General features: G+C 36.0%; 5 protein-coding genes and 1 long non-coding RNA gene across 7 annotated transcripts; 2 read left to right on the top strand and 4 right to left on the bottom strand.

The window, feature by feature from the left end:
• Positions 1 to 7,064: 7,064 nt before the first annotated feature.
• Positions 7,065 to 7,826, top strand: LOC128127258 (secreted RxLR effector protein 161-like). The gene has a single exon (XM_052765703.1). It carries the CDS (start codon positions 7,065 to 7,067, stop codon positions 7,824 to 7,826), a length of 762 nt encoding a protein of 253 aa, XP_052621663.1.
• Positions 7,827 to 23,377: 15,551 nt separating this feature from the next.
• LOC111883768 (glycine-rich cell wall structural protein) lies at positions 23,378 to 24,604 on the bottom strand. The gene has a single exon (XM_052765702.1). The coding sequence runs from the start codon at positions 24,602 to 24,604 to the stop codon at positions 23,378 to 23,380; it is 1,227 nt and encodes a 408-aa protein (XP_052621662.1).
• Positions 24,605 to 29,485: 4,881 nt separating this feature from the next.
• Positions 29,486 to 32,196, top strand: LOC128127447 (uncharacterized). Its single transcript, XR_008225253.1, has 2 exons — positions 29,486 to 30,215; positions 30,874 to 32,196. It is a non-coding gene; the product is annotated as an uncharacterized LOC128127447 (long non-coding RNA).
• LOC111883835 (trihelix transcription factor ENAP1) lies at positions 31,357 to 33,190 on the bottom strand. The gene is made up of 3 exons (XM_023880156.2): positions 32,932 to 33,190; positions 31,799 to 32,850; positions 31,357 to 31,566 (listed from the first exon to the last, which is right to left on the bottom strand). The coding sequence occupies exon 2, from the start codon at positions 32,841 to 32,843 to the stop codon at positions 31,803 to 31,805; it is 1,041 nt and encodes a 346-aa protein (XP_023735924.1). The 5' UTR covers positions 32,844 to 32,850; positions 32,932 to 33,190; the 3' UTR covers positions 31,357 to 31,566; positions 31,799 to 31,802.
• A 3,230-nt stretch (positions 33,191 to 36,420) lies between these two features.
• On the bottom strand, positions 36,421 to 37,785 carry LOC122194955 (uncharacterized). 2 transcript variants are annotated; one of them, XR_006184798.2, is made up of 2 exons: positions 37,231 to 37,785; positions 36,421 to 36,920 (listed from the first exon to the last, which is right to left on the bottom strand). XR_006184798.2 is itself a non-coding variant. In XM_042896382.2 (2 exons), exons 1-2 carry the CDS (start codon positions 37,294 to 37,296, stop codon positions 36,604 to 36,606), a joined length of 366 nt encoding a protein of 121 aa, XP_042752316.1. In that variant the 5' UTR covers positions 37,297 to 37,622; the 3' UTR covers positions 36,421 to 36,603. The 2 variants fall into 2 exon arrangements, 1 of the variants encoding a protein (XP_042752316.1); XM_042896382.2 differs by having other exon boundaries at positions 36,421 to 36,903; positions 37,231 to 37,622.
• A 581-nt stretch (positions 37,786 to 38,366) lies between these two features.
• LOC111883911 (DNA mismatch repair protein MSH7) lies at positions 38,367 to 44,300 on the bottom strand. The gene is made up of 15 exons (XM_023880241.3): positions 43,744 to 44,300; positions 42,364 to 43,087; positions 42,140 to 42,235; positions 41,974 to 42,029; positions 41,805 to 41,871; positions 41,567 to 41,662; positions 41,340 to 41,471; positions 41,021 to 41,054; positions 40,858 to 40,905; positions 40,566 to 40,765; positions 40,067 to 40,471; positions 39,397 to 39,984; positions 39,228 to 39,324; positions 39,020 to 39,147; positions 38,367 to 38,941 (listed from the first exon to the last, which is right to left on the bottom strand). The coding sequence occupies exons 1-15, from the start codon at positions 44,025 to 44,027 to the stop codon at positions 38,456 to 38,458; spliced, it is 3,441 nt and encodes a 1,146-aa protein (XP_023736009.1). The 5' UTR covers positions 44,028 to 44,300; the 3' UTR covers positions 38,367 to 38,455.
• Positions 44,301 to 72,089: the final 27,789 nt, after the last annotated feature.

Raw genomic sequence — 72,089 nt, 5'->3', positions numbered from 1 at the left:
ACTCTACTATAAAAAGGTCAATCTTTTTGAGTAGACACACAAATACAAATCACATACAAAATTCACAAAGAAAACAAGTTTAAAGTTTTTTGTGTTGGTTTGAGGTTTTGAACAATTTCTCGAGCAATGTTATTATATTGAAGTTTTTAATTTTTAAGTTTGTTATATACTATTTTTTTTGTATTTTCTTGATTTAAGTATTCTTTTAAGAATATCATTGTATGTTGTGGTTGAAATTTTAATGTAAATTAGATTAGATTCATGTTATCGATCATATGTTATGGATGGTGATATATATAATATTTAATTAACTATTGTATACATGTTTGTATGTTCATGTTGCTTCAAAACAATAATTAATTAAAAATCATGGATATGTCATATTATCCATATTATCCATGTAAGCTTTTTTTTAAATGTAAATTGTCTATCTTATCACTTTATATTTTAGTATATGTTTAACATTTTAATTATAATAATATGTGTTTTTTAAAAGTTTCTTTCACTTATTAATAATAACAAGTGGTTTTAAAATTAATAAGCAATAATTATAAATAATAAAATCAAATTACATGGATATGTCATATTATCCATGCAAGTCTCTTTTGAAATGCAAATTGTCTATCTTATCACTTTATTATGTTTCACATTTTAATAATAATATTAAGTGTTTCTTAAAAGTCTTCTTTAACTTATTATTAATAATAAGTGGTTTAAAATTAATGAATAATAATTTTAAATAATAATAACATCAAATAATAAATTACATTTTGCTATAAATAAATTGTATTTTAAATGAACATCATTATTGAAATTAAAAAATGATTGCATAAGTAAAAATATAATTAATCAATAATAATAATTGTTAAAAGTAATACTAAATAGATAATTATATTTAATTCTATTAATGAGGTATGTGGGTTGATGTCAATGAATATTATTGTTAAAAATAATAGAGATTATATATATATATATATATATATATATATATATATATATATATATATTAGTGTAAAACAATTATCTCAAAGTTAATGTCAATAACATAACCATTTTAAACATATATTTTTCAATATTTTAACAATATATTTTTAATTTTCGTTGCGCAACGCGCGAGAATTCGTCTAGTAACTAATATAACAAACACCAAGCTTTGGTTTCTTTCTATTAGTGCATTGTGTTTGAGTATCGACCAACGTCATATAAAAACAAAGTAATGATTGGGTGGGTTTTTGAAGGTATGATGTTGTAATACCCAAAAATAAAGGAAGTACATTGCTATAATAGTGTAAAAAAATACAAAGTATAAACACGTTAATAAAAAATGAAGTATAATGGGAAAAAAATGAAAACAAGATGCTATAATGAATAAATATATAAGGTATGTTGTTATTTCCAATATTTAGGCTTGTCGTAGATGAAAAAGTATATTGTTATCTCTAGCATTTAAACTTTTTCAAATTTTATTTTTTGGTTTACTTTATTACTTTTTAATCTCAAAGGGGTAAAACGAGTTTGAAATACCAATTTATGGATGAAAATGGAATAAATCAATCTAAAAAATAATATATGAAATATCAAGAAACTTAAGTCGGAAGGTGTACCCACGGTTTAGGTGAAAAGTGGTCGGAACCACATCTCGGAATAGGGTGTGGGTGAGGATAAAAGTTAGGGCGGGGGGGGGGGGGGGGGTATCCCCTCACCGTTGTCTCTCTCTTGCTGTGATCGGTCCATTTCAATGTAATTTATTATTTATTTTGAATTCGATATACAACCCTATAAATACTCCTTCTATTCCACAATCATAATCACACCTTCTTCTATCCTTATCCTCTTCATTTTTAAGAAAAATAAATCCAACAAACCCAATAACCTAAGCCCAAAATCTAATAGAAGAAAAACATGTGTTTCTAGTTCAATTACGCTAACTAGAAACATTTTTGCTTTCAATCTATCGTTCCCAGTTTATCGTCCCCAACTTGATGCCCCAATTCAATCTCTTCCATAATTTCAATACCAAAATATTCGAGAATACTACCCCATTCAAGTGTCAAACATTAACCCCAACATGTTCAACAACTTTGTTGTTTTTTCCGATCAACTTTCACCAAATCAACTCCACAGACAAACCCCACCTTATCACTCTCAAACTCACACCCCACCCTACCATCCTCAAACCCATAGCCTCGATGACTCGGATAATGAAGTCATACAGGAAACTCAACCCCTCACCCTTCCATGTCGTAGAGGAAAAAAATCGTGGAAGAGAAAAAAAAAGCCAAGCCTAAAGTATGGACTCCAACAAAAGAGTTATTGTTGACACAATCTTGGGTTGACATTTCGAAGGATTTAGAGCTAGGAAATGCACAATCGATTGACCATTTCTGGCTATAAATTTTTGAAAGATTTCAAAAGGAATTAGGTGAAGGTGATGACTACCGTACTAAACACCAACTAAATTCAAAGTGGGGAGATATCGTGAAATGTGTTTTGAAGATGAATGGGTTGTACAACAATCTAAAAACCCAAATGAGAAGTGGTCAGGGTGAAGAAATTCTTCAACAAGCTTCACATTTGTTTCGCGACAAAACGAGAAAGATGTTCAAGTATAATGATTGTTGGAAAGTGTTATCTTATAGTCCAAGATGGAAAAAATTTAAAGCCACCATCCTACTCGGAGGAACACCAACAAAATGAACAAAAACAGACTCAAGTGGATACACAAATTTTTCAGATGCTCGTGGCGGGTTAGATTTAAATGATGACGACGAGCTCAAGCTAGAAGAAATTGCCTAATCGATGGGTAGAGACAAAGAAAAAAATGAGGGGGAAGGGGTCTTCTTCTAATGCATCGGATTTCAACAGAGAAACAGAAGAAATGCGGAAAATGAAGGAGACATTTGATCAAATACAATTTGAATTAAAATAAACGTTTGTCATGTGCCAAAAAAGGCGCACGAGGAAATAAAAGAAATGGAATATATGTAGTTCTTGATGCAAAATACTGACAATCTTTTGGGACAGTACTTCAAACTAGTTTTGAGGATGAGAAAGAAGATCATGAAAAAATGTTTCACTTAGATTGTTTCATGTTTGTTTTTTTTTTTTAATCTTTGTTGTTCTTTTTATTATGTAATTTTGTAGATTTATGTGTATTAATTACTGAATAATCTTAGTTATTGTAAATCCCTAAATTTTAGGTAGAATCCCTCATTTACAGGAATTAACATTGATTGTACAGCTAGGATATCCTCTGTAATCGGCCTATAAATAGGCATTTTTCTTCTGTTGAAAAATAAATCAATTCATTCCAAAAGCTTCATGGTATCAGAGCATTAGAAGCCTCTTTTTCACCTTCATCTCTTCCAACAATCTTTGTTCTAGCCTTCTCTTTCTTCAACAGAACTCATGGCTCATGAAAAAAGCAGTCTCACATCAGATGCTTCTTCACATCCTTCTACCATCAATAACCTCAACATCTCTAGTTCATCCTCTCACGGTAATGAAGTCATATCTCTTGTTACCAGTCACAAGTTTAATGGCCATAACTTTCTTCAATGGTCACAATCTGTGATGATGTATATTGGTGGAAAAGGAAAGGAGGAATATCTTACTGGAGAGATTGAGACTCCAAAATCAGATGATCCAAAGTACAAAACATGGAAGGCTGATAATCACATGATTAAGTCAAGGCTGATTAATTCTATGAATAATGATATAGGAGAAAACTTTCTTCTATATCCGACTGCAAAAGAACTTTGGGATGTTGTCAAAGAATCCTACTCCAGTTCTGAAAATACATCAGAACTTTTTGAAATTGAAGCCGCCCTCTATGACCTTCGCCAAGACGACACCTCTGTCACACAATACTTTAACACTCTTACTCGGTATTGGTAGCAGCTAGATCTATTTGAAACCTATTCCTGGAAGTGTACTGATGACACTACTCTATACCGGAATATCGTTGAGAAAAGGAGAACTTTCAAGTTTCTTCATGGACTCAATAAAGAACTTGATGCAGTCAGGAGTAGGATCATAAGTATCAAGCCTCTTCCTCATGTTAAGGAAGCATTCTCAGAGGTTCGACAGGAAGAGAGTAGGAAAAAGGTCATGCTTGGTGCTTCCCCTAATCCATCAACTCAAGATTCATCTGCTCTTGCTGCCCGAGGACAACAGAAGGGACGACCATGGTGTGAACATTGTCGTAAATCTGGACATTATCGAGAAACATGTTGGAAACTTCATGGAAAACCTGCTGATTGGAAACCAAAATCATGGAAAGACAAAGAAACTCATGGAAATGTGGCCATTACTCCTTCAAGTGTTGTTGAAGGAAAAGGGGACACATCAAACTCATCTCCTTTCACCAAAGAACAATTGGAGGCACTTTAGAAAATTTTAAGTCAGTCCATTCAACCAAACACCACTCCCGGTATAGGGTTGTTGACCACTAAAGGTAACCATTCACTAGCCCTTATGGTCAGTAAAAAGCATATTAACCCTTGGATTCTTGATTCTGGAGCATCAGATCATATGACAGGAAATCCGAGCATTGTTTCTGAGTTTCATGCAAGTTCAAAACATCACACAGTAAAAATTTCAGATGGAACATCCTCCAAAGTTGTGGGTGTGGGTTCAGTCAAAATAAACCCAAATCTAACCCTCAAATCTGTTCTTTATGTACCCAAATTGGAATATAATTTACTATCTATTCGTAAAATTACACGTCAACTCAATTGTGTGGCTAAGTTTTACCCAGATATTTGTGTGTTTCAGGACCTGGTTTCGGGGAAGATGATTGGCAGTGCTAAGATGTGTTATGGGCTCTATGTCTTACAAGATGACGCTCTTTTTGTCAGGACATCTCAACAATTTAGCTTGTTCTCTTTAAATAACCAGTCTCGTTCCAATAAAGATAGTGATATCATGCTGTGGCACTATCGTCTCGGTCATCCGAATTTTTGGTATTTTCAAAAATGTTTCCCTCACTGTTTATTAATAAAAGTCCCGACTCTCTTTGCTGTGAAATTTGCCAACTCGCAAAACATACTCGAAACACTTATCATAGTATACCCTACACACCTTCCAAACCATTTTTATTAATTCATAGCGATGTGTGGGGTCCCTCACGAGTTAAGACTATAACCGGACAAAAATGGTTTGTCTCTTTTATCGACGATCACACTAGGTTAACCTGGGTGTATCTCATGAATTCCAAATCAGAAGTGGGTGAAATTTTTAAAAACTTTCATTCTATGATTCAAACTCAATTTCACACCAAGATTCAAATCCTTAAGACGGATAACGGCAAAGAATTCTTCAACTCTATTCTTATCCCTTATCTCACTCAACACGGCATCCTACACTTAAGCTCCTGTGTAGACACCCCTCAGCAAAATGGAATTGCTGAAAGAAAAAATCGGCATCTCCTTGAAGTTGCTCGATCTCTCATGTTTTCTACTCAAGTTCCTAAAGACTTTTGGGGTGAAGCTGTTCTCACAGCCACCTACCTTGTAAACCGAATGCCCTCACGGGTTCTTAACTTGCAAACTCCATGCCAATATGTCCTGAAGTTATTTCCTCATACAAAATTCATCAGTCTTCTTGATCCTAAAGTCTTTGGCTGCATTGCATTTGTACACAATCAATCTCAGAGTTGTAGCAAGTTAGATCCCAAATCTATTAAGTGTATCTTTATTGGGTATTCATCGCATCAAAAGGGTTACAAATGTTATTCTCCTGCAACACGAAAAATATACAACTCTATGGATGTCACCTTCTTTGAAAATCATTCTTACTACAAATCTGAGCTTCAGGGGGAGAATATAAACGAATCTCATCTTTGGGACTCTATTCCTAGTGTCGATACTTTATCTCCAGATACCGATCAAAGTTCCCATACTCAACCCTCTGGTGTTCACGATGAAAGTCCTTTTATTTCAAATCCAGCCATGGAAAACTCTTCCCATTCTCCATTCATGGTTCCATCTCCTTGCCAAGAACCAACTGGAAAAGAAAAAGAAATTATTGTGTATACACGAAGGAAGCAACCAGGCAAAGACATAGAGCACACAACACATCTTGAGGACTACTACGAATCTGAACCAGGTCAATCAGGTAATTCTAAACATGATAATGTTGATCACAATGATGATTTAGATATACCTATTGCTTTGCGAAAAGGGGTTCGTGCATGTACAGAACATCCAATTGGCAACTTTGTGTCCTATAAAACATTTTCACCATCCTATCAAGCCTTCGTCTCTACTGTCGATAGCATACAAATTCCTCACACAATTTAGGAGGCATTGGCTGATTCTCAATGGAAAGAAGCTGTATAAAATGAGATTAATGCTCTGGTGAAAAACAATACATGGACACTTACCAATTTACCACCTGGAAAGAAAACAGTTGGTTGCAAGTGGGTTTTCTCTGTTAAACACAAGGCTGATAGGAGCATTGAGAGATTTAAAGCTCGCCTTGTTGCTAAAGGCTTCACTCAATCCTACGGGATTGACTATCAAGAGACGTTTGCTCCTGTTGCTAAGCTTAATACTGTTCGTGTACTGCTATCCCTTGCTGCAAATAAAGATTGGGCCCTACATCAACTCGACATAAAAAACGCATTCTTGAACGGTGACCTTGAAGAAGAAGTTTATATGAATATTCCACCGGGCTTCGAGAACTTCTTGAACAGAGAAAAGGTTTGCAAACTCAAGAAGTCCCTATATGGTCTTAAACAATCCCCACGAGCATGGTTTGGAAGATTTACCAAGTCAATCATTCAAAGTGGGTACACTCAATGTCAAGCTGATCACACTTTATTTGTCAGATTTTCATCCGATAAAAGGATATCTATCCTAATTGTTTATGTGGATGACATCATTCTGACCGGTGATTATGTGGAAGAGATAGAAAGATTGAAACACTTCTTATCTAGGGAATTCGAGATCAAAGATCTTGGAAATCTTAGATATTTTCTGGGCATGGAAATTGCTTGATCAAAACTCGGTATCTTTATTTCCCAACGTAAGTATGTCCTAGACTTACTAAAAGAAACAGGGATGCTTGGATGCAAACCAACCTCAACTCCTATGAACTCCAACAAAAAGGTTGGATCAGTAATTGACAGCCCACCTACAGATAGGGGGAGATACCAACGATTAGTGGGACGCTTGATCTACCTATCACATACACGGCCTGACATTGGTTTCGCAGTTCGTGTTGTCAACCAGTTTATGAACAATCCTACTGAAGAACACATGGAGGCTGTTACGAGAATTCTTAGGTACCTCAAGATGAATACAGGAAAAGGTCTACTATTCAAGAAAAATAGCACCAAAGAGATTAACATCTATACCGATGCAGATTGGGCTGGAGGTGCAACTCATGGAAGGAGTACTTCAGGATACTGCTCTTATGTTTGGGGTAATCTAGTGACATGGAGAAGCAAGAAACAATCTGTGGTCTCTAGAAGTACAGCAGAATCAGAGTTGAGAGCATTGGCTTTAGGTATTTGTGAAGGAATCTGGCTAAAAAGACTACTGGTGGAATTAGGACTCTTTACAGGAGGTTCTATAAAAATGTTTTGTGATAATCAAGCTGCAATTAACATTGCTAAGAATCCTGTCCATCATGACAAGACAAAACATGTTGAGATAGATCGACATTTCATCACTGAGAAGATTGAAAATGCTATAATTCAAACCATTTATACTCCATCAAGACTTCAAATAGCTGATATTCTCACCAAGGCCCTTCCAAGGAATGTCTTTGATAAACTAGTATGCAAGCTGGGAATGTTTGACATACATAACCCAGCTTGAGGGGGAGTGTAGATTTATGTGTATTAATTACTGAATAATCTTAGTTATTGTAAATCCCTGAATTTTAGGTAGAATCCCTGATTTACAGGAATTAACATTGATTGTACAGCTAGGATATCCTCTGTAATCAGCCTATAAATAGGCATTTTTTTCTGTTGAAAAATAAATCAATTCATTCCAAAAGCTTCAAATTTTTATTTTTAAGTAATGAAATATTTCTATTTTTATTAATTTTTGTGTTTATTAATCATTTTTTAATTAATTCTATCTATTTTTTGAACTATAGTCTTCAAAATTAATTTTATTTTATTGTAAAAAGATAAAAGTGAAAAGCAGGGAAAAACGACTATTTTTGAGGGTTTGAATAGTGAAAAGAAAGTGAATGAAAAGTTGACATGGTACAAAAAAAATGAAAAGTGAGTACACCTTGTCGTCTTAGGGGTAAAGTGGAACACATTAAATTTTAAAAATAATAATAATAATAATAAATAATGCATTTTCAGTTACTTTTTTTTAAGATCGGACAATGTACTAGGAACCACATGGTACTGTTTGTGAACCGCACCCAGAAACACCACACTCTAGGTGCGGAGTAGATGTATGTGGTTTGTGTTTCTTGTACCTTCTCTCTCCTCCTTATTGACTAATGCTATAAAATGTTATTATTTTTTTTCTTTTTTAGTTTTTATTAAATTATATATACACTAAAGCATTATAAAAAAAATATTAAAATTTAAGGTTTTTAATTCCCTACAATAAGAGTATAATATTTGTATAAACTATATTTAAAAAAGAGAGAGAGAGAGAGAGAGAGAGAAAGAAAGGAAGTGAAATATCACTATTTTCCGTGTTTTAAAAAGTGAAAGGAGAGTGTGAGAAAAATAAGATGGTGTTGATGTGGCACAAGAAAAGTGTAAGGTGAAAGTTATGTATATCCTTAGGGCTAAAACATTATACTTTCTAATCTACTCAATTACAACATAGAAGTTTCAGTTACTTTTTTTTTTATTAAGATGAGGTTAACGTAACCCAATAAAAATGAAATGTGAAAGTTATGTACACCTTTGGGTCTAAAACATTTTACTTTGTAAATCCATTCAAGATTTTTTTTATTAAGACATTGTATTGTATTTTTATGTCATTTCTTACATTTATCAAAAGTAAATAAATTTTTGTCGAAAATAACTTTTGATAAGTAATTTTACTAATAAAATATCTAGAAAGGATGTTATATCAAGAAAATGCTATAAGAAACAAATAAATGAAAGCAAGATACTTTAAATTTTAAAATATATTCAAATTTAGCACATTGTACTTCACACATTTAGTCAAATGAAGTACATTTTATAATGTTGTAAATAGAAATAGTTTAATACTGAGTTTCATAACACTTAATTAAACAACAACAACAAATAAGCAACGTACTAATTTGAAACCGATTTAAACTACAAATATATTTCAAACATTTACCTAGACTAGCAATATATTTGCACTTATTTACCAAATATAACAAGATACTTATATTTCTATCAATAATATCAGTATGAATAATATCAACTGAAAAAGATACATTTTAAGGAAATCTGAGCTCTTCTTAATGTCAAGCATCCAACATTTACACTCAATGGGCGTTGAGATTCACCATTCTTGTTAATGAAACAATACCATCTATCAAATTCTATAAAGTTGAATATATGTGCAAAGTAATAAGGCAGATTTCAATAAACAACAACATTATCACCACATTCTAATGTCGATTTAAATTCAAGATCTTTAGGCTAGACAAAATTAGCCGTTGTAACTCTTGCTTGTAGAATATCTTTTTGCAATACCATATAATGGCCACGTGAGATATGTTCCCTTGTGAAGAAACACGAACACGGATAAGCAAGATGTTATGACCGAAAGAAATAAAAGTGAGATGTTATAACAAACAAATAAATGAAAATATGTTTATATTTCTTGCATTTAGCACAAACTTAAAAGGGGTAAATGCATTTTTTACAACATTCTACTTCATCTCTACCTATCACAACATTTTACTTTGAAATTCATCTAATTATATAAATGTCATTCAAAAATACAAAACAATTTTCACTGCTATAGTTACATTGAGTTAAAAAAAAGGATTTAATTTGACAAAATTTTCAAATTGCAATGTCTTAACTCTTAGCAAGAATAAGGTTTGTGATAAAAAAAATGAAAATATAATGGTATAACTAATAATAAGAGAAAGAATATTGCTAGTTTTTGTAATTATCAAAACTTAAAATCTATAAACATAAAATAAAAAAGTCACTGTTGTCACAACTGTGAAAAAAAATAACTCACACATACATGTATGATATAAATAAAAGTATGTTGTGATTTCTTGTATTTTCCCTATTATCTAGGGTTGAATGCTCAAAATATAGCAATGTGCTTTCCTTGAGACTCTCTTAACCAAGAAACAATAAATTATTAATTCTTTTTTACATACCTCCCTTAGTCCTCATGTTCTTTAATTTTCCCCAAACACTATTGTTTTAATACTTGTATGTTTTGTAGATGATGAAATCCATCATTTATCTCATGCATTATGGGTTGTACACTTTTGCTTTAGTACTTGTATATTTTGTTATGGTTGACCAAATAAGAAAAATGTTTGATGAGTCGTTGATATGGCACTGATATGGAAGAGATGACGCTAGGGATGGGAAAGATGATAAATATGCATACTAATACCCTTACACGGGAAGAAAACACTACTAAAGAGCTTCAAGTGTGCGACACTTACAATTTTTATGTCTTTTTTACACATTAATATCTTAATAATGATTAGCTTATAGATGATTTTAATTTTGTTTCTAGAAGAATCAAGCAACAGTGAGACTGTATCCCATGGAAAGATGTCTTGATGATGAAAATGACGCAAGTATGAGCTCATGGAAATTTCTCTTTGTAGGTATTTTCAAATTACAATAATTATAGTTTGTGCGGATATTAATGTGTTATAGATGTCTTGATGGATTAAAAATTTTGTTCTGCTGAAAGACAAGGTAATTACTAATTGATGATAGTAAGACATTTACTCCGCTTTAATTAAGGTCGGACTCTTTGGTTGAAATTCATTAATTGAGTTTATTAAAGAATTTAACTTTAGCACGTTTTATGTATCTATTAATTGTGTCATATCATCGTGAAATGTAATGGCAGGTGATATTTTGTAGTACAGAGAATGGACTAATGTTTGCCTTTTTTATATTTATACGTTTTAGTTATTGACTTATTGTAGATTAAAAAATATATAAAGAAAGAAAAAAAGAGAAAAGAGAAAAGGGAATATAATGGATGATGAATTTGACTTGGAATCTTTTTGGCCCGATTATTTGACTAGAAAATGACGTAAGAAAAGTTTCATATTTGATATTCCTCATGAAATTTAGATCACGTGCCACCCACATGCATTATGATTGGGAGGATAGATTGCATGAGAGGGGATCAGTAGTATTTCATAGTTTTCTTTGATGACGAGGTTGAGAAATATTTATTTTAACAGGTTAGATTGAGAGTAAGTTTTTACTTGATCTTATTTTATTTTATTTTTAGATGTGATTGATTATGTTTTGGTTTTGGCTGTTCATTTAATACTTTTTAAAGGTTAGTTTTCAATTTCAGAATTAATTCAAAAGTTTTTAAAGAATTAATTGATTCACGATATGGTTTTATTAATCCCACGAATGAATAGGTTTTTCACTTTTTCATTTGCAAGTGTGTCGTTTAGCTTTTTATTTCGAATTAGAATAATTAAAAAACGTATTCAGCTTGTAGTTTGATTTAAAATTTGAACTAATTCAATACTAAAACCTAAACATTATTAAACCCTTAGAAAATAATCATATATGGAATCCTTACATCGAGTGTGGTAACCTTATTTAACAAAACAATCACGAGGTCCGTGAAAAACACCCCATGCATCACAAACATAAGACAAAAGGTTTTCATGTTGTCACTTCCACCTTGAAAAGCAAAGCAAAGATCATCATATTATTTGTTTGCATATGTGAATCATCCGTTGAGAAACATTTAACAATCGTAGTTGTCACACGAACATTTTGAGGAGTAGGTTTTAGTCTTTTTAGTTATTTGGTTTTGTTATTACTTATTATAGTTTAATAAGCATAGAATACAATTTCATTGACCAGAATTGAAGATTTGAAGTAGTGTTATGTTTTTTTAACAAACAAAATGATGATATTAAAAAGAAATCCAAAAACGGGACCCAAACAAGAAAACACTCATAACCACCAAACAAAAGGTTTTAAATGTTACATGCTAAAAAAATGGAAAATAATCCAAACATCACAATTAATGAAATTAAAGTAGTGTTAAGTGAAACAACAGCAACATGAATCATGAATGATGGAAACCTTGTGAACGGCACATAGGGGTGTAAGTGAGACAAGCCAACTCGTGAGAAACTTGAAACCGACTCGGAAAATACTCAAAATTGTCACACCCCAAAACCGATAACGGCGGAAAACGTTTCGGGGTGGATGACGTAATGAACAGTATCATCACAATTGCATAATAGTAGAAACAAGAAACATACAACCATAGTCTTATATAGTGAATTTAATTACAAGCGTATGCAGTAATGTTTAACAATCACCCAAAAGTAATTCAAAAATAAGAGATGGGTCTTGTGCGCTCCACCTTCTCCAAAAATGCCGCGTCTGTACCTGTCTATCTTTGACCTGAAGATACAAATTATTTTGAAAACAATTATCAGCATAAAGCTGGTGAGTTCATAAGAGTTTAGTGTGAGTTTTTGTATACAAAGCATTAGTGTTAAGGATGTATCATTTATGTCCATAAGTAGTAGAAACTTAGAAAATCCCATATTTTCCAGGAAATACATTGTAAGTGACAATCTGTGAAAAGTATGCATTCTTTATCTCTTTGAAAACAATTTATTGTAAAAATACTTTGACAAATCTCCGAATGACAAATGTGATAGGATAAGTTAAGCCCGTGACCAATGATAGAGGTGCGAGCTTCCTTTAGTGATAAATACTTACTTACTTCGGGATGTAGTTCAACATTTAGTGTAGTATTTTAGTGTAGTTGTTGGGTATTCCTTGTATATTACCAATAGTGAGGATAATAGAGGATCCCATGACCTTCCCGGTCATGCACAGTGTAGTGAAGTAGTGGCATCCCTGGGCCTGTACGGCGCGGACTGAGTTAACAGTCGGGATGTAATAGTGTTGCCCCGTATAGATCTATACATGTAGAGTCGTCTCCTGCTGGAACACTCCGGGTGTAGTGAATAGCGAATAGAGTATCTCATAGCGGGTTAGTGCATTATTGTTTGTTTAGTATTTTCTCTATTGTCATAGTGTAGTAATCTTTTAGTATGATCATAGTGTATTCTCTTACTAGTGTATCATCTAGTAATAGTGAGTATTATAGTGTAGTTAGTAATAACTTTAGTGAGTAGTAGCGGTAGCGACCCTAACCATTCCTATTATGGTTATCTTAGTGGGGATGTTTCTTAGCACGTTAGTGACTTTAGCATTAAGTGAAAGCAGTAATATTCGTATCCCATACTAATATACAGATTTTATATAAGTAAGAAATCAATGACGGTCGGACGGATAACTACTACCTTAAGCCCACAATCAAACAAGAACAGGAAATAAGACGAGATATCGGTCCTAAGTCCTCCAAGTCTTATTTATATAAATATATCAGGGTGGTTACATTTTATAAGCAAATTGATTTAAATAAAAGTATTTTTCCAAGAGAACATTTAAATTCTGATTCACTGTTTAAAAATAGTTTGAAAAGGGTAAAACCCGTTTTTAAGGCATAGGGACAAATCACATGTGATTTGAACTAAGAGTAGTGAATCACATGTGATTAATCCTTGAAACTCGGAAATCGTTCTGTAAAACTTTGCATAAACATTTATAAGCAACTTGTATCTCCCCCCTAAAACATGTAAAACACTTGAAAGGTTCATTAAAGGGGGTATGAACTCACCTGAATTCGCGGAAATCGGGCGAATCGGGTAAATCGGGTAATAGTGTCGATTGAGCGTTTGGTACCAAATAACCACTTGTGCACCTTTTAGGACCCTAATGTCATATGAAATATGTATTTTACAAGAAGTTAATTATCTTATGCTTCTCATTATAGTATTTGGACATTCTAGCGTCGTTTTCGGGGTTTTAAGGCCTAGAAAGGGTTCCTGGGAGTGGTACAAGGCCATGAATGATTTACGGGAGGGTCCATGAGTTCACTCTTTTAGAGTTTATGGCCTAAAAGCCACCCATTGGGAGTTTACGGCCGTAAGCCCCCTAGGCTTGGCCGTAAACTCTTGTGACACTCCAAAATGTGAGTTTAAGGCCTTATCTCACTTCCTTGATTTAGTGGTGTGTGTTTTGGACCAAGAGGGAAGGATTAAACATCCTCTTTTGTGATATTTTTGGGGAGTTTACGGCCAAGACTTGTTCTTGGGCCGTAAACTCCTATAAGTCCTTCTAGATGATGGTTTTACTTGTACAACATGGTCCCAAATGGCTTAGAAAAATCCTAGAAGGCCCTATAGTGAGTTTGGAACAATTTGGCATCAATTTTTGGGGAGTTTACGGCCCAAGAACATCCTTGGCCGTAAACTCTTCATTTGGTGTCAAAATGAGGTGTTTAATGGTACTACACACTTCCAAAGGCCTTAGATAAATTCCTTTCTTGCATTAGGGTAGTTTAGGGACTTGTTTGACACAAAAACTTGGGTGTTTACGGCCCAAGCTTAGCCTTGGCCGTAAACTCCTCTTTTTGTGTTCAAATGATGTTGTTTAATGCCTTTAAGTGTTCCTTGGAGTCAAGTCTAATTTACCAAACATCCTAGAAGTGCTTTTGGAGCCTTAAACATGGATTTGTGGGGTGTTTGAGGTGTTTACGGCCTAAGCACATGCTTGGGCCGTAAACTCCTTTTTAAGCATCATTCTCTTGTGTTTTAAGGTCCAAACTCTTCTAGTTATAAGCCTTAATTAGTATACTAACATACAAGAAGGAAAAACTTGGTCTTTGGCTTGGATTTGGGGGTTTACGACCTAAGGAGCTTCTTAGGCCATAAACTCCTCTTTGAACCTTGATTCCTATGATTTTTGGCCCTCAAATTCAATGAAGCATGTCAAGAATAAGATAGGGGATGAGTACTTACGTTTGGAAGTAGGAAATTAGCGGAATCGGGGCCGATTTCGAGTCTAGAGAGAGAAAGTAGTGAGAAAGAGTGGGTGTGTAGTAAATGAGTGTTCAAATGTTGTGCACACCCATTGCATATGTCTCGGGAATCGCACCCGATACACGGCTACCCAATGTTTAAAGTTAACTGGGTTAAATCTTTTTACCCGGGTGAAGTGGTTGAAAAGGTAAAACAACTCTATTAGGTTAAACGGGGTTAACACATATGAGTTATATTACTTATGATAATATTAAGTCATGCATAGACTTAGATATTCGGATTTTGACGGTTCCAAATATTACATAAATAACATATAGCGACACGTTCCGTTAGTGAAAATGGGGTATGTAACGGAATTAGATTTGGGGTTGTCACAAAATCGACTTGACCTTAATCGAGCCGAGCTCGAGTACTAAAATACTCAGCTTGTAAGGCTCGCGAGCTTAGTATAATTTACATATATGTCATTTCTTTATAATTGTTCATTTATAGCATATATGACATTTCTTTATAATTATTCATTTATGACATATATGGTTGATATTATATTGATATTAGGCGATTAATAGTGGTTTTTTTGGTAGGTTGGACATTTGCATGTGGAATGTTTAATATTTCTTACTCAATTTAGTGATTTTGATTTTTTTTTTTTTAAATTTGTCGAGCCGAGCCGAGCTCGAGACTGTCGAGTATTTCACGAGCCCGAGCTCGAGCTTAAAATCAAGGCTCGAGCCGAGTTTCGAGCTCGAGTATTTTAGTTGAGCCGAGCTTCGAGCTTGGTAGTATTCGGCTCGACTCGGCTCGTTTACACCCCTACAAGTTTTGGCCAGGATTTTCAAAAAGAGAGTCAGACATACCATTGAGAATATGACAACGCCATTTGTAATCATCATTTTCCCACTTTGATCTCCTTCTTGTTGCCTCCAAAGGTTCATCTTCAACAGATTCTGGTAAGACTGGCATGAGTGTACTCAGAACATACACCATTTTCATAGTAGTGAGGAGAAAGTGCATCTTCTTCTGTCATCTATGAAAATCTTGCCCTTCAAACTTGTTCAATTTGTCAAACTTGCTTGTCATATCCTTCACAGAATCGCCACTTGTCATGATCACATAAATACTTTAATCTTTATTATAATTTCGGGGTAATAAAAGGCTTGGAAATTCTGAGAATCGCGTGTACACTTTCAGATTAAAATATTTGGGTGGTACTCCCAACCTTTAATCGGATAAGACTCAGAAGAGTTTCAAGAACAGAGAATATGAAGTATGATTTTCGTGATTATTGTACCAGGAAAATGATGACCAAAATGATTAAATACTTCATTTGTCTGAAAATTGTCAAGACAAATTTCTTTGTCCAAAAACTACTCCAACTGTCAAAACAGTCATAAACTGTCACAAAATCGGATCATTAATAAAGGTCAAAACAAAGTCAAAAAACCGGGTTCATTTACAGAAAATTCAGATTTCTAAGGGGATGCCGCCCCTTGGACCCCGCTCCCAGGGGCGCTGCACCCGGACCCCCTTTCGTTAGGGGCTTCGCCCCTAAATGACAGTCTACTTTGAATCTTGAATGAACTTAAACAAGTGTGCACTCCACACCTTCCTTACTTGTTTAATATTCTTCAAGATTGATTTTTGGTCAACAACTCAATCCATTACACTTAAATACACATTGATGAAACAAAATCACCAACAAATTAGTCATTTTTATGGTACCTAGTAGCTTCAACCGTGAACACCCCCGTAAGATCCAAATCCTAAAGCCACTTGTCTCGTTGATCATTAAGTTGCACATCACAAAATAGATGGTCCAATTCCTCTATATGCCACAACTCCACACCTCCATGGTTATCTTGACTCCAACACCAATACCTAGTATTATTTAACCATTTATCTCTAACAAGACACTCTGTCTTTCACCAAATAATACAATCTTGAAATCTATTCTTTAACGGGATTATAACATCACTATATCCAACTTGTTTTCGCAGGTTAGAAAAGAAAAACAATACCTTTCTCATTCACCCGATGACAAGAAGCAATAATTCGCTCCTAAACACCTCATCCTTTAACTCGATAATCACCACCATGCACGCCACTATGACATCCATGCAAACACTTGGTTATATAACCCATAACATGAATCAAAGACTCTTTTGAACAACTAAAATTTATTCAAGAAGCTAGAAAAGAGCTAGAGCAACCAAAAATTTACAAATTAAGAAGAGGATTTTGAAGCCACCTTGTCCAAGAAATACTATTTTATTCAATTCTTACTCGAATACGTGGATTGTTGAACATCTAAAGGTTTTATGAAATATTAAAAGTGTAACATCCATAAAAATTTATAAAATTAAAACTTTTCAAAGCAACCCTTTTTCTAAAGGAGTATTTACAAAATCATTGTTTCCAAAACATTACTTTAAAAATCAGAATCGCTTTCAACATAGTTTTCAAAACATTCACATTATCAGAGTTCCCCAGAAATCATAATTCCAAAACGCGAGGATGTGTACGGTCACGCCTTCACCTTGACATGATCCACTAAAGCACCTGAAACCATAAACCAAAATTGTAAGCACGAAGCTTAGTGAGTTCCCCCAGAATACCAACACACAACAGATAACATATACCACAAACAACATGCATACAGAGCCTTCAGCATGTCTGGACCACCTCACCGAGCCTTCTGCCTGTTTGGACCGCTCACAGAACCTTCAGCATGTCTGGACCGCCTCACTGGGCCTTCAGCATGTCTGGATCGTTCTTATGGCCTTCGGCCTGACTGGTCTGCCTTATAGGCCTTCGGTCTATCTGGGATGCCCTGGGTCTGTTGTCCTTCAGCACTAAGCAGGTTCACCTCAACCCAACCATACACACAAACCATGTTGACATATACATAACAGATAAGCATACATATAACATATCTATAAATATCATCGGGTTCGTTGACTGGCAGCACAAAGCAATACAGTCTCAACCCAACCACACTACATCAACACATGTAACTGGTAAACATATAGCCAGAACATATAACAGGCAGATCTAACAGATCACTAAGCATAACAACATACCCAATATCAACCATCCAAGGAATGCATGGTCGTATATATTCAGAGGTGAGATAGTCACCCGGACAAATGATCCCACTCTAGAACCACAACCAAAAGAGGAACAGGTAAGACAGCTTGGATCAAGAGTCCTCAATCTCTCCTACATGACTAAATACAACCCATAACGTACCCTTCTACTAACAGATAACCAAAACTAATGGGTCAGCATTGGTGCCTTTGACCCACGGGTATAGTGAGGCGAAACTCACCTCATACTGCCGAATCGCATAGACGATCCCTGGCTGCTATTACCAAGCCAACCCCATCAACAGTTGATCCCTAAGAAATCTCTGACTGCAAACTCGCTAGAACCCGCACACTATCAAACACCACAAATGCCTAACTATTAATAACTAGATCTTGACTCAAATCATGAGTCCAATTTAGGGTAAAAGACCTTTTTACCCTTCCTCAAACTTGGACCAAGACTAAGGCCCAAGCTAAATAACCAAAAGCCCAAAAATCCAATTAAGCTTCTAAGGCCCAAATATGGCCTAATTTTCCAAATTGGGCCCAATCCCTTTCATGGCCTTCACTCAATAAAATCCAGCAAGACAAAAACCCAAACCATAAAGTCCAGGTGGCCCAACATGGCCCAATACAATCCAAGTCCAAAACAAAGAAGCCCAAAATGACCGAGTACGCGGGGCGTACTCCTAAGGTACGCTCAGCGTACATGAGGCTGCGCAGAATCCACCATCGGGGTGACTCCTCGGGTACACGGAGCGTACCCTTGCAATTCCATTTCCTTTCTTAAGTGCTTAATGGCTTTAGCACTTGAGCCTATACTTCAGATCCACATTTCAAAAGTACTCCCAAATCATAAAGTCTCAAACTTTAATACTTTAGACGTCCAAAAAGGGCTTAATACATGGTCTTAATCCATTAAGACCTCCATCAAATAACAAGGAACCAAACTAGCTAAAGGGACCTCATTTTTATGCCTTAGGACCCATCCTAGGGTCTGAAAGGACAGCTCAACACGTCCAAAACAATGGATGCACAATATTGGGACTTTTGGGGCAAGAAGAACACCAAAAAGCTACTAAAACAAGATCTAAACAATCCAAGCATAAAGGCAGAAGCTTTATACCTTCTGGAGCTTCTTTATGAAGTGATGATCCAAGATCTACTAGTTTGCTTCATTCTTCAATCACCTTGATGCAACTTCTTCTTCTTCAACCACACAAGAAACACACTCTTAGCTCACATACACAATAGAGAAGCTAGGGTTTGCCAAAAACGATTCCATAACTTGGAGGCTGAAAAGATGGGGGGAAAGGGTCCATAATGATGCTTAAATACTCCACAAACCCTAAAAGTTAGGGTTTTCACCCAAACCTATGTACGCCTAACGTACTCGCATGTACGCCCTGCGTACTACTCATGCTCCAGAATTACCATCTCGCCACTAGGGCTTCCCGTGGCCACTTATTTCCAATCCAAGGACCAAAAATGATATAATTAAAACCCAAGGGATGATTTTGAAGTTACTTGAAAGATGAGGTGTTACAAAAAGAGTATATTATTTGCGTATGTATTATTCGCATGTTGTAGCATGTTCTTGGATGAAAAAAATACAAAATTGAAATTAATAAAAAAAAAGTAGGCTTGAAGAGAGTCTTCGGCCAAACACTACACAAATATGCTCCAGACATATAGCATACATGTGCATGTACATATTGTGTTTTATGGACATATTTTATATCAAGAACGAAACAAAATGTGTATATATTATTGAATGACAAAATTTCTCTTTACCAAGGAGAACACGAGGATTCAATTCCCGTTATCTACCTAAAATGGAGTCATTTATTTAATATCTAATATCATAAAATGTAAAATGTGAAAGGTATATTTAGCCGTCAAAATAAGTGATTTTGTTATTCTTTTTTTTTTTGCCTAATATGATGTTACTATAGTTTAGATTATTTTAATAGACAAAATTGTAAAAATAGTCGATGTGGTATGCATCTTTTGGGGGTTTTAGTCCAAACTATGATTTTTTTGGCTTCGTGGTCCTTTTGAGCTAGTTTTGTTGTGTTTTTTGGTCCTCCTGAATAGTGAAATGACTGTAATACCCTTGGGGTATTTATTTTTCATTTTTCTTTTATTTCTTCTTAAATTTAATACTAATTTATTTATTTTAATAATTAAAAATAATAATAAAGGGCCCACCTTCTCTCTCTCTCTCTCTCTCTCTCTCTCTCTCTCTCTCTCTCCGAACACTGGAAGTATGTGACTAGGGCTTCTTCAATTTCTTCATTTCATAAATCCTACAACTATTATAGCAGTATAAGAAATTGAAGTAAACTTCTTCAATTTCTTCACTCCAAACATGTCCAAGATATTCCAATTCTCCAAAATCTTAAACCTAATTTCGATTAATGACAACTCCTAAATCCCATTTTTAAACACATTCATCTCCATCATCATCATTATCATTTTCTTCGTGAAGGTTTACCCCTCCAAAACCCTTGAAAATCCTATCAAAAGCCTCTATTCAAATGTCTTCATCTTCATCATTTGACATTTATTGTTGCATCGTGGGTAAGGATAAGGCGGTGAACTTCTCAGGTTCAGTAACATCCATGGATTCGTGGGTAATAGTTCTCCAGTATCGTCAACAAGTGGAGGTAGCTTATCTGCTTCACACCCACACCGACGTCTATAACCTAGGAAGAATGTATGGATGAAGTCAAGTCATAAACGCAAGGAGTTGAAGAGAACAAGAAGATGAGATCTGATTCTCCGGTGGATTACGAGTTCCTCCTCACTGTCGATTCAGATTCTTCTTCTATTATCGTTATTCCTGTTTCTCAACTTGATTTCATCAATTGTCGTCGACACATCAACAACATACGATTGGGGTGTGATTTTCTTGTTGGCCTTTTTATGGAGGCGTCGCAGGCTACGACTGAACAAAAAGAATGGAGAGTTCAAGGCTTACATGAAAGAGATTTGATTGTAATGATATGGTTTCGGTTTCAGACAATTTTTTGATGTCTTCCTATTGATATGAGTTTGCTCAATAGTTGTGTCTTCGTATTGATCTGGATTTGATTGTAATGAATCTCTTTTTTTGCTTCTTTCATTTTAAGCATTTTACTCCTTTTCCATTTTCCCTTTCAAGAACAACAATTCTTAGAGTTCACACAACAAATTGTGGTGGAGGTTAATGGGGATTGAGGTGAAGGTACTGAAATAGAGAGAATGTTCGAGAATGGTGGTGTAGGTAAGGAAGAAGAAGAAGAAGAAGGGGTGGGGAAGTGGGTTTTTTTTCAGAGAGAGAGAGAGAGAGGGGTCGAATTTAAATATTTATTTTCTTTTTCATTTAAATTAAATAGAAAAAACATTAAAAAAAATCAGAAGGGCATTACAGTCATTTCAGTTTACTAAGGTATTAAAAACGCAACGAAACTACCTCAAAATGACCACCAATCCAAAAAAATTGTGGTTCAGACTAAAACCCAAAACAATGTATACCACAGGGACCATTTTTGCAATTTTGTCATTTTAATATAATGATTATATCTTGTACTTGTATTGCTTCCTAATAACTATATTAATAGTCATCAGGTGATTAGTGTAGTGGAACATTTTTGAATATTTATGATATTATGGTTTCAACTTTGTTCACATTGAGTCATTAAACTTTTTTCTGTGATTGATTAACCCATAAATTATTTATAATTGTTCACATTTATCTTTTTGACTAGTTGTAGACAGTCATAAGGTTAAAATGTGAAAAAATTTCAAAAAAATTCATGAATAATAAAACATGAAAAAAAAGATTCAATGGCTAAAAAAGAACAAAATTAAAAGTTCATTGTCATTATCCCTATTTTGGCTTTAGTGTCTTCCAATACCTTTATGTGCCTTATGACCAACAAGTTTGGCCTATAGACATTAAGAAGTCCATTTTATTCCACACGTATCCTAAAGTTTCATGACATTCGTGGTCTTGGACTGATGTTGGTTTAGTCTCGAAATGGAAACGGTTTTCTTGGAATCGGTTTAGAAACTAGTCTTTTCTCGGACTGATCCCGAACGGTCTTGGACTATTTTTTTTTTCGATTCGATTTCAATATTTTTGGTTTGTCTATTTCGGTTTCGAGTTTTTCCGTTAACAAATGTGTGTTTAACATCAAAATGATAAATTAAGATTTATTAAAAATGATACATTCAAATTTAATTAGAAAAAGAGTTGGATAATGTATGGTAAAAATTATGTACTTAATACAAAAATGGTGTGTTTATAAAATTTGGCATTTTGGTCTTTTTTAGACCCATCTTATGTCGGTCTAATCTTTTTTGGACTAGGCCCGGACAATGTCGGGCCCATTGTTTTTCAGTTCGGTCTCGTTTTAGACCGGTTCATTATTGGTTTTTTTCGTGGTCCTATCTAAGATTTATTTTTTTGTGTATGTTTTATGTCTTCGGTGATGGTATAGTGAAAACGTATTTCAAATTTTCATAAAAAATTTATATCTATTGTTCAAACAAACGACCTATAATTTTTTACTTAGAAGAATATAAAGTTAAAGACGATGTATTAATATAATTTTTTACTGAGAAGAATATTATTTTTTGACTTATCAATAGTTAGTTATAATTTCAGTGACCAAATTTAACTACTAACTTATATCGTAGGGGTTTTAACGTTAATTTTGAATTTGTAGAAGATTTATAGCAGAAGGTGGTTAAAACTTTTTTAGGTCGAGTTTTCCATTTTGGAATAAAGTTAAACTGAAGTTCAGAAAAAATGAAGGTTTTGATTTTTTTTTTTTTTTTTTTTGTTCCTACGATTCAATTGTTTTTATCATTTTAATTTATTAATTATCGATATAAAAAAAACATTACCTGTATTTTATTGTCTTTGGCGAACTAAGATTTAATTCTATATGAAAAGGAAAACGAACATCCGTCACATTGTGTGGGTTAATTTGTCCATGTTTAGTCAATACAAAGGAATGCTCTCATATGTTAACATAATTTTTTTTTTTAAATATGGGCTTTTGATTTCCATTAATAGATTTATACTTTATAAATGTTAACTTGAGCATATTATTAACAATTTCAAACAGAATTAAATAATAATACAAATTCAAATGAAAAACGATCATACATCAAAGATTAAATGGAAGTTATTGAAAACAATTTGAGTACATAATGCAACTGCAATATATTTGTCAAGCCACTTAGCCACCAATTTCACCATTATCTCCACCACCAGCACCACTGCCACTACCGAATCCTCCTCCAATTGTTTTTCCCACACCTCCACCTCCACCTCCACCGAAGCCTCCACCACCGCCAACTCCCCCACCACTGCCTGTTCCTCCTCCAAATCCGCCGCCAGCACCACCACCAAAGCCTCCACCACTACTTCCACCAAATCCTCCACCTGCCCCACCACCAAATCCTCCACCAGATCCTTTCCCAATACCTCCTCCAAATCCTCCTCCGGAACCACCCCCACCAATTCCACCGCCACCACCACCTCCTCCTCCCATCCCACCACCGGTCCCTCCGGCACCACCTCCCATGCCTCCGCCAAAACCACCTCCAACTCCTCCACCCGTCCCACCACCACCTCCCATACCTCCTCCACTACCTCCACCAATCCCACCACTACTTCCTGCTCCTCCTCCACCTCCTATTCCTCCACCGGCTCCACCACCTCCTCCTCCTCCTACTCCACCACCCGCTCCTACTCCCCCACCAACTCCACCACCCCCTCCTGCTCCTCCACCACCTCCAATGCCACCTCCTGCACCTCCACCACCTCCTACACCACCACCACCTCCTACTCCCCCTTGATCACCACCTCCTTTTCCTATTCCTCCTCCGCCACCAGAACCTCCACCAGTTCCACCTCCCACTCCTCCACCACCTCCTTTGCCTATTCCTCCACCACCGCCAATTCCTTTTCCAATCCCACCACCACTTCCCTTCCCTATTCCTCCACTTCCACCTCCGCTTCCTTTTCCAATCCCATCGCCTTTTCCTTTCCCAATTCCACCACCACCACCTTTGCCAATACCACCGCCGTCGTGACCATGGTTTCCCTTCTCTTTCTTATGATGCTTCTTGCCTTTACCATCATGACCTTTTTCTTTTCCAACACAATCAGGTTTATCGACCTTCTTAACATCACCTCCGATCGTAAAACCAACCCCATCCCCACTGCCAAAACTAAAAGAACCTCCACCACCACCGCCTCCACCCCAACCACCACCTCCACCAAAGTTCAATCCTGGTTGACCATCAAGAAACCATTCTGGTTTCTTTACTTCAACCACATTGTCACCACCATCTTTCTCAGCCGCCACCAATTTTCTCCCCTCGATACAATTAATTCCCACTAACAAAGCAAACAACAATCCCACAAAAACCTCACCCTTATAAACTCCACTCTGTTTCATCTTGCCGAGCATTCAAATTGGTATATCAAAAGGGTACTCGAAAATGGGGTTTATATATACATTTCTCTTGTGATACAAATTCAATTTTCTACAACTTCTCAACTGAAATTTACACTTTTTCTTAAAAAAATTGTATTATTAGTATTAATATTTATTTCTCAACCAATCCAACTCTACTACTCATGCATTTACGTGACTAGCTTCATACTTGCATTCAAAGCCACCGTACCCCAGGTACTTTCTTTTCTTCCTCTTTAGTTTCACAGTTTATTATAATATATCCATTCTTTTGGAATTATAATTATAATTGATATATAGAGCAATGTTAATCACTTAATCAGTATTCATCGATTTTACATTTTGAAAAAAAAAAAAAAAAAAAAAAAAAAAAAAAAAAAAAGAGAAGATAACTAATATGTTCTGATAGAAATTTTCTTATTAGAGAAATCAAATAATGTATATTCTTATAACATTATGATTTGTATCGTTTTGATTTAATATTGTTTGGAATAATGTCTTAAAATTAAGATTAAATATATTGAATAAATAAATAGATAATAGTTGGATATATATGTTTTTATTGAAGTAGCCAGTATCGAATTATTTTTGTTAACATAAATGTTTAAAAGTCATAGTACACAAAATAAATACTGTGTAATACATGGTATGATTTGCAAAAATAATGGGAAGCCATAAGTTATGGCTTTTATTTAGAGTTGTATACTGTAATTATATAGAAATGTTTGAGAAAAATAGTTGTGAGCTTTTAAAGTATATATATTTATATAAGATACATAAAAGATAAGTGATTTCTTAAGGATAACCTAATAATTTTGTTATAAGAGTTAGTTTCTTTGAATGTATTTACCAACGTTTTAGAGCTTTTAACAAAAGAAAATGAAATTAAAAAATAAACAGATAAGATGTAACTGTTGTAACATGTTATTTTTCGTTTTCTTCTTTATTGGGGAATAGTTTTTTCAACCACAAACTACCCAAAAAGGAAGAAATTGAAGTTGGGTTTTATTAAGAACGGTTGGGGCAAACACCTCACGAGCCTCTACACTCATCAACTCAAAAAAACCAACTCTTTATTTCTTCCATATAGGAGTATTATTTTTTTGCCATTTTTGTTATATATTTTAGAGTAAATTACACTAATGGCTCCTATGGTTTGGGATAACCTACGCGTTTGGTATTTAACTTATTTTTTTAATTCGGAAGGTCCATAGTGTTTGTTTTTGTTTCATGTTTGGTCCTTGTCTTATGACTATTATACCCTTATTTAAATAAAGTAAAATAAGAGAGTAAAATACATGAATGATCCCTATGGTTTAGGGTAATTTGCGCGTTTGGTCCCTAACTTATTTTTTTAACTCGGAAGGTCTCTACTATTTGTTTTTGTTACGCGTTTGGTCTCTATCTTACAAAAAAAAAAACTATATTCTCATAGATTTTTTAACTTATTTAAATAAACACACCCCTAACCTCACCCTCTCACCTTACCTTACCTACCCCATCATTTTTTCCTATTTAAATAATAGTATTTTTAGGTGAGACGGGTACCAAGCGCATAACAAAAACAAACAGTATGGACCAAGTGCGTAACAAAAACAAACAGTAAGGACTTTTCGAGTTATAAAAATAAATTAGGGACCAAGCGTGAAAATTACTCCAAACCATAGGGACCATTCGTGTAATTTACTCTAGGTAAAATAAGGTGAAGTGGGGTGTGTTTAGTTAAATAAATTAAAAAATCAATAGCAAAATAATCTTTTTAGATAAGACAAAGACCAAGTGCGCAACAAAAACAAACAGTAAGTACGTTCTGAGTTTAAAAAAAAATAAGTACCTTCTGAATTAAAAAAATAAATTAGGGACCAAACACGTAAATTACCCCAAATCATAAGGATCATTTGTGTAATTTACTCTATATTTTATTTGTAATTTTATGTTAGCTAATTATTAGAATATAGAGAAAGACACTTAAATATGTTATGATAAATAATTTTAATCATTCTATTTATAGTTTAATTACAAAAAAGGGTAATCGCACGAATCATCCATGTGGTTAGATTCAATATGCGAGTTTCAACCTAGGTTTTTTTTTTTTTTTATAGAGACGGCTTTGTGTTATTCTTTTATTGCAATTTTCATTTTTGAATGACATTAAATAAAATCTATATTGCTTCTGTTTAATTTCCTTTTGTTTAATTCTTATTATTTAACTATCTTTTATTATTTTTTTTATTATATAACTATAATCAATGTTGTAAAAATCGTTCGACGTTAGGTAGTCGGTGGACTAGAGTCAAGGGATTAATCGGTTAGGCGGAGATTAATCGGGGGATTAATCGGGTACCATTAATTGCTAATTTGTTAGATTTAAAAAAATTAAATATGACTAATATGATATAAAAGTTCATAAATACTATTAATATCATAACAAAATAGGTTAATATGATAAATACAACACTAATCATACCTCAAATAGTTTCTATTGAGATATATCTTCTTCAAAGTGTTAAAATTTCATCGGGTTCTACTGTTTCAGTCATTTTGTATGCATGGATTAATCACTAGGCGCTCTCTAATCGGTCGAGTAGCGCCTAGGGATTAATCGGGACCTAATCGGGATTTTTACAACACTGACTATAATTAATAAAAGATGGATCCACCACCCCACCCTTCCCCCTACTCTTCTCTTTTCTCCCCACATTGATCATCTCTTCTCATTGGCCACCATCTCCGGTCACCATCCTACATCACCTCACACCACTCACCAACTGAAAATCAACATCACTACCCACCATCAAATCAACATCACTACCCACCATCGTCCAACATCACCATTCACCACCGCCCTTGAAACAACCCTAGTGACACTCAAATACCCGAAAGAAATGAAAATTTATAAATCAAAAACCAGATGTAAAAAACCACTCCTGGCCACTACAACCTAAATCTGAAGAGAAAAACTTGTAGAAATCGAGCTAGAAGGGATCTTGCAGAAATCAAGCAACAAAAAAAAACCTCATAGGCGTTTAGAAAAACACTATGTTTCTCTCTCACCAAGGAGGCAAAAAGCATTGATGTTTTAGAAATCGAGGGTTCTAGACGAGGATTTTTGTTATGAGGTTCAAAATCAATTTCGGTGGTCTTAGGTGGCTGGCGACAGAGGAGTGGCATCGGTATTGAAATGTGCAAGTGAAAAACAAAAAAGAAAATTAGTAAGAGTAAAATAGTCATTTTATGTCTGACATGATTAAAACATGCTAGTTTAAAACTAATCCAAGATGGTTCAAATGACAAACAAAAGTTAAAAACAAAATGGGCATATATAGTGGGGGAAATCTTCAGAAAAGTCCCAATATTTACGGAAAAGTTACACTTTAGTCCCAAGATTTTTTTTTTTGAACGAAAAAGTCCTGAAAACCGGCAAAAAATTGCAGTTTGATCCTTTTTGACCGGTTGAAACCAGTACCAAATTAATTTGGGACTATTTCGTAAACTAATCCAAAATATTGGGACTTTTCTGTAAACAAAAATATTAGGACTTTTATGTAAACAAAAATATTATGACTTTTCTACAAACAGAACCGTTATTATTATTATTATTATTATTATTATTATTATTATTATTATTATTATTATTATTATTATTATTATAAATAAGAATACTATTTTTTGAACTTGTTATTATTAATATTGTTAATAATACATATAAATGAATTAAATGAAAAAATAATATTAATGACATTGTTTAAGGGTGGAGGTGGAGGAGATGGTGATGCTTTTAGTATTGAAATCGCGAATGTCTACTTGTAGATTTTTACTTTGTATATGGTCATTTCATATTTGTTATTATTGTTTTCAATTCAGAATATTAATACTTAACAATTTGAAAGAAGTTGCATATTAATAGTTTAAGGTAGTAGAGTTTCTCACTTTGTATATAAAATTGTTTAAGGTTGAAGAATTACTTTCCGAACCCAACAAATCCACTACAAACATCTGCATAGGTAACCCATATCAAAATTCAAAAGTATTAATTACAATATTTTGTTTAATAAAAAGTAATAGGAATAATTCAAAAGTATTAATCAAAATTCAAAAGTATTAATCCAAAAAACATGTCCTATTACTTTTTATTAAACAACACATTGTAATTAATATTTTTGAATTTTGATATGGGCTACCTATGTAGATGTTTGTAGTGGATCTGTTGGATTTGAAAAATAATCCTTCTACCTTAAACATTTTTATATACAAAGTGAGAAATCATTTTAGTTTAAACTATTTATAAACAATTTTTACAAATATGCAACTTGTTTTAAATTGTTAAGTATTATTATTCTGAATTGAAAACAATAACAACAAATGTGAAATGACCATATACAAAGTAAAAATATACAAACAAACATTCATGATTTCAATGCTAAAAGCAACAACATCTCCTCCACCTCCACCTCCACCCTTAAACAATGTCATTAATATTATTTTTTTCATTTAAATGCATTTATATGTATTAGTAACAGTATTAATAATAACAAGTTCAAAAAAAGTGTTCTTATTTATAATAATAATAATAATAATAATAATAATAATAATAATAATAAAGGTTTTGTTTGTAGAAAAATCCTAATATTTTTGTTTACAGAAAAGTCCTAATATTTTTTGTTTACAGAAAAGTCTCAATATTTTGGATTAGTTTACGAAATAGTCCCAAATTAATTTGGTACCGGTTTCAACCGGTCAAAAAGGGTCAAACTGCAAATTTTTGCCGGTTTTCGGGACTTTTTCGTTCAAAAAAAAATCTTGGGACTAAAGTATAACTTTTCCATAAATATTGGGACTTTTCTGAAGATTTCCCTATATATAATGGACTAAACAACAAGGACTATTCATGTAATTTATTCTTAAAAAAATAATTCTTAGAAAAGAAAAAAGTATGTATATGATAAATAACATTGTTAACTCTATGTATTTTATTAAAATTATTATTGTAAATTGCATGAAAGTCACTATATTACTATAAAATTTTTATTTTGACACTCTATTTTTTTTTCTCAATTATATGACTATATTTACAATTTCGTTGCAATGTCAACCAAATGACCGATTCTTCCTGTTCTCCCGATAACAATTTTTTCCAAATTGCAATAAAGTCACTTTGTTTACCAAAATTTTAATTTTTACATTGAGTTTTAAATTGCAAGAAAGTCATTATATTACCACAAAATTTCGATTTTGACATCAAGTTTTTTTTCTCAATTATATCATTACATTTATATTTTTGTTACAATATCAACCAATTGACTGGTTCAGAAGATATTATTGTGGTTTAAAAACTCGATTTGTGCAGTAAATAAATGAAGTGTACTTGTGGAATTCAGAGTGGTGATAAACATCAGTTAACCAATGGATTATGTGGACGCCTTTGTATCATTCTTTTGGATGTTCAAGAAACAGATAAGGCACGCGTTGATCTTTGAATGATAAACACATTATAGGGGAACATGCACTTTGATTTTGAATGTTCTTCGAAAAGAGGGATCCTTACTCCTTAGTATATAGGATCTGTCAGTGTTTGTTTCAAGTCATGTTACTTGTTTAGGCTATCCGGAGTGGATAGAACGCGTGGAACGCCTACGTGGCATCCAAAAGACCCGTGAACACCACCCCAAAAGCTGGTGACTTGGGCGTGGCGTGAGTACCCGTGAGTGCAAAGACGAACCAAGACGACCAATAGCAGATAAGTAGCAGCAGCAACGTCGCTTTCCTCCCTTTACTTTTTGATTGAAGTTACCTCTATGGTCCCTGGAAATATTTTTTTATCTCTTATTATATCCTTATACTTCTATTTAAATTAAATTAAACCCTCAGCCCCACACATATATATCACCATATTTTAAATAATAAATTAAGTGTATTGTACTAATAATTAGACAATGGAGGTGTTAAATGAAAATTTTAAGTATATTATACTCAAATTAAAGAATGGATAATTATTATTTGAATTATAACATAGTGTATATATATATATATATATATATATATATATATATATATATATATATATATATATATATATATATATATATATATATATATATATATATAACATAATGTTAAGAAAATAAAAAAATAAAAAAGTAAATGATGTTAGTGGTGACCATTTCCATAGTGGAGTGGGTTGGTGGTGAATGTGACGTGGCGCAGAGGTGGCACCACTTTTCCGGTGAGTTTGTAGTGACCACTCCATATAGCCTTAGAATATTTTTTGGTCGTTGAAGGTATGTGGACATCTAATATGTAGGTTACTTGTATCGATATCTATGCTCCTCAGGTTTGATAGAGGATTCCTTTAAAAGCTTATTCGAATCAGGGAAAAGGATTTTATTTTATTTGATGATTTAATGACGTCTAGATGCAATCATAAAGGTACAAATCAACTTTTTGCAGTCTTCGACAAATAACTTAAAGATTTTAACTTCATTTCACATTTAATTTCACATTTTACCAATTGTTAAAAGACGTATGTAACCTTATTCTCACATGTACTATTATCAACTCAAGAAGGTGGGACATTGACTCGATCTCAATCTGTCATATGTCCAAAAGACGTGAATACCCTCCTCATCCTCAATCATCGAAAATAACCCTTGAAAGCTTGTTGAGTTTAGTCTAGACATGTGTACTCTAATGACAAAAACAATATATATGTGGATGTGAATGTGAATGCAATACGATTTACATAAAGAGGAAAGAAATAGATTTAGGCTTATTAAAAATGTGGATAACATTATATTATTACTTGAGACACATAATAGCTTCAAGTCAAAATACAATCAATAAAACATGCTAACCTCCCTCTCTTATTCCTAGATAAGGAAGAAAGAAGGAAGAAACGATCAAGACTCCATATGTAACACCTTCGGTTTTCATCTATCCATTTGCCACTGCAAACAAGATTAAATATAATTCAAAGCTTTGGTAACAGAATGCTTCAAGAATACTTGTGAAATTATAGAGTTAAAAGGGTATTTGAGTAATTTTAAACAAGGAGGAAATCACATGGAATTGAATTCCAACAGAATTCAATTATGTACTCATAAGTCATAACAGTGTGATTGGAATGTAACTGAATCCAAATTCCAGCCAAAGCTAATAAAAGAAGGAATAGAAAGGTACCTGGTTATCCACTTAAATTTTCAACCGAATTAACATCTTCATCATCCCCTTCCCTTATTTTTGCAATTTCCTCTTGTGCCCTTTCAAGAATCTGCTTCTTCTGCAATTCCAACTCTCTCTGAAAATCCATCCTCATCTTCTCCAAATCCATCATCTGCTGTCTTTTTCTACCTTCGATCTTCTCATAAATCTCCCCAAAATTCTGAACAGATTCAGCCAACAATCTAAATCCATCATCATCTTTCCTGTCATCAGAATCATCTTCATCAGACTCTGATTCCCCAGGGCTATCCCTCATCTCATCCAAGGCATTTGATTGATTTAAATAAACTTTGGTATTCATAAACACATATTCCCCTGAATCAACCCCACAAGGCAAACCATTGTGTTGTTTCTTTGGAGATAATAACATATCCATTCTTTTAAAGAATCCCCATTTCCCATGATACCCTTCTGATCCTCTTCCACCCATACCCATATCCTCCATTTTTGCTTTCTCTTTCTTATACTTCTTCTTCAATGTCTCCAACCTGTTCCTACATTGTGTTTCATTGATTTCCATTTTACACATCTCTGAAACCTTTTCAGCAACCTCAACCCAATCATCTCCCCTTAAACTCTTCCTCCCTAACTGCAAATACCTATCGCCCCACACTTCTAACAGCACAAAAGTTGCATTTTCACTCCATTCATCCCCTGACCTATCAGGAACACCACCATAAGCTTCTTTAGAAGGATTAGCATTGGTACGAGGGGCGAATTCATAATTTGAAACCAAATTATCTAAACGTCGCTTCTTCTGGTGACGCCTAGAAGATTCACCTGCATCAATTCCACCTCCGGAAACCCTATAATATCCATGTTGATATTCATCATCGTCTTCTTCTTCTTCTTCATCGTCCTCTTGATAACCGTATCTCTGATTCAAACCTTCGTTTTCTTCTTCAAATTCATCGTTTTCGTACTCGTTGTAAGTACTATTACCATGGTAATTGTTGTTGTTACGAACAGGACGTCTTGGGCGAACCGATGGATTGTAATCCATTTACGAACTACTCCCATGTCAAGAAAAAAAAAATAGATATCTAAGTAAATTAATTGAAAACAACCGATACAAAAACACAAAACCCTACCTTTAATGGAGCGAGAAAGGGGAAAACTGAAAATTTTCGATCCGCTGAGATGAACCCTAATTTCACATGAACATTTCGAAATTTCGAATATTGTGAATGAATTTTTGAGGGTATGATACGAAGTGAACGAAGCTTCCTAGTGTTTGTCGCTAGGGTTTTGAAGTCGAATGGAGATTGCAGAGAGCGTGGGGTTGATGCTAAAATGAGCTTACGGGTTTGAACTGCGCGATTTGATGCTTCTTTTTGACTTTTTGATGTTCGAAGAGTTGTAGTTTAAAATTTGACTTTCCTTTAAATGAAGAAGAAATGGGCCTCGATTGCTTATTCGCATCCACTCAAAATCCAACACCCCCAAGGCCCAACATACAAAATAAACATCAATTTACTCTATTCATTTTATTTTGAACAAACAAGCATCGATTCACATATTAATAGCCCTATAAATTTTAAGATAAACATATTTCTCAAATGAAATAAGAATAGAGTAGTAAGTGAGACAAGCCAACTCGCGAGAAACTTGAGACCTACTCGGAAAATACTCGAAATCGACTCGATCTTAATTGAGTCAAGCTCGAGCTCGAGCTACTCGAGTACCTTATCGAGCCGAGCTCGAGTACAAAAATACTCAGCTCGTAAGGCTCGCGAACTTAGTCGAGCTTAGTGTAATTTACATATATGTCATTTCTTTATAATTGTTCATTTATAACATATATGTCATTTCTTTATAATTGTTCATTTATAACATATATGTCATTTCTTTATAATTATTCATTTGACATATATGGTTGATGTTATATTGATATTAGGTGCTTAATAGTGGGTTTTTTTGTAGTTTGGACATTTACATGTGGAATGCTTAATATTCCTTACTTAATTTAGTGATTTTGATTTTTTTTTAAATATTAGTTGAACCGAGCCGAGCTCAAGACTATCAAGTATTTCATGAGCTCGAGCTCAAGCTTAAAATCAAGGCTCGAGTCGAGTTCGAGCCGAGTTTCGAGCTCGAGTATTTTAGTCGAGCCGAGCTTCGAGCTTGGTAGTATTCGGCTCGTTTACATCCCTAAATAAGAATCCTATAGAAATAAAACATAATGATCTTAACTAAAAAATTAACTTTTAGCTTAAAAACTAGTTTTTAGTTGATATTTTAGCTTATGTATTAATAATGCTTGATAAAAAAAACATTAAAAGCTAGAGTGCAAATGCAAAATGACCTATTAGGACATTTAGATATATAACTAAAAAAAATAAAAAAAAAATAATACAGATAATCAAAAGCATGGAATATTTTTGAAAAAATTTCATAAGCCTATAAAAAACTATCTCAAAGTAAATTATCAAAAAAAAAACTACTTTCTAAGCTAAACATTTTGTGGTTTATCAAACATGCTAGTTTGTTTTGCCAAACATAACTAAAATAAAAAATATATCGTAGACATTTCATCGACCACATTACACGTCTCCTCTATCATCCATATCTCAACATCCCAAAATAAAACACAAAATGAAAATGAAACAATAGACATATTTACTTCATTGTTGTCGGTTTAATTTGAAAGTACATTTTAACATCCTATTTTTTAATAAAACGTGCATCCAAAAAATTTATCTTTGGAAATAACATTTACATAATAAAATGTACTTTCATTATATATATATATATATATATATATATATATATATATATATATATATATATATATATATATATATATATATATATCCTAAAAATAGGGAAAATACCGGCAATAGTCAAAAAATGGGGGGTATTTTCAAAAAATAGACAAAAAAATGAAATTTTCCGGATATAGACATGCATTCCGCGGAGGTAGCTCCGCGGAGCTCCACGGAATCTACTGTAGTTCCGCGGAATGGTAAAATCGTAAATAAATCATTGTATTAATAAATAAATAAATAAATTAAAAAAAAAAAAAAACAAAAAAAAAAAAAAAAACAAACAAACTCAAGATTCATTCCGCAGAGCTACAGTAGATTCCGCGGAGCTACAGTAGATTCCGCGGAGCTACCTCTGCGGAATGCATGTCTATATTCGGAAATGTCTATATTTTGGAAAAAAAAAAACATTTTTTTACTATTGCCGGTATTTTTTCAAAAGAATAGAATATATCCAAGTTTATATCATATAAGTCATAATAAAACAAAACTATACAAATGGCATACTCGTGTATTATTACTACATTAGCCATATTTCTAAAAGTTCAAGTGACATCTACCACTTAAGAATAACAAAATATCTTTAATAATCATATTTAAAACAATTTATCAAAAAGCTAAATATTTGGAGAAAATTGATTTTGTCAACCAAATCCATTTTAAACTATTATCGAACCTACTAAACTCACTCCATTATAAAATCTACCTTACATGAGACATAATTTTGCTAAAGTTAAATTTGAGGTTTTAAGCTCATGCAACAGACAAAGCAACATTATAAGGTGTTGTTTGTTTTTTCTTAGGCAAAATATCTGCAGTCTGCGGATCACATCTGTAGACCTCTGCAGTAGAAGATGTGGACCAAACGTCTGCAGTCTGAAAAAAGAAGACTGTTTGTTTTTTTAACATCTGCGGGCTACTAAAATAAACTGAAATCTAAATAAACTTATTTTTTTAAACTTTAAAGTGATTTTTTAATATTTTTATGATTTTGTTATAAATAATTAACAAATCTAGATCAACTTTTATGTATTATTGTATAAAAATAAAATTAAAAATGGTATGAATTAGCATATATATTTGATAAAAACCAACAACTTTGGTTGCAAAATTATAATTAACCATTATAATTAGTGATCAAAGAATTTGATACATAAATTGATGAAAATAAACTTCGACTCTTTCAATTAAATCCATTAAAAACGTACCATAAATATTTTCTCGAGAAATTGACGATATTGTATTAAATAATGTTTTACAAAATTTGGCAAAAAAAATATAAGAATATATTATGATTTTTTTTCATATTTATATAAACAAATTTAACGACTATTATTATAATAAATCTTTATTTATAAATTTGTCAAAAATATCATGTTTGTATCGTCAAAAGTTTTTTTTTTAAGTTTTGTAGTTTTTTTTTCAAATTGTTATCATTAATAAAGTTGGAAAAAAATATATATTATAAAAAAAAAAAAAAAAAACTTGAAAAAAATAAAGATATATATGTTTTTTTAGGCTAGAAGATGTCTGAATATGTTAGAAGACTTTGGTCCACATCTGCGCCAAGAAGAGGGCGCGCAGACATTTTTAGGTCTGCAGTCTTCAAAAAAACAAACAGTCTGCGAAGGCTAATGTCTGCGCGTGGTCTGCACGGCGTAGACAGAAGAGGCCTTGCAGATCTGCAGACAAAAAACAAACACTGCTAAGTAACAAACACGTCATTTTCATCACCATCCCCAAAACAATTGGCTTCAGATTTGCTAGACGCTCAAGAGTCTAGGGGAAAGAATAAATTTCAAATTTCACAAATGGTAATCGCAATCCCCATTGTTATTTTGGATAGATATTTCAAAATATAATGTCTTAATAAGTTAAAAAATTCAAAAATACAATGCTATAATTAGGTTGATTTTTGAAAGTACAACGTAGGCTGCTATAATACACAAATAAATACAACCGATGGAACAATCCTAAAGTAGGCATACATGATCAAAGTCAGGTGGTTGTTGCATGTAAATCGTCTTGTGGAAATGACCATAAAGAAATGCATTCTTCACATCTCGACAAACAAATCTTTGCATATATCTTTCTGATCTTTGTAGAACTTTCTAGAGCATTGTGAAGCGCGCTATCTAGGAGGTGAGGTAACAACATATTTAAGCATTGCATATCATAGGCTTTTCTTGCAAGTTTGACATACATCTCATTTGCCATTTCGTGCCATAAGATAATGGCAAGAACCATCCAGCATGAGAGTAAACAATGGTGTCTCATGTCTGAGCTAATACCATTTCTCTACAAAATTTTGTATACTACACATTGGGTCGAGAAAACATACAAACGAAATTAACCTATTTGAAAAACATCAAAGAAGGCTGAACTACAATCTGGTTGAGAAAACCAAGTAAAAGTTGGGTTCAGTGAGAAACCATATGATGATTATTTGTGTCTGTATATATGTCATAGAGCTTACATAAGGATCTGTTGCTTTTGTTGCTGTTTTCTTAACAGATCCATTGCAATAATGCTAGCTAGACCTTGGATCTTGTTTATCATATTAGACAAATAAAAAATATATCATAATAACCTGACGAAGTTGCAAAAAAAAGTTAAAGATTTTACCTTTCCGAGACCACTGATTCCAACCATGAGAGCAAGATAAGATAAGATAAGATAAGATAACCCCATTTAGAGTTTAATGGAAGAATGAACAAAGGTTTAAAGGGATCAAGATTCAAGAAGCAGATGAAGATGAAGATGAATGTGAAATAATAGTAAGAATTCTGAGTAACAGCTAACTCCATTGATAATGATAAGAGAAAGTGAAAACCCATGTGATGATCTGATGGATAAAAGGAGAGACTAATTCCAAAACAAGAAAAGCATAAGAAAAGCAAGAATTCCACTAGATATGTACTAATGTACGATCACCCGAATATTTCTGAATTACGAGTTTACAACCGATGCTATGAAAACTTTTGAGTTGATAAATTTCTTAGTTGTTCAAGTAAAGACTAATACTTATGTTTAATCCCAGAATAAACTTATTAATTGTGTATAAATATATTACTAACACTTTTGATTGATTTAATTTATAAGTTACAGTTTTAAAACATAAGGTGCCAAAGTAGATCACGATGGGTAACATCTTATGTCATATTATTAACTACTGATTAGAGCATTTAATTTAGTAAATTATGGAATTATGAACATATTGTTCAAATAAGATGATGTTTAGGCAGTTTAATAGGTTATATATATTAAAAAAAACTAGTTGTAAAACCCGTATGTTATACGGGTTATATAAAACAAAAAACTAAAATATGAAAGGTTAAATAAAAATTTGTTTATATTTGAAATTTAAATTTAAAATGAAACATATTAAATACTATATGAATAATAGTATTATAATTTATTGGGTATTTTTAATTAAGGATTATTAATTGAGGTATAAATATGATGTGTTAATTAAGAAAAGATTAAAAAAATAAGAAAATGACAAATAGAAAAAACATTTAGTCAAAAATACCAAAAAATGACATGTGTCAAAGTTAATGAGAGAGTGACATATGGCAAAATTATTTTCATTTATTAGGGAGGATAAGAAAATGCAAATCTAACCAACAACCTTAAAACATTTTCCAATACTTTAGTCAAAAATAGAAATTAACGATTTTTCAAATTAGCCACCATTTTAGTGCATCACAATTTATAGAAACGTCATAATTTCTTAGTAAGCATTTAACTTTTGGATGTAATTAACATAATTGGGCTAAAATTTGATTAGATGATCCAAAAACTTACCCTTCAATAATCACCATTCCTATTTTTCGTTTTTTACCCTGATTTACTTCAACTTTTGGTTTGAGCTTTTAAGCTCATGCCACAAACAAAACAGAGTATCAAACACGTCATCTTCTTCACCATCCCCAAGACAATGGGCTTCAGCTTTAGACACCGTCAAAACACTCCTCAACCACTCCTCATGCAAAGTAGAAAACTCCGACCGCCTTTCACTTGACCGGAAACTTACTCCGATCTTTCTTTTCATAACCTCCCCCGCCTCACAAGCCGCCTCCACCACCTTTTTTGGAATTCCCGCCATTAACGCCACCTGCATCCCGTAGCTCTCCGGGCATGCACCGGTGGTTAGCCGGTAGAGAAACACCAACTTCTGGGTATTGTTGGTTGACAGTGATGTCACGTTTTCAAAAGCACATGCCATGTGTTGTAAGGTCACGTGAGGGTGTGAGGCGAATTCCTTCGTGAGTGGGTGGTAATGGGTGGCAAATAGCAACCTACAGTTCACCTTTTCAACAAGATGACGAAACACCTGTACAAATAGCCAATTTAAGTTTTATTATCATTAAATTATATGAAAAGGGGTGTAAATTAATGTAATCATACTCACAGCATAAGCAATAGCGTATCCATCGAAAGTGCTTGTTCCTCTACCCAACTCGTCAAGAATCACAAGAGAATCTTGAGATGCGTTTTGCAAAACCGAGGCCGTTTCTGTACATTCAATCAGAAAGGTACCTAGAGTGGAAGAAACATAATAGTTCAGGGGCTAAACTTAAAGATTCCTTTTATGTATTTTAGATAAGAGAATAACTTACTTTCACCCGTCATTATACGATCAGTAGCACCCAAACGCGTGAAAATAACATCAGCAGCCGAGATAACACATGTTTCACATGGGACATAGCAACCTAACTGAAAACAAAAAAGTAACTTACAACTTTAGTCCCCATCCTATGAAAAAAGTTACAAATTTAACCCATTTACCTGAGCAAGGATAACTGCTAAACAGGTAGCGCGAAGGAGGGTTGACTTCCCGCCCATATTCGGACCAGTCAACAGCAAAGTACGAGGATTGTAACCAAATTGGTTATCTCCAAGAGACAAGTCATTAGGGACAGGTGTCCCTCCGGTTTCCCCAAGCGCATACGGATGCCATAAGCCTCTCATATCAAGTGTGGGACCCGACGAGTTTGAGCGAGGAACTATAACGGGTCGACACATGGCTAGACGGGAAAAGTTTGACGTGGCAGCAAAAGATCGGAGAACGTCAATGGAGTTTAAAGCGAGAATAACTTGAAACCATTCATTTGATTTCTCCATGAATAACTCGATCAAGATTGATAGGATTTCAGCGTCTGAATCCTTGATCTCATGTGCTTGATAATTTGGGAAATCACTGTCGATAGCTGCTTCAAATTGGGTGAGAAATTTATCAATTCCATCGTTCCCACTTAGCATCGGAAGACTGAATATTTTTAGCAACAACGAGAGGACATGATCTTCCTTTTGTAACACCTTCAATAAATCCAATCCAACACGTAAACCTTTAACAAGAGACCCAAATACTTTCACCTGCACCATCAAACACCAGATTGTAAGTAACTCACATATCCCTATTTCCTTAACATATGAAAAGAAAGAAAGAAAGACTTACTCGTTGCTTTAATATTTTGCTTCCAATCAGTGGCAATAAAAGCAAAGCAGATGAATGAAAGGTGGATTTCACTTGTCCAAAAAACCTTTCCAAATCCGGAAGCTTCCGGAGATATTGAGAAATAAGTGACATGATATCTGGATGACCCATGAGTTGTTCAACCACATTAAGCCTATGGTTTATTTCCTCAACATCTTGCAGTGGATGACATAGCCATTTCCTTAAGAGTCGTTTTCCAGAAAATGTTAAGCAGTTATCAAGATATTTGAAAAGTGTTCCTGATGTTCCTCCATCTGCATTATTACTGAAGATTTCAAGATTGGCCATTGTTTGTCCATCCATTCTAAGGCATCCTCTGTAGACTTCATAGGGTAGAATACTTCCATTCTTTAGTGCATCATCCAACTGCTCAAAGTTCAATTTTTAACATTAATTCTAACATGAAACAACACATTAGTGTTTAGAACTTAGGGTTTATGGATCTCAGTAAAGATCTTACCTTTAACCTGGATAAATGATTGGAAAGTCCACCAAGAGCACATAATGCAACATCCTGATGAGCCACTTGATTAAGTGCAAGATCCCATGGATTTGAGGAGCCTTTAAAATACCCTTTCATTTGAATAAAAGTTCGAACTTCATAGGAATCAACAAAATCAGTGGCTGGAACTGATGGAGTCATTTGTGAGGCAACGGAACCTACAAGGGCAAATTAGTAAAATCAATTGGGACATCAGAATAAGAAAGAAATAGAAAAACATGTAAATTAAAGAAAACTAAAATGTACTTACCAGTTAACGAATACTTGTTAAGGGCCTTCTGAGCCTCTTTGGATAATCCTACAATTCATGTTATTTTTCATAGTGAGGAAGCATATGGTGAAAAATGCAAAAAAAAAAAAAAAAAAGTGGCAATGTACTTTCAAAAATAAAAATAAATAAAAGGAGACTTTACCTTGACTTTCAAAAAGAACTTCTGAAGGAGACACCTGTATGAGAAACCAAGCGGAATAAGAATGCAGTTTTAGCATTAGATTTGCACTCTATGATATAAATTAGGGTTAAATGAAAGAAATGGCAATGTACTTTCATTGTACTTTAAAAAATGTGCATGTCATCAAATTACAAAACAAATTCCACTGCTATAATTAGGTATTTTCATAATATAATGTCTTAACAAGAAAAAAAATTATAATGGGTAGTTTTCAAAGTAGAATGCTATAATAAACAAATAAATGAAAGTACATTGCCATTTCTTGTATTTGAAAGCATACCTGCATCAACAAAGCCCCTAAAGCTGCACATGAAGCATCATCACTGACTGATCCAACCCAAAACTGTAAAGCAGCACAATCAACAAAGGCAAATCCATATGCAGTTGAACCATCATCAAGATTTCTTATACCCTGTACACAAATAATGATAATGAATATGGTTATATTTAAATAATATGAATATATTGGCAATGACAACAAAACTATATAACTAATAAAAAATATACCTCCTTTATAGCAAGAAGATGAACAGCTTGAGGCCCAATGTTACCATTGACCAATGTTGATGGTGTAAGCACATTTACTAATTTTCTTTGAATTACCTGTAAAAAGTTAGAAACTGAATATTTAAATAAATAATGACATGTTATCTACAAATGACAAAATATGACACTTATATAAGTGGAAATACATTTAGAGATTCTTGGGTTGTTTTAGCAAAATCTTAAAGGACATAGAACTTACAGCAGTAGATCCTCTCGATTTTGCTTGTTCTGATGTTTCCAACTGTTCCACTCGCCCAACTTTATACCTTCAAATTTTACATAAAATTGGTGAATAGTTATTTAATGATATCCCATGAACTTGTAACAAATCAACAAAGGACAAGATTTTGAGCATATCAGTAACATACCCACGAGCCAATAGCTTTTCAATAGCATCATCAATTGCATGCTCAGTGATACCAACCTAAACAAATGCAAAAAATAGATGCTAATTTACTAAAACAACTTCAAAAAACAGTAAAGATAATCTAATTCTAAGTATATAATAATATATATCCACCACTACACAAATACCTGTCGACATTTCCCAACACCACTCATTGTTATTTTCCAATCAAGCTCCTTATGTCCAATTTCAGCATCTAGTTCATAAAGCTCATAGAATTTTCCCTATAACAGAATTCAACTATGACAAATCAAGCATTTGTATCATTTTGAATAGTAGATAATGAGAAGCTGGAAAAAGGCACATGATTACATGACCACTTTAAAGTGTGTTCAAAGAGACAAAAACTAACCACTTTAAAGAAAATAAGAACATCCATGTATTGACTTTTGACACCCCAATATTGTTTCTGAGATGCTGACATTGTCCTCAAAACATCAGGTGGTATGTAAAGTGTTCTCTTATCATAAAGAGGATTGTTTGGCCTTCTTCCATTAGCATCTTTGATTCGTGAAGGATGAAGCCAGTCAAACTTACTAGCCGTTTCAGATGCCACATCATCTTTCTTGTTTTGAGAAGGTAAATCATGAGAAAAATATGCACTTCTTTTATTGTTCATAGGCGTTTCAGATGCCACCTCATCTTTCTTGTTTTCAGACAGTAAATCATGAGAAAGGTTCGCTCTTTTGCTATTGTTCATAGGCATGTCAGATGCCACTTCATCTTTCTTGTTTTTAGCAGGTAAATCTTGAGAAAATTTCACTCGTTTGCTATTGTTGATAGAGAAATCAGCAGTGGTACCAGTAGTAAAGCCAAAGGTACAACCATCTTCCTGGACTCGCTTCAAACGTGGAATCAGTGGTTGTGCACCTGGAGTTTCTGGCCCTGTTATATCACTATCACTTTCTATGATCAAGGGATGTCCTTTATCCCCTTGACAAGCTGTTTTTTCTACATCAGAAACATTTTTCATTTTTGAAAAATTAGAAACTGAACCCTGCTTCTCTCTTCCATTAGAGTAACTACAGTTGTTAGATATTGAGAAGATATTATCACAGCTGCTATCTAACAAATTCCTGCAGGTTGTGATCAAACACCATAAAATTCAACACACATTAGCATTTCTTCATGGAAAACAAGGCATCAACTTGCCCACTTCATGTACCTCCAAAAACTACAACACATCTGTCCATTCACATTAACTCAAAAGTTACATAAATCAATCAATGGAAAGATATTTGGAAAACATTGATTACATCTAAAATTATGGAAACACAAAGAAAGTTATATCTTCTTTTATAGTTAAACTCAATTGCAATTAATTAGCTGAAGAATTTTAGCCACCAAAAGAAACATGTACATGGTATTGCTGTGAATGGAATGCAATGCAAATGTTGAGGTGATGCAACCTTCTTAACATACTTACACGTTTGGAGGCACCGGTGAGAATATGAGCATGAGGGTTACAGCGGGCAGGGTAAAGTAGTCAAGGGAGATTTAAAGGATTGCAATGCATCCAAGGAATCGGCTTCCATATTCCAAAGCCTATATTGGTGGATCTATTCGTTTTAGTTTTAGTTACCTAATGATTTCATGTTTAACCTACTCCATAATAGTACGGATATGGATAGAGGATTCTATTTAACATCAATAAGCGAGTAAAGTTATGCGGTTAAGTAGCAAACTACAGCTTAATTCGAAATTTAAGTAAGTAAATCACATAGAAATGTACCTATCACGAGGCTTCTCGACACTGTTAGGCTTGACGAACTTGTGCTTGATACTAGAAAATAACGGGCGTTTCTCCTTCTCTGGCGGAGTGTCCGTTCCAATGATTTCATTCGAGAAATCCACTGCAGATGAGTGAATAATAGGCTGATTAGATGAAGGTAGATTTCTCCCATGTATCTTCTCCTCAGAAACCGCCTCAGAGTCGCCTGTGACAGCTGCACCGCCGACCGGTTTTTCAATTTTCGGCTTCTGAAGGAACGAGAGTATGGATTTCTGGCGCTGCATCGTTTGGGCGTATGAATGGGGACGAAATTTCTGAGGGTAAAAGTAGAAGTGTTTAGAGGGGGGGAATTTGGCATTTGGCGCCCTTTTGAGATATGAATTCACATATCCCCAAATTATTACCGACTCAATTCACCTACTGATTCGTCACTCGGTTCCAAACTCCAAAGTCCGAACAAAACATGCCAAAGTTCTGGGCTCGGCCAAATGGGCCAAGCAAACTCACTTTGGGCTGATACATCTATTCAAATTTATAAAATTTAACCTCCATTTTAGTTTTTAGGGAAAAAAAAAAAGGAAAACAAAAACGGTTTTCAAATCGGTTCAGACCAATTTTTTAACCGGCTTGGTTTTTTAGGATATAGTCATATAGTGGTAATTTTAGTTTTTTTTTTAATTGGTATGGTTCTTTATTGTCGGGATGAAAAAAGTGAACTGGTGGTTAAAAATAGACTTTCTTGATTTTGTTTGTAATTGATTTCAATTATACAATATTAACCCGACATTTAATCTTTAGGATAGTAAAATCTATTGGACCAGACCAAATCGGGCCGGTTTTCGTAAACTGGGTTTTTTCGTTATGCATGGTTTCATATTGGATTTGGATCCAATTATCTTATACATCTCTATTTGAGGTGCACATAAAGGGTTATAATCTGATTCATTCTTATTCTAAATCAGGGTTGGTCAAGGTAGGCACTTAAAATCGGCTTCCCCAAATCGGTTGTACTCCTAACCAGATTTTGATCAAAATGTTTAAACTGGTCTAAAATCATATCTACATTACGAGTATTAAAGTGGGCAAAAAAATATCTTTGAGAAGTTGCCATCCTTTTCCCTAGGTTTACACTACACAAACATTGGCACATTTAAAACTCGTGTTGTAAAACAAAAATCCATTAGCCTAACTCTTTTTTATATTGCATCATGACCGACTATGCTATCCTGATTCAAGTACGATGCTTGGAATCATTGAGAAGCCAATCATACATTCACTAAAGAATAAAGAGATTATTTAATTTAAATAATATCATCTTTTATTTGCTCTTAAAGTACTAGTTTAAAAGGTTCGTTAGAATTGATCCGATATTGGATTTACATTATATGCAACAAAATGTTAGATATATGGTTTAGTGGCACTTGGAAATCTGAGAAACGTGATAATCACTTTCAAATCGAAGTATTTGGGTGGTACTCCCAAATCCTCAATTGAATAAGACTCAGATAAAATCAGATAGAAAAGAAAGAGATAATGAGATGGTGTAATTTCGTGAGTACTAGAAAAGTGACTAAAATTGGTTATAAACCTTACTTATCTGAAAAAGCTGTCAAAACTGTCATATAACAGTTTTTCTCAACAGTAAAAACTGTTATAAATCCGGGTTTTGTATAAGGATTAATGCAAAGTCAAAATCGGGTCAAATATTCGACCCCAGCCAGGGGCTCTGCCCCTTGGACCCCGCCAGGCGCGCTGCCCCCGGACCCCCGATCGTTCAGGGGCTTCGCCCCTAAATGACTGTATACTTTGATACTTAATCAAACTTAAACAAGTGTGTACTCCACACCTTCCTTACTTGTTTAATATTTATCAAGATCATTTTTAGTCAAAAAAGTAATCCTATTACACTTAAATAACATTGATGATAACAAATCACCAACAAACCTCCCCCATTTAAGTGTAATCTTGATTAACTTAAAATGAAACATAACACCAACAAAACTGATGTATAAATGAAATGTCGTGACGATTGAATTTCACATTAGTATATTATATAATCCAAATATTCAAATATCAGGGTATCACTAAGGATTGAACCCTTTCTATCCATAGTGAATACATTAAGATAATACACACAACGGTTTACATTCTCCTAAGTTCTAACTTGGCACTATATTTTACTAGCTTGTATCCCATCCTTCAATAAGCATATCAAAGCCAAGCCCTAACTTCTTGAAGCAGCTAAACTTCATGCTTATATAGGTAGTTCTTTTATTCTTGCACCTGCAAATGCAATTTTTCAAAAGAACTATTAAGAATATAAATTCAACCTCCTTAACTTGCAGTACTGAACACATACCTTGGGATGATGATAATAATGTGTTCCAATCTTCAAATATCAAGCATTCCACATTGAATTCAGCATCTAATATTACATTAGATGGGAATTGTGTATCTAAATATAAAAGATTTTAAGTGGACTTTAAACCCATCCCTATAGCCGCCTTGTGCACAAGATCTCTTGCTAAGCCTTTTGTTAGATGATCAGCTAAATTAAATTGAGTTACAAACTCCACAGATATCACACTAGTCATGATGAGCTCACGAATCATGCTATGTATAACACCTAAATGTCTAGATTTCCCATTGTACACTTGACTATAAGCCTTAGCCAAGGTATCAGCACTATCACATCTGATAGAAATGGTAGATATCGGTTTAGGCCATAATGGAATTTCATAAATCAAATTCCTTAGCCATTCAGCTTCTTTACCAGCAGCAGATAATGCAACAAACTCAGACTCCATGGTTGAGTTAGTGATACAAGTCTGTTTCTTAGATGCCCAAGCCTTTTGTTAGATGATCGGCTAAATTAAATTGAGTTACAAACTCCACAGATATCACACTAGTCATGATGAGCTCACGAATCATGCTATGTATAACACCTAAATGTCTAGATTTCCCATTGTACACTTGACTATAAGCCTTAGCCAAGGTATCAGCACTATCACATGTGATAGAAATGGTAGATATCGGTTTAGGCCATAATGGAATTTCATAAATCAAATTCCTTAGCCATTCAACTTCTTTACCAGCAGCAGATAATGCAACAAACTCAGACTCCATGGTTGAGTTAGTGATACAAGTCTGTTTCTTAGATGCCCAAGAAATGGCACCTCCTCCAAGAAGAAACGCCCAACCACTTGTAGAGGAGTGATCCTCTAATTTGTTAATCCAGCTGGCATCTGAATAACCTTCCAAAACAGAAGGATATACACTATAAGTTAAACCATAATTCATGGTCCCTTTCAAGTACTTGAATACTCTACTCACAGCTTGCCAATAATGTGAGCTAGGACTACTAGTATATCTACTAAGCCTTCCCACAACATATGCTATATCAGGCCTAGTACTAATCATGGCATACATTATACAACCAATAGCCCTTGAGTATTATAGTTGAGACACTAGAGATCCTTTATTAGGTAGAAGCTTAAGACTAGGATCTATTGGAGTGCTAACAGGAGAACAATTCTCAAAGTTAAACTTTTTCAATATCTTCTCAATATAATGAGATTGAGAAATTGAAATCCCATTGTTTCCTTTTCTAATTCTTATACCAAGAATTACCTCAGCATCCCCCATGTCTTTCATATCAAAACTAGATGATAAGAATTTCTTGGTTTTATCAACTTCTTCTAAATCAGTACCAAAAATCAACATATCATCTACATATAAGCAAATCATGAATCCTTTACCAGAAGTATCAAATTTGCTATATACACACTTATCAGCTTGGTTTAATACAAAACCATTAGACACGACAACATCATCAAACTTTTGATGTCATTGTTTTGGTGCTTGTTTCAAACCATATAATGATTTCTTCAACTTGCACACTTTGTGTTCATTTCCAGGCATCACAAACCCTTCAGGTTGTTTCATGTATATTTCCTCATCCAAGTCACCATTCAAGAATGCAGTTTTCACATCCATTTGGTGAATCACAAGATTATGTATAGCTGCAAGAGCTAATAATAATCTAATAGTAGACATTTTGGCAACAGGAGCATAAGTATCAAAGAAATCAATGGCTTCCTTTTGTCTAAAGCCTTGGATAACCAATCTGGCTTTATACTTATCAATTGTGCCATCCACCTTCATTTTTCTTTTGAGGATCCATTTACATCCTAATGCCTTGCAACCAGGAGGTAAATCAGCCAATACCCAAGTATTGTTATGCATGATAGAATCAATCTCATAATGAATTGCCTCTTTCCATAAATGAACATCCCTAGAAGCCATAGCTTTACTAAAAGTCTTTGGATCCTCTTCAATATTAAAACAATATTGATGTTGAGAAATAGTCTCATTCCTTGTTCCTTCAACCAAATATAGTTGAAAATCATATTTGAAAAACTTAGCTTTTCTAGCTCTGGTGCTTTTCCTAGGTTTAGGTACATAACTTGCACCACCAAAAACATCTTCAGCTTGAGTAGTACTCTTGCTGGAAGATTGACGAATCATGTCCCTTGGTCTAGGTATAGATGTAAATCTTTCTTCATCAAAGATAGCATATCTTGACTCTATCACTGTGTTTACAGACACATAGTCATTAGATTCTAAAACATATAATCTATATGCTTTGGAATGCTCAACATATCCAATAAAGATACAATCTATACCTCTCTCACCCAATGTTTTCCTTTTGGGTTCAGTGAGCCTTACAACTGCTCTACAACCCCAAACTTTGAGATAACTCAAATTTGGTACCTTTTTATACCAAAGTTCATAAGGAATATTCTTACTCCTTTTATTTGGAGTTCTATTCAAGATGTAACATGCAGTTAACATTGCCTCACCCCAAAACCCTTCACTTAAACCGGAATATGACAACATGGAATTAACCATTTCTTTCAAAGTCCTATTCTTCCTTTCAGCTACACCATTTTGTTGTGGTGTATATGGAGCTATGGTTTTATGTATTATTCCAGTTGATTCAAAATAAATTGGATCATAATACTCACCACCTCTATCAGTACGCAATGCTTTTATTAATTCATTTTTATGAAGCTCAATTTGTTGTTTATAAATTTTAGATTTATCAAGTGCTTCATCATTAGAATGTACCAAATAGATATAACAATATCTAGATGCATCATCAATAAAAGTAATAACATACTTCTTGTTTCCAAGGGAAGGTGTTGCATGGAAATCACATAATTCACTATGTATAAGATCCAACACCTTGCTTTCCCTAACAACATCTTTGAAAGGTTGTCTAGTGATTTTAGTTAGCATGCATGTTTTACATTTTTCATTATTTTGCATATCAAAAGCAGGAATAAAACTTATTTTAGACATGTCTTTTAATCTCTTGCAATGAATGTGTTCTGGTCTAGCATGCCATAATTCAGATTTATGAAAATTATTGCTAGTACTACTAGAAGCCATGCAAACAGAATTATCACTGGAAGGACAATTAATATTAAGCCTAATCATTCCATTACATATATAGCCAAATCCTATAAAAGAACCATGTCTTGACAAGATATACCTGTCACTTTCTAACACTTGTTTGTAACCACAATTTGCAACGACCCAAAAATACGACCCAAAATTTTTTGTTTTTAATATAATCAAAACTGCAATCAGAGCATCATATAATAAAACCATACGTGATGTATTCCAAAACATAATAAAATACTGTGCGGAAAAACTGTCTCATACCACATCAGAACAAACATCTAAATCAATCCCAGGCTAAAGCTGAGGCGGTGGTGTGTGCGATGCCGTCATCCAGAGCTCTTCCCTTTGCTTGCGGAAGTACCTGAAACCAAAACTGAAACTGTAAGCACGAAGCTTAGTGAGCTCCCCCAAACTACCACATACCATACAATAACACATAAACACATATTGGGCCTTGCCCACTGCATCGGGCCGAAGCCCGGAAACTGCATCGGACCAATGTCCGGAACTGACTGGGACCTTGTCCCCTGCATCGGACCGAAGTCCGGAACTGACTGCATCGGACCGAAGTCTGGAACTGACGGGGACCGTGTCCCCTGCATCGGACCGAGGTCCGGGACTGACTGCACATAGCATAGCATATCATAACCATTTATATAGCATACTGCATCGGGCCGTGGCCCGGAACATAAACACATACACATAGCACATAAAACATGTCTGAACCACGAAGGCATCAAACATATGAACTACTGCATCGGACCGAAGTCCGGAAACTACTATTAACTGGACGGGCCGGCATTGTGGCCTTAGACCCGCCCCTACGGAAAGGAGACTCACCTCGTAAGCTAGCGGATGAGTGTGTGGCTCGGAAAGCTAACGGCTGCTGCTCCTGAATCTCCTCGGCTACAAATCCATAAACACACTCAATCAATCACTAGCACTATACTCAGGGTAAAATGACTCTTTTACCCTTGGTCAAAGTTGACTTACTCAGGGCTGACTCGCCGAGTCGGGATACCCGACTCGCCGAGTCCTAGACTCTCCGTTCAACTCTTACATGCTGTTACTCGTCGAGTGTGGCATCGACTCGACGAGTACCCTCTGGATCCAAGAACTCAGATGATCTTCATCCGACTCGCCGAGTCAGATGAACAGACTCGACGAGTTGTTCTTAATCCTCAAGGAGATTGCCTTGGACTCGCCGAGTTGTATGAACAACTCGCCGAGTCCTTCCATTACTGAGTCTACTCTTAACTCGCTGAGTCCACTCCCTAACTCACCTCGTCCACTCGACACTGAAGAAACTGGAGAACTCGGGACTCACGACCTGACTCGTCGAGTCGTTCTTCCGACTCGCCGAGTCGCCGCCATGCAACATCTTTTTACTCGATTTCTCTTGAATCCAACACATGCAAATGATAGATCTAGGTCCATTAAGCTGTTTTACCACGTAAAGTTTCCAACTTTACGTGCACAACCACATGAAAGAGGGAAATAAGACTAAAATATGCACAATAAGGGTAGATCCATGGCTAATAAGCAATGTAACCCCAAAAAGACAGTGGATCTGGACTCTTCAACACCCCAACACTCAGATCCAAAGGTATTTCGGCTTAATAATACAATCAAGCAAGCATAAAGCTTGGAACAAGCATCAAATAGCCCTTAAAAGAGCTCTAATGGAAGTTTAAGCATGAAACCAGAAGAGAACTCCGAAAATACCTGAATAAGTTCACACTTGATCTTGGATCTTGGCACTAGAACTCGTTTCCTTGCTTCCTTCTTCTTCTCCTTCTTCACCCCTTCACAAAATGGAGCAAGATCACTTATAAGCTCACAAGAGGAAGGTTTAGGGTTTCTCACAGTGCTCTCAGGGGGAAAGTGACGAGATGGAGGCTATAATGGGGTTTAAATAGTGAGCAAAACCCGGGGAGTTAGGGTTTCACCCAGACGGATGGACTCGCCGAGTCGCCGGCTTCCGCGTGCACAAGATGCGCGACCCGACTCGGCGAGTCAGGCTAGAACTCGCCGAGTCCCTCTTGAAAACTTAGCCCAAAACAAATTAATTAACATACCGGAAACGGGTCGTTACAATTCTCCCCCACTTGTTTCAGACTTCGTCCTCGAAGTCTGCTACGGCTGGATCTGCGAATAACTCCGGGTAGTGCGTTCTCATTTCTTCTTCAGCCTCCCAAGTCCATTCAGACCCCTTCCGATGCTGCCACTGCACCTTTACCAGCTGAATTACCTTGTTCCTCAAGGTCTTGGTCTTCCGTTCCAAAATTGCTATCGGTTTCTCGATATAATTCAAGCCGCTATCGACCTGGATATCCTCCAAGGGAACGACCGCTGTCTCGTCCACTAAACACTTCCTCAACTGCGACACGTGGAAGGTGTTGTGTATCAAACTGAGCTCCTCAGGAAGATCTAACCGATAAGCAACCCGACCCACCCGGGCCAAAACCCTGAAAGGACCAATAAATCTGGGGCCCAATTTGCCCCTCTTCCGGAACCTGATGACACCTTTCCAAGGTGAGACTTTCAGAAGAACCATGTCTCCCACCTGGAACTCCAAGTCTGAACGCCTCCTGTCGGCGTAGCTCTTCTGCCGACTCTGCGCAGTCTGCAGTCTACTACGGACCTGCTGGATCAGTTCCGTCGTCTTGAGCACCACTTCGGTGCTCCCCATGACCCGCTGACCGACCTCGCCCCAACAAATCGGGGTCCTGCACTTCCTGCCATATAACATCTCAAAAGGAGGTCGATCAATGCTCGCATGATAGCTGTTGTTATACGAGAATTCCGCTAAGGGAAGATACGTATCCCAACAGCCCCCAAAATCCAGAACACATGCCCTAAGCATGTCCTCGAGAGTCTGAATCGTCCTCTCACTCTGCCCGTCAGTCTGAGGATGGAAAGCGGTGCTGAAATGGAGACGAGTACCCATCTCGTCGTGAAACCGCTTCCAGAATCTGGACGTGAAGCGAACATCTCGGTCCGACACTACCGATACCGGCACTCCATGACGTGCCACAATCTCTCGCACATAGATACCGGCTAACCTTTCCGCCGATATACTCTCCTGGATCGGAATAAAATGGGCACTCTTCGTCAACCGATCCACCACTACCCATATCGAATCTACTCCACGTGCGGTCCTGGGAAGTTTGGTGATAAAATCCATGGTGATGTCCTCCCATTTCCACACGGGAATATCCAACGGCTGCATCTTGCCGTGAGGTCTCTGGTGCTCCGCCTTGACCTTCCGGCAGGTCAAGCACCTCTCAACGTACCAAGCGACGTCCCGCTTCATGCAGGGCCACCAATAATCAGGTCGAAGATCTCGATACATCTTCGTCGCCCCTGGATGGATAGAAAATCGAGACTTATGAGCCTCGTCCATCAATATCTGCCGTACCCCACCCCAGTACGGTACCCACACCCTACCATGAAGCGTCATCAAACCCCGACTGTCGTAGTCGAACGAAGCTACTCGACCCACTATCCTCTCGCACTTCTGTCTTTCCTCCTTGAGACCCTCCATCTGAGCCTCCTTGATCCGCTCCAACAAAGGAGTGATTACCGTCATCCTCATACACAAATCCCTGATAGGGGCCGCCGACACCTTGCGGCTCAGGGCATCGGCCACCACGTTGGCCTTCCCTGGATGATACAGGATCTCACAGTCATAGTCCTTCAGCACGTCCAACCATCTCCTCTGTCTCATATTCAAACTCGGCTGATCCATAAGGTATCGTAAACTCTTGTGGTCCGTGTAGATAGTACAGCGGACCCCATACAGGTAATGCCTCCAAATCTTGAGGGCAAATACAACTGCCCCCAGCTCCAAGTCGTGGGTAGGATAATTAGCCTCGTGAGGCTTCAACTGTCTCGAAGCATAAGCCACCACATGGCCTCGCTGCATCAACACTGCTCCCATACCTGTGATCGAAGCATCACAATAGACCACGAAATCCTCAACACCCTCTGGCAAGGTAAGGATCGGAGCCTCGCACAATCTCTGCCTGAGAGTCTCGAATGCCGCCTGCTGCTCAGGCCCCCAACGAAAAACTACCGACTTCTTGGTTAGTCGGGTGAGCGGCACTGCTATCTTGGAGAAATCCTGAATAAACCTCCGATAATACCCTGCCAATCCTAGGAAGCTCCGAATCTCAGATGGAGACCTCGGGACCTCCCACTGCATCACGGCCTCAATCTTGGCCGGGTCAACCAAAATACCCTTCTGATTAACGAGATGCCCAAGAAACTGCACCTCGCGTAACCAGAACTCGCACTTGGAGAACTTAGCGAACAGTCTCTCCCTCCTCAAAGTCTCCAACACCTCCCGCAGGTGCTCCTCGTGCTGTCCCTGCGTCTTGGAATACACCAAGATGTCATCGATGAACACTATCACTGACCGATCCAGCATCGGTCTACACACGCGGTTCATGAGATCCATGAACGCGGCTGGGGCATTGGTGAGCCCAAATGGCATCACCACAAACTCATAATGACCATACCGGGTCCTGAAAGCAGTCTTCTGTACATCCTCATCCCTGACCCTCATCTGGTGGTAACCGGAGCGTAGGTCGATCTTGGAGAACCAAGACGCTCCCTGGAGCTGATCGAACAAGTCATCTATCCTCGGAAGTGGGTAACGGTTCTTCACCGTTACCTTGTTCAACTCCCGGTAGTCAATACACATCCGATGCGACCCGTCTTTCTTCCTCACAAATAAGATCGGCGCTCCCCAAGGCGAACTGCTCGGTCGAATGAAACCCTTGTCTAACAGCTCCTGAAGCTGTGTAGACAACTCCTGCATCTCAGGGGGAGCAAGTCGATATGGTGCTTTGGCTATCGGAGCCGCACCAGGAACCAGGTCGATCCTGAACTCAACCTGCCTCTCAGGAGGTATCCCCGGCAAATCCTCGGGAAACACATCCGGGTAATCTCGAACAATAGGAACATCATCGATCGTCGTCTTGCCCTTATCCCGGGCATCCAAGACGTAGGCTACATAACCGGCGCAACCCTGCTGAACGTAGCGCCTCGCCCTAGCGGCCGAGCAGAAGGTCAATCCTCGCTGGGGCCTCTCGCCCTGAACCACTATCTCTCCCCCACTGGGAGTGCGAACCCTCACTAGCTGAAGCTCACAGTCAATCACCGCCCCGTTGGGGCTTAGCCAATCCATTCCCACAATAACTTTATTCCCGCGCAGGGGAATCGGAACCAAATCCACTGAAAACTGCTCCTCAAATATCTGAAGGGAACACCCTCTATATACTTTGTCGACCCTCACGGTCCTATCATCTGCTATCTCCACCTCTAACGGACAATCCAGTTTCCCTGGAGCTCTACTGAACCTCTTGCTAAGCGCAAGAGATACGAATGATCGGGTAGCCCCCGAATCGAATAATACCAAAGCAGAAATGCCGTTCACAGAGAACGACCCTGAATAAAACATACAACCATAAGCAACATTTAATCAATAATAATAAAGAGATAAAAGGGAAGATACATACCCGTCACCACATCAGGAGTCGCTCGCGCCTCCTCTGCTGTCATCTGAAATGCCCTGCTCTTCGCCACCGGCGCATCAGCTCGGCCCTGACGGCCATCCGTGATCCTCAAGGTAGCAGGGGCGGGTGCATGCACCTTCCCTGCTGCAGCTAAACTGGGACACTGGGACCTTTTGTGTCCCCTCTGATTGCACTGAAAGCAAATCAGATCCGATGCTGTAACCGTAGTGGCAGGGGCCGTACAATCCCTACTCAAATGCCCAATCCGACCGCACTTGTAGCAGCCGGAACTCCCTGCCTTGCACGCTCCCTCGTGCAATCTCCCACACTTGCCACATCGACCGTGGCTCTGCTGACTCCTAGATCTGTGATCTGAAACCTTGGGCTTTTTGCCCACACTGCCTGCACCCGAAACCGCCTCCGGTTTCCTCTTCCTCTCCATCTCGAGATAATAGGGGTCGAAAACGGCTTTTCGACAAAAGATTATTTATAATAAATAGTCTTAACCAAGTTGTATAATATGTCTCAAGGTTTCCGTACATATAAAGAACGCCGAAATCCGAGTTATAACGAAGAAGTTATGGCCCGTCGAAGTTTTACGACAAAACCGGCACGACACCGGTTTTGCTTACGCGAGGAAGTTATGATTTTTCTAAGATTCAACTTAGCCGTGCACGACCCGAAACTCGAATTTTAGTTCGAGCAGTTTTTGGCTTACGCGAGCTAAATGAGAGTTGAAGATCTCATTAATAGGAACTCAACAGTAAAAATATAGACAAAAACGGAGTCCGTATGAAGGAGTTACGAATTCTTCTCGGTCATTTAACAGTCTAAACGCCTCCTACTGTTAAATTTGAGATAGGTCGAGACTTAGCCGACAGAGTCTAAATGAAAGTTGTGGATCTTGATTTTACCTACGCATTGAAAAAAAGAACGTCGAAAACGGAGCTCGTATGCGAGAGTTATGATTTTTCTAAATTTGAAGGCTGATACGCGATAGGGGGTGACATGGCACCACCAGAATTGGACACGTGGCAGCACCAGAAGGCTTCCACATGCCCCAACTCGGCGACTAGGTCCTCCTACTCAGCGAGTCCATCAGGAATTCACCCTATAAATAGAGGTTCCGAGTCTTGCCATTTCTTCACACCTCTCAAACCTTCTTTCTCTCTCCACACTCTCTCTCTCTCTCTCTCTCTCTCTCTCTCTAAGCTCCCTAACCCCCTAAAAGCCTAGGTAAACCCCCTAGCACCTGAAGGAAGCCCCGAGGCTCCCTAAGTCCCGAGAAAATAGTCTTTCGGCTCGGGAACGCTGCTCCTGCGAAACCCCGTTTTTGCGAAAAATCTGCTGTAAGTGAGCTACGCCTAACCTATCTTTAGTATAGCTTATGTTTTAATATAGTAATGTTAATAGGACCTTATAATAAGTACTTGGGCTATTATTATGGGTTATATAAGTATTTTTAATGCTTATATAATAGTAATAACAGCTAGACTATTAATTAGTCTCGGTGAATATTAAACTAAACTCTAGTGGTAATGATACTAGGTTTTGTCAAAGGAAATTGTTTTAAGAGTAACGAAGTGTTGTCCGAGTACCGAGTCACCACCTTACCAGGTGAGTGCATAGTTACTTTCATCTTACACATAGATATAAAGTATTTTATATAAATTACGTGCTATGCGTGCATATTATCTGAATACTTGTTGTCTATGTTGGATGAACGATTTTATATATGTTTTAAATGATTTAAACTGTATATGTATTTTATATCTACGATAATGTTGGGGTAAAACATGGGTAAATGTAATAGATGAAATATGAGTTGGATGATGAGTTAAGAGGTGTTATAGACCACGATGTGAGGGTGAAAGTTGGACGATGTGAGAAGCCTTTTCCCAAACGATGGCCCCGTCATTCAGCAGAGTATGGATGACAACCACGGACTATTCTATACAGTCCAGTGGAACACTAGCAGGCTCGTAACATGTAGGTGTTGTGAACGATATGTTCACCCGATGTACTCTAAACCTAGGTGATCATGTAGACTTGATGCCTAAACCCTGGTAATCATGCAGATTTGATGCCTAAACCCTGGTGATCATGCAGACTTGATACCTAAACCTTGGTGATCATGCATACTTGATGCCTAAACCCTGGTGACTATGCAGACTTAGTACCCGTTGTGTAAATCGTGGCAACGATGGACTTCGTGCCGATTCCTTAGGATGATCCTTAGGAATGAATGAACGAGAGATAGCTGATTCTTAGGGTAGATCCTTAAGAATAAAGAAGATAATGGGGATGGCTAATTGGATTGATTGCTTGATTGTTTAAACATAATAATTATATTATTGTGGGTTGAAAACCCTATGTACTCACCGGGTTTCCCAACCTGACCCACTCAGTTTATTTGTATCACAGGTGTCGATATGAAGTTACATTACACTGAGAGATTTAAAAGAGATGTAGATCACTAGTGATAATGAATGTAAGTTCTGTTTATGCTTATGTTACTGTATTGACGATGACATCCCAAATGTTTTAAAACGAATAAAAATACATTTCTTCAGAAATGCTTTGATAACGTATTTATCATATTTTACTGGGAACAAGTTCCACAACATTTTTATTAAAAGAAGTACTCTGATTTTTATAAAGCATAAACAAAATCGGTCTTTTCTGGCCGTGAAAATTGGGGATGTCATAGTAAATGGTTTCCAAGTTGAGTCAAAGTCAATTCCTCTTTGTTATGTTTCAGATTGTGTTTAAAATCCTTCCAAGAAGGGGGCAGTTTGTCAATGATCACAACCACAACAATGGCTTCATCCATTTTCAGATTGTGTTGAGCAAACTGTCCCAGGATCCTTAACATTTCATGGTATTGCTCCATAACAGGCCTGGAGTCAGGCATCTTGTAACCCATAAAGTTACTGACAAGAAACTTCTTGCTAGAAGCATCTTCAGCCATATACTTGGATTCAAGAGAAACCCCTAGTTCTTTTGCAGATTCGAAATTTGGATAGATATCAAAAAGAGAGTCAGACATACCATTGAGAATATGACCACGACATATGTAATCATCATTTTACCACTTTGATCTTCTTCTTGTTGCCTCCAAAGGTTCATCTTCAACAGATTCTGGTAAGACTGGCATGGGTGTACTCGGAACATACACCACTTTCAGAGTGGTAAGGAGAAACTTCATCTGCTTCTTCCATCTACGAAAATCTTGCCCTTCAAACTTGTTCAGTTTTTCAAACTTACTTGTCATTTCCTTCACATAATCACCACTTGCCATAATCACAGTTTACTTCGATTTTTGTTAGATATATGGTTTAGTGGCACTTGGAAATCCGAGAATCGTGATAATCACTTTCAAATTGAAGTATTTGGGTGGTACTCCCAAATCCTCAATTTGATAAGACTCAGATAAAATCAGATAGAAAAGAAAGAGAGAATGAGATGGTGTAATTTCGTGAGTACCAGAAAAGTGACTAAAATTGGTTATAAACCTTCCTTTTTCTGAAAAAAACTGTCAAAACTGTCATATAACAGTTTTTCTCAACAGTAAAAACTGTTATAAATCCGGGTTTTGTATAAGGATTGATGCAAAGTCAAAACCGGGTCAAATATTCAAAATTTGGTAAAATATTCGACCCAAGCCAGGGGCTCTGCCCCTTGGACCCCGCTCCCAGGGGCGCTGCCCCCGGACCCCCGTTCGTCCAGGGGCTTCGCCCCTAAATAACAGTATACTTTGATACTTATCAAACTTAAACAAGTGTGTACTCCACACCTTCCTTACTTGTTTAATATTTATCAAGATCATTTTTAGTCAACAAAGTAATCATATTACACTTAAATAACATTGATGATAACAAATCACCAACACAGAATCATCTTAAGTACTAAATGGAATAGGTATTAGTTTGGTAATGGTTGGAGTAGCAAATACGGATTCATCAAGAATATCATTTTTTTGCAGTAAGTAGGGACATAGATTTAAACTAGGGGTGGCAATTGTGAACACGACACGACAAAAATACATGACACGAAACGAAATTGGGACGAAACTGAAATTTGAATTCGTGTTCGTGTCAAGTGTAAAAAACACGATGTCGTGTCGTGTTCGTGTTCAAAATTCGACACAATATTGACACAATTTAGCAGTTATTTGTCGTGTTTTTCGTGTTATATATGATTAAATATTAATTAAGTACACTAATTGTTATATCATGTTATTTTTTTGTGTCGTGTCGTGTTTGTCGTTTTTTAATTGGTTTGTTTTCGTGTTGGTTAGAAAAAACACGACATCGTGTCGTGTTCGTGTTATATAAAACATTGTCGTGTCGTGTCGTGTTAGACAAAAACACGACATGATGGCCCGATTTGCCACCCCTAATTTAAACATCTATCGTTCGATAAAGATAAGTAAAGTCCCTTTCGGTCAGTTAGTTTGCTTAGATGATACCCACTTGTCTTCCCTAACGTTCAGAGTTATTCTATTCTAAGAGATGAGCACCGTTTGAGTTCCCTAAATAAATAAGAAATTAATTTGATCGTTATGCATTGCTAGTTAAAGTGACATTAAATCATATTCTTCACTATAAGATACTCAAGTGATATATGTGGATAAAGTCACCCACCGTCTGGACCATTCAAATAGTTTATGATTTTAGACGATTCATTAAGTAGATTGTCACATGTAAGTTTATTATCAACTTGTAATATAGTACTCACAATATTACTTTCATGAATCATAAAATTAAGAGCTTAATATCTCCATATTATGTAATTAAGATTTTTTTCTTTTTGGTAACGATTTTACTTCCTAATCATCCAACGATTATTGTGTGTCATTTGGAATAACGAGCCTGTTGCTCTCCTGCATACACAAAATGGTCTAGCAAGATTATTTGTTAAATGTCCCTAGTTAATTGGAAGACAATTACTAATGAGAACAAAGCTAAATGTTTCAACATGAAACATGATATCTTTGTAACATCCTATTTCCTGTCAAATCTTATTTCAAGGTCGTGGGCCGGAAGTTGATTATGTAAAGGCTCTAGGAGTTAAGGAGGTAAATTTTAGTCCTTTTTGAATGAGGTAATAATGGCTAAGAGATTTAACCCTTGAACTGCATATTGGGCCGATAGGTTAGAAAGGGAAAAGTCATAGGTCGGGGTCTTGCATGAAATATGGACTTTTGTTCGATAAGTTTTTAGTCCAAGATATCTAAATAATGTTTTGGGGATCTTTGATACCTTTTTGTGGATATAAAGATCATCAAAAACGGATTTGAAACGAAGAAGTTATGACCGTTTGAAGTTAGGAGGGTTTTGGGTTAAGTCGAGTACGTTGGGTGTACAACATGTATGTTGAGCGTACTAGGCAATGGCTAATTGTGGAGGATCAACCTGGTACGCTGGGTATACCAAGAGTACATTGGGCATATGCGATCATAACCTAAACCCTAATTTCGGGGTTTTGAGCCCTATAAGCTCCTTAACTTCCTCAAACCCTTTTTTTCAGCCTCCATCCTCTCTAACCCTAATATCGAAACCTTATCCCCATTTGTGAAATCCATGAGTTTTTTATCTGCTTTGGAGTGTTCTTGGTGCATCTTGGAGAAGAAGGAGCTGATTGAAGAAGTGTTGGTTGCTTTGGAGTTTGTACATCTAGACCTTGTTCACCTTGATCTTTCTTTTGGAGTTATAAAGCTTGAATCTTGATGATGCATTTGTTAAATCTAGCTAGTTTTGGATGCTATGAGTTTTTGGTCACTTTAGTGCATAAAGTTTAGATCTTGAAAGTTTGTGACATTGTTATGGATAAAGTTGGAAACTTTATCCATCTAAACATCATTTTGGTTCAGATCTAAGGGTTGGAAACTTGGACTTAATGCATTAAGCAAGAAAGATGCACTTTTGGTCATTTTGAAACATAAAAGACTAGATCTTGGTTGTTTGGACCATTCTAATGGATAAAGTTAGAAACTTTATCTATTATGGAGCTACTAGGAACCATATAAATGTGATCTTGGTCCTGATGGGTTTTAGGTAAAACAAATAAACTAGAAAACAATTTATGAGTTCACATGCAACCTACTTTGGATCTATGTTTTAACTATTGAACATACAACTTTGAATTGCAAAATAAGAACCCTAGAGGAGGGAGGATAATTTCGAAATTAACAAACTAGGGTTTAAGATTAACATACCTTTCAATTGTTATAGCAAACAATTGATAATCCTCTTGATCTTGATCTTGATCTTCTTGGAAGCTTAGCACCACAAGTGTAATGCCTCTAATGGAATCACACCTAAGAACTAGCAATAAGGAAACTAGAAGGAGAGAGGATAAAGAGAGTATGCAATTTCGGCCAGGGTTTCTTCCAAAGAATCAGTGACCTAAAATGTGAGCCAGGAGGCTCCTTAAATAGTTGAAGGATCTAGGGTTTAGGGGAAACCCTAGTTATCCTTTGCTTAGGGCCTAAGCAAAACCCAAGGGCCTTATCTTGGACCCCTTGGACGAATTCTATAGGGTTTCCCCTAGGGTTTTCGTCCACCTCCTTCCAAGGGGGTTCTGGATCCTTCCATTCAACTATCAGTTAATTGCAAACTAGTCCCTGTATTTTATAATTAATTCCTTTTAACCCCAAAATTAATTCTGATTAATTTCTAGCTAACTATTAATTAAACATAATGATTTCAAATTAATATATTAATCTTTTAACATATTAATAAATTCATTAATATTAATTTATTAATCTTATAATAAATTAATATCTCTCCATTCATAATTTCCTTGTCCGGTTGCTAGGTTTGAGGGCAACCAAAAAGGACCGTGCCGCTATCAATTCAACTACATACCAATTATAGTTATGGTCTTATACACCTAATCCAACAGTCTTCCACTTGGATAAGTCTGTAACTATAATTACTAGTATGCCTTCTAAATTTGACCAGCAAATTGTAGCTTCCAAAAAGCTGCTGCCGAACTCTGACCCAGTCAGTTACGTGTCCTGAGATAATTGATCATATAATCCTTCGTTCTGCTAGATATCCCTAGACAAAAGACATGGAATGTAATCAACCTCTTTGTCCAGAATCCATGTTTCCCGATTCCTGATTTGTGATGATATAAGACTTCTAATCGAACACATCAATTCAGTCCTGGTTGGGCCCAACACAAAAGTCAACACCAAATCATCGAGGGGCCCACATATATCGTTTTTCCCGTTAGGGCAAAAGGAACGAATAAAAATTGACTCATATGCTTGTATCTTTTACTCATCAAACCATATATGACAATACGTTTCGTATCACCAATGTATAGCCGACTTGCAAATTACATCTCATATATCTCTGTTTCAAGATCATAGATATTATCGTCTCAGTATTACTCGTGATGAATTCCATGAAGTAATACTCTGAGCGTGGGTTTATCCAATACTCAAATCTCACTCTCTGAGTACTCATGAACATTGCAGCAATTCTATTGCCATGTCTATCCTTAGACAATCTGCAATCCAATTCATGACAGTCTTAATTCACTACTTACTTCCAAAAGTACGAGCGACTGTGGAGTTTGAACAATCATATTATTCGGGAAGTAAAACATGCAAAATATGAAACACAATAATAAACAATTGACAAAAGGTAGTAAACTCATAAATAATACTTTATTATTTAATCACCAAAAGTCAATTACATTTACTTTGTTACAAGTTTCAGGACAAAACTAATCTAACTACTAAAACTAATATCATCTTTCAGTCCTATGCTCCGAGCATGCTGAATATGCTTAGCCCTACTCAGACCCTTTGTGAGGGGATCTGCTGGGTTATCTTCAGATGACACCCTCTTCACTATAAGATGGCCTTCTTCTACTCTATGTCTGATGAAATGGTACTTTCTGTCGATATGTCTGGTTTTACCATGATCTCTCGGTTTCTTTGTCAAGGCAACCGCTCCTTCATTATCGTAGAATAGTTCCATAGGCTCCTGGATGGTTGGAGCAACTCCGAGATCCCCGATGAAGTTCCTCAACCCAGCTGCTTCTTTAGACGCTTCACTCGCTGCTATGTACTTTGATTCACAAGTAGAATCAGCCACCGTATCTTGCTTGGAGCTTTTCCAAGTAAGTGCTCCTCCATTCAGTAGAAATACCCAGCCAGATTGAGAATGGAAGTTATCTCTATCTGTTTGAAAGTTGGCATCACTGTAACCATCTACTCTCAAAGTATCATTGCCACCAAGCACAAGGACCCAGTCCTTTGTCCTTTGTAAATACTTGAGTATATTCTTAACCGTTATCCAATGAGCTCTACTTGGGTTTCCCTAATAACGACTGACCATGCTCAAAGCAAATGTCACATCAGGGCGAGTACATGTCATAGCGTACATGATCGATCCGACAGCGGAATCATAAGGTACACGACTCATGTCATATATTTCCTCATTTGTACTCGGGCATTGAGTCTTACTCAATTTGGTATTGCTCTGGATAGGTAGCTCTCCCTTCTTGGAATTTTCCATACTAAACCTCTTTAGTACCTTATCCAAGTATGTGCTCTGACTAAGTCCAATTAGTCTCTTCTTTCTATCTCTCAATATTATAAACCTAAAAATATAGGCGGCTTCTCCAAGGTCTTTCATGGAAAAACACTTTCCAAGCCAAGACTTAACTTCATTCAAGGTTGGAACGTCATTACCAATGAGTAATATGTCATCGACATATAACACCAGAAAAGTTACTATACTCCCACTAGCCTTGATGTACACACAAAAATCATCTTCACTTCTAGAGAAACCAAACTCTTTGACTTTCTCATGGAAGCAAAGATTCCAGCTGCGAGATGCTTGTTTCAATCCATAAATGGATTTTTCAAGCTTGCATACTCTATTGGGAAACTTTGCATCAACAAAACCCTCTGGCTGACTCATGTAAACATCCTCAGCCAACTTCCCGTTAAGGAAGGCAGTCTTGACATCCATCTACCAAATTTCATAGTCATGAAAGGCAGCTATGACGAGCAATATCCTAATAGATTTAATCTTAGCTACTTGCAAAAGGTTTCATCATAGTCAACCCCTGGGGTTTGAGTGAAACCTTTTGCAACTAGTCGAGCCTTGAATGTATGCACATTCCCATCCATGTCTGTCTTCTTCTTGAAGATCCATTTGCACCCAAATGTCTTACGACCTGGTGCACTATCAACCAAATTCCAAACTTGGTTGTCATACATGGACTTAATCTCGTTGTCCATTGCCTCTTCCACTTGGAAGCCTCTGGGCTTGCCATTGCTTCCTTATAAGAGAATGGTTCATCTAAATTCACAAGTGTCCTATCACCGACGAATGTGTCACCGTCTGAAGTAATATGAAAACCATACAACTCAGGTGGCACACTCACCCTAGTGGATCTTCGAAGAGGTAATGATTTATCAATTGGTTCAGCAGGAACTGTTTCCTCTGGTTGAGTGCTAGTGTCATCTAAGGTTCCTTCATTGGTTGACTCTTGAATCTCATCAAGGTCAATGGTACTCCCACTGTCCTCTTTGAATATAAGCTCTCTTTCTAGAAAGACTACTCTTCGAGCTACAAACACCACGTTTTCACTAGGTCTGTAGAACAAATATCCAAAAGACTGCTTTGGGTAACCAATGAAAACACATTTCTCACTTCTTGCAGCTAGCTTGTCGTGAGTCTCTCGTCTTACGAAAGCTTCACAACCACAGACGTTAATATGTGCTAACGATGGAACTTTCCATGTCCACATTTCGTGAGGTGTTTTGGCAACCTTCTTTGTAGGGACAAGATTGAGGATGTGGGCGGATGTCTCTAAGGCATACCCCCAGGCGTGAATAGGAAGCAAAGCACGACTCATCATAGAACGAAGCATGTCTAACAAGGTTCGATTACGCCTCTCAGCTACACCATTTAATTATGGTGTCCTAGGAGGAGTCAATTGTGAGACTATCCCACATTCTTTTAGACAGTCGTTGAACTCGATACTAAGATACTCCCCGCCTCTATCGGATCTAAGTATCTTTATCTTTATGCCCAATTGATTTTCGACCTCATGCTTAAACTCTTTGAACTTTTCAAAGGTTTCTAACTTATGTTTGATCAAGTAGATATAACCATATCTGCTATAATCATTAGTGAAAGTCACATAGAATCGATTAGCATCCCTTGTGGTTGACCTGAAGGGACAACACACATCTGTGTGTGTGAGATCCAACAGACCTTCACCTCTTTCACAAGACCCTGTGAAAGGTGATTTTGTCATCTTTCCCAAAAGACAAGATTCACACATATCATCTGATTTTAGGTCAAATGATTCCAACACTCCATCCTTTTGGATTTGGGTTATGCGTTTCTTGTTAATGTGTCCAAGGCGACAATGTCACAAGCATGCCTTGTCTGCACTATTAGACAAGTCAATATTAAGTACACTATTTCCTAAGCTATCAACACAAGTCACTGTTTCATACGCACCATCACAAAGTAAAGCTTGAAACACAAAAACACCATTCTTATAAATAGAAATTGAATCATTCAAATCATTAAAAGAATATTTAAAACCTTGTATGAACAATGCATGAAATGAAATAATGTTTCTCGTCATCTTAGACGAATAGCAACAATTCAATAAATCTAATCTAACATCATTACTAAGAAAAAGTTGATAAACTCCTATCTTGGTTATTGGTGAAGAATTCTTGTTTCCCATGATCAATTTTATCCTTCCTCGCTTTATCTCCTCACTTTCCCTTAGCCCCTGTAAATCAGAACAGCTGTGAAAACCACATCCTGTATCAAGGACCCATAAACGAGAAGATAATGAGTTATTAGAAGAAATAATGTAAATACCTGCCAAAGATGGCTTCACTTTTCCATTTTTCATATCCTGCAGATATTGTGGGCAGGTTCTCTTCCAATGCCCTTTTTTATTGCAATAAAAGCAAACAGCTTCCTTTGGATCAGAGACATGGGGAATGGAAGCATTGGGCTTAGCTTTCGGGCCATTGCTAGATGAACCTACTTGGACCTTTGCCTTCCAGTTTTGCTTAGGAGGATCGTTCCTCTTTTTCCCCTTTCCCTGTCCAATAGCTAGAACAGGAGCACTTGTAGGAGTGGAGGCTATACTTTTACCCTTCATCCTGCTTCAGCAGTCCGCAACAAGTTGTGCATATGGACCAATGTCTGCTCAGTGTTGTTCAAATGGTAAGTTAAGATAAACTGACCATAACAATCAGGCAACGAGTTCAAGACCATGTCAATGGCCAATTCCTCATCAAAATGAATGTTGAGCTTGACCAAACGCTCTATGTAGCGTTGCATTCTTTGCACATGAGATACAACCGACTCCCCCTCTTTCATCTTGCAATCCATGAGTGACTTGACTACTTCAAACTTTTCTTGACGAGCTCGCTTATGGTACATTTCCATAAGGTCCTTGTTCATCTCAAGAGGCCGGTAGTCCTCATAGTACCTCTGCAGTTCTGGGGACATGGTTGCGACCATGATGCATGCCACCTTGGTAGCATCATCATAGTGCTTCTTGCAGGCAACATACTCTTCTGGAGTGGCTTTGCACTCATCAAGTTCTTTGAGCTCCTTTTCAAGGACATACTCTTTGTCCTCGAATCTGAGTGCCATCTTGATGTTACGCATCCAATCGTTATAGTTAGAGCCATCCATAACGACTTTGGAGCAAATGTTGAGTAATGCGAAGTTATGGCTGGAGGATGAAGAAGCAGAAGTGTTTCCAGGAGCAGACATCTGAAAAGAAGGATAGTTTTAGTTTAGATTTCAAGACACCTCAATACAATAACCCAAAGATATAATATCAAGGTTAGGACCCAACTATGACGATTTACAACTTAGAAATGGGATGCCGAGATCCAAGTTCAAATCTCATAAAGGTAGGTGAATGACGATTCACCAATTCCACCATTAGACAAAATAAACAAAATGAAATTCCTAATTCTTTTGAGACACATTAAAACTATTTAATGGCATGTTTTAATCTCGGATTATGCTCTACTATTTGTGACTGGGATACCGAGGATCACAAACTAGATGTGAATAACCATGCAAATGTGCTTGATAACCTTATTGTCTTTATCATTAACTATGGATGTTCCGGTAAACCACACACGCTCCATCAAAATGATAATTATAAGATACCCATTACTACTCTTTATTAGTGCCTTTTAGTGTGCTGTTTAACCACACACGCTCCACTAACGACCAATAAATCATAATGTGCAATTTCATGGATTAGCATACTTTTCACATTTTTCCTAAAGTAACTAGAGTTGGGATTTTGAAAAATAATGTTCTAGTACTTTCTTTAATAGCATTATACTTTTAATGAGAAGTAGTTGTCTTATCAAATCCGTTCTGCTAACGACCCTCCACTAATCAAGAAAGCGGTGGTGAGAGTGGACACCCATTCAACTACCATTTTATAGGCAGTTTCCTTATACCCCCCTTATAAACTAGCTTTGTGAATGAGGCCCACTAGCGATTTGACTGACCATATTCTTATACATATATAATATTAAACTTTTAATTATAATATATATATATATATATATATATATATATATATATATATATATATATATATATATATATATATATATACAAGGTGTGTTTTAAAACATTCTAAAACTCCAAGGGTTTATATAAATTTCGAAATTTAAACTATTAAATTTTAAATTTAAATAAACCAATTAATTAGATTTAATATTTATCTATTAATTAATTTTTAATTAATTTATTAAATCTTGTAAGGATTATCTAATTAAATTAAACAATTAATTTAATCCTAATCCTTATCCCTCTAAATTTCGAAAATTAGGGTAAGGATAATTATCCAATTAATCTAATCAAGTAACAATTATCCAAAACAAGAAACCCTAAAATATCTAGCATATATCGAAATTTACAAGGGAGGAGGCTAGGGTTTTCAAAACCCTAACCCTAATTTCGATTAGGGTTCTTTGGAGGCTAGGGTTTTCGAAAACCCTTTGATCCAAAACCCTAGAAATCGAAAAAATGGTCTTTAGGGTTTAACAACTATAAACCCTAATTTGCAATTCAACAATTATAGCAATTCAATTTAAAACAAACAATGTATATGATACCATTGATGGGTTTTAGGTAAAACAAATAAACTAGAAAACAATTCATAAGTTCACATGCAACCTACTTTGGATCTATGTTTTAACTATTGAACATACAACTTTGAATTGCAAAATAAGAACCCTAGAGGGGGGAGGATAATTTCGAAATTAACAAACTAGGGTTTAAGATTAACATACCTTTCAATTGTTATAGCAAACAATTGATAATCCTCTTGATCTTGATCTTCTTGGAAGTTTAGCACCACAAGTGTAATGTCTCTAATGGAATCACACCCAAGAACCAGCAAGAAGGAAACTAGAAGGAGAGAGGATGGAGAGAGTATGCAATTTCGGTCAGGGTTTCTTCCAAAGAATCAGTGACCTAAAATGTGAGCCAGAAGGCTCCTTAAATAGTTGAAGGATCTAGGGTTTAGGGGAAACCCTAGTTATCCTTTGCTTAGGGCCTAAGCAAAACCCAAGGGCCTTATCTTGGACCCCTTGGACGAATTCTCTAGGGTTTCCCCTAGGGTTTTCGTCCACCTCCTTCCAAGGGGGTTATGGATCCCTCCATTCAACTATCAGCTAATTGCAAACTAGTCCCTGCTTTTTATAATTAATACTTTTAACCCCAAAATTAATTATGATTAATTTCTGGCTAACTATTAATTAAACATAATGACTTCTAATTAATATATTAATCTTTTAACATATTAATAAATTCATTAATATTAATTTATTAATCTTATAATAAATTAATATCTCTCCATTCATAATTTCCTTGTCCGGTTGCTAGGTTTGAGGGCAACCCAAAAGGACTGTGCGGCTATCAATTCAAGTACATACCAATTATAGTTATGGGCTTAGACACCTAATCCAACAGGTCCTTCTATCCCTTCCATGCAAGAATTAAGATGTCTTAATGGATAAATAAGTTAGGGTTTTAGCTTTTGGACCTTTTCTAGCCATGGAAAGTCATAAAGGTGGAAACTTTATGGTGTAAGTCGATGTTTTGAGCCTAAATCTGAGCTCTGGACAAAAGGTCTTAAGGGATTAAGCATTAAAGGAAGGAATTGGATTGGACGTATATACGTCGAGTGTACTTGAGAGTATGTTGCGTGTATTGGCCCTGAATCACGTACATTGTTATTAGGATAAGATTTTTTATTTCAAAATTTGAATTGAAATTGATTTGTTAAAAAGAAATTTGTAGAAATCATAGAAACTTGCCACGTGTCAAAATGATAGAAAAAAGGACATACTATATTTTTAAGATTCATTTATTAGAATAAACAGAAGTAGATACGTAGATGAAAATTTGTTTGAATTTTTTATAAAGCTAGATGATACAAAAATATATGATTGATGTTGTCATATTTAGTTTATCAAATTATATGATTAAATGAAATGGTTTTCTTATTATTTAATTTTATAACACATGATTGGTAACTGATATGTGCATATTTAGTGTGTATTTAGTATAGTTTTTTATTCATATATTAGCTAAATTGTTGCATATTATGGACAAAAGGTACTTAAAAGTGTTAAATTGTGTTTTTCAGTCCAAAGATGAAGCTCGGGAGCAAAAGGAAGCAAGAGAAGCGGTTAGAAGATTAAGAGTGGAAAGAAGAAAGAAAACAGCCAAAATAAGGCTTCTACTCGTCGAGTTATCTCTTGACTCGACGAGTCCGGTCGCGGATTCAGAGAGATAAGCATTCGGAAGTCAAGACAGTTATCGCGATACGGAGAATGTGAGAGGGACTCGACGAGTCACCACTTGACTCGACGAGTCGAACCGCTTATTTAAAGATAATTCCACAGATCGAGAGGAGGGAATTCTGGGAAGTTTCAGAGGTGTTAAGCTGCGAATAAGAAGCCAGAAGAACCCTAGAAGTCGACCAAAGAAGCTAGAATCCAATTCCGGGAGTAATTAAGGCGTAATTTCATCATTCTACTTAATTCTCTTGTTTTGTCAATATGATTAAGCAACTTGAACTTATTTGTTTGCTGTTATTCACCTTAGTTATGAACTAATTTCTTTATACTTCTGTTTGGGGATACAAAGTTGACAATATGGGTTGATTGATTGGTAGGATTAATTCTAAGTTGGTGATTAATTGTTATATTAGCTTGCTAAAGAACCTTGTGTATGAATGATAATTTATTTTCTGTTAATAGGAAGATAGTTAATTAGCATGAACATCTATTAATTATCGACCTCATATGATAAGTGACCACTAAATCATATGTCTAGGATTAATGAATATGAAACTAGGATTAATAAGTAAATTGAGTAAATTCATGTGCAAGCTTGTAAGATGATTATTGAACAAGAGGCTAATTAAAAATAACAATTTAATTAGCTATTGCAAGTCTAACTTAACCCGAATAATTAATCTAGTAAATATAATTAAGTTAAGCAATTGGCCACTGTTTGAATTAGTTTATTTGCTAAGGATTAGGGTAGTGAACACAACTTAATCACTTGAATCGGTAACCAACGAAAGAATTAATCAATTGCACTATTACCTTAAAAGCAATCATAAAGTTAACCGAGTTGAATTAAACAGAAGTTTCTTTCCCATTATTGAATCTAGTTAATTTGTTCTTTTCTAGCCTTGCATTAGTTTTGTTTAACAAGTTTCTAGTCTTGTAAAACTAGAGAAAAACCCTTATTTGCTAAAGTAATTTAGATAGAATTAGTTTTTAATTTAATTTGCCGTTCCCTGTGTTCGATACCCTGCTTATTTAGCTATACCACAATTGATAGGTTCACTGCCTTTTGTGTGTTATTTGATAATTAAAAGTAGGTTTAAAACTAGTGGGTTTTACACACATCAAGTTTTTGGCGCCGTTGTCGGGGAACGGTTCTAAAATTAGCATTAAATTCTAATTCAATCGACCCTTTGTGTAAGATTCATCTTACGCAAAGTTAATTTCTGTTCAATTTGTGTTTAAGTTTAAAAAAAAAAAAAAAAAAAAAAAACTGATTTTCACGTGAACTCGCCGAGTGCATTCGCCCCGACTCGGCGAGTCTGACGCTGAATCAGATTAAATTTTTGTTCCTTTTTACGCGTTCTGTTTTGTTTTAAGTTGCAGTTAGTTCATGACCCGAGGATCTTCTACACCTCTAATTCCTCCTCTCGAAGATCCGGAAACCGCATTAAGAAGAAACAAAGGCAAAACCGTTGGAGAAACCACCTCTTCAAAGAACTCACCACTCAAAAACTTCAAATCCGTGTTTGGCAGGAAAAGGAGCAGCAAAGCAGGAGCATCCAGTGCGTCGTTGTCAACCGAAGATCCGATCCCGAAAGACACCGAATACGAGACCGAAGAAGAAAGCGAGCACACATCCGATATTGAAGAAGACTTAGCCACCGCAATGGCTAATATTGACGAGATCCCCATGGGGGAGTGGAAGAAAAGGATGCGTGATGACACCGGCCCGGGCTTGTGCAACCCGCAATCCCCGCTACCGCTACGTTCGAACTAAAGGGCCATATTCTCGCTCAACTCAAGGAGATACCATTTCACGGGAGAGATCATGAAGACGCCTATAAGCACTTAGATGAAGTAAATGACGTGGCGGATTACTTCAATGTACCTAATGTGCCCCGCGAGGTCCAGCTACTACGCATGCTTCCTGTCACGTTCAAAGGAGCTGCAAAGGATTGGTTGAAGTCACTCCCTCCCGGATCGGTCACCACATGGGCCAAAATGAAAGAAGAGTTCATTGACCATTTCTGCCCACCTTCCAAGATAGCCAAGTTAAAGAAGGCCATTGCCAACTTCGAGCAACAACCCGGAGAATCTCTTTATGAAGCTTGGGAAAGGTACAAGAGCCTACTTAGAAATTGCCCCCACCACGATCTCAATAGCCAACAAGAGGTCTCCATCTTTTATGATGGAGTTAATGTCACCACAAGGCAACTACTCGATTCACAAGGCCCGCTTACCCGAAAGCCACCTCCGGAAATAAAGGAATTGATTGAAGAATTCTTTAAGCATTCTAGAGAATACCACAATCCGAGGAATGAAGTGAGTCGTGGAGCAGTAAACTCAGTGAACGATGGCATGGCGGCGGTAATAGCTAAACTCGATAGCCTAGACCGAAGAATGACGAAAATGGATCAAACGATCCATGCTATTAGGGTAGGATGCGAAAATTGTGGCGGCCCCCATCTTACAAAGGATTGTGATCGAGACGAGAATGG

Source organism: Lactuca sativa, chromosome 7 (assembly GCF_002870075.4).
Source record: "Lactuca sativa cultivar Salinas chromosome 7, Lsat_Salinas_v11, whole genome shotgun sequence".
Classification (NCBI taxonomy): domain Eukaryota; kingdom Viridiplantae; phylum Streptophyta; class Magnoliopsida; order Asterales; family Asteraceae; genus Lactuca; species Lactuca sativa.
Note: the sequence above shows the minus strand (reverse complement) of the source record. Positions and strands in the feature narration are given on the sequence as shown.

Bases quoted from the DNA above. Each gene is read 5' to 3' on its own strand.
- LOC128127258 (XM_052765703.1), top strand. From the start codon at position 7,065: ATGCTTGGATGCAAACCAACCTCAACTCCTATGAACTCCAACAAAAAG.
- LOC111883768 (XM_052765702.1), bottom strand. From the start codon at position 24,604: ATGAAACAGAGTGGAGTTTATAAGGGTGAGGTTTTTGTGGGATTGTTG.
- LOC111883835 (XM_023880156.2), bottom strand. From the start codon at position 32,843: ATGGATTACAATCCATCGGTTCGCCCAAGACGTCCTGTTCGTAACAAC.
- LOC122194955 (XM_042896382.2), bottom strand. From the start codon at position 37,296: ATGGGGTTATCTTATCTTATCTTATCTTATCTTGCTCTCATGGTTGGA. The intron at 36,904-37,230 runs GTAAAATCTTTA...AAAATTTTGTAG, and splicing joins GAATCAGTGGTCTCGGAAAG to AGAAATGGTATTAGCTCAGA.
- LOC111883911 (XM_023880241.3), bottom strand. From the start codon at position 44,027: ATGCAGCGCCAGAAATCCATACTCTCGTTCCTTCAGAAGCCGAAAATT. The intron at 40,906-41,020 runs GTAAAGTCTCCT...CATGAATTGTAG, and splicing joins AGTTCTTTTTGAAAGTCAAG to GATTATCCAAAGAGGCTCAG. The intron at 40,766-40,857 runs GTAAGTACATTT...TTGCCCTTGTAG, and splicing joins TAACAAGTATTCGTTAACTG to GTTCCGTTGCCTCACAAATG.